Source organism: Antechinus flavipes, chromosome 2, assembly GCF_016432865.1.
Source record: "Antechinus flavipes isolate AdamAnt ecotype Samford, QLD, Australia chromosome 2, AdamAnt_v2, whole genome shotgun sequence".
NCBI lineage: Eukaryota > Metazoa > Chordata > Mammalia > Dasyuromorphia > Dasyuridae > Antechinus > Antechinus flavipes.
Window position 1 is genome coordinate 680765769 of NC_067399.1, and position 59781 is coordinate 680825549.

The window sequence follows — 59781 nt, forward strand, 5'->3', positions numbered from 1 at the left end:
CTCTTTCTCTCTTTCTCTCTTTCTTTCTCTCTTTCTTCTTTCTCTCTTTCTTTCTTTCTCCTTCCTTCCTTCCTTCCTTCCTTCCTTCCTTCCTTTCTTTTTTGCTTTCTTTCTTTCTTTCTTTCTTTCTTTTACTGAATGAAAGAGGCCATCCTTTGCCCAATTCCTATCTAGTCTTTATCATTGAATGGGTGTTGCCTCAGTCAAACTGAAATCTGTTGAACTTAGCTTAAAAAGACCAACATCTCTCACTGCATCCAGGCCATCCCCAGTATTTCTGATCTATATCTGGCCACAGGACCCAGATGGCTCTGGAGGGGAAAATGAGGCCGGTGACCTTGTCCGGCCCTCCTTCACTTAAATTTAATTCACTTGCATGTCACAGCATCGGCTCCCTGAGGTCATGGTGCTCTCAGAGAGCCAAGGACAAATAACCTAATTAACGGGACCACACAGCAAAGGGGTGAAGTGGCCAGAACCCGTCACGGGTATCCCTGCGTGCCAGGGCTGGGTTCAATGCCCACCATAAGCACATCTCATGAAATATCATGGCTCCTTTTCTTTCTTTTCTTTTTTTTGCTGAGGTAGTGACCCCAGCCTCTTGATGGGAGCCAAGTCACAGTGACCATGACTTTCATCCTTCACTTCATCTGTACCACTGAAATCAGGAGCTCTTCTCCCATGAAGGTGGGGATTCGTCCAGTTCATCTCCTCTCAGATTTGGGAGGAAGGGGCTTGGAGCCCACTTCTTTCAGGGAAACACGCAGGACCCCAAATAGCAGCTTCCGGGTCACCCCCAATGTTGCTCAGATTAGCAAATGATTTGTCCCTGGATGTCTGACCTGTGCCTCTGGGCTTCCCAGGATGTCCCAGGAGCTAGTACTTAGCATGGAGGGGGGCCAGTGTCCCAGTCCCCCTAATGGATAACATAAGGGGGAAGCTCCCCATCCACATCCGGAAGCCAGGCTGACAGCTTGTCCTTCAGATTTGGGGAAGTGGGAATGCTAATCCCACCGAGCTCCTCTCTGATCCCGACTCCCAGCTAATGTGATCAAAGGCTCCTTCCCCTCTTCGGAGGCAGGCTGATAAAGTAGTTTGATCCAAATAAGTTGTATATTAGATTGTGGAAAGCACATTTCCCTAGTAAATCCAATTTCGCCAAAGATTGTTTCTGCCACAATATTAGTCACTCGGTAATGTTACAGCGAATGTACTTAGCCTGCTTGGGCTGGAGGAGGCAGAGAGCTACTTTATCCTGAGATGGGGAATAATGAAGCCGGTGGTCTGGCCGAGGGGAGCGAGGAGCCTCCCTCACACGCATCCCTCCGGAGGCTCGGCTGGCCCACCGCCCGGGTCACCGACGACGAGAAGCCCCTCGCGCGGCCGCCGGCTGCCCTGCCCGCAGGCAGCTTCCCGTCCGTCAGCTTCCCAATCTGGGCCCGCATCGGATGCGGACACCAGAAGGTTCGTAAATCCGTGTGCCCGAGTAAAGGCCCTCCAACAGCAATTGATCTTAATTATGTGGCACATAAAAAGACCACCTACAGATGAGACAATACAGCTGCAAGACTCAAGGTTACTGTGGGGAATACTTCATAACTGAAGTATGTTTTCCCCAAGGATTTCTACTACCATTTGATTTAATTTTTAATTTTTACATTTTAATCAAAAATAGATCAAATGGTATGGCTGTCTCCTGGGGAACATACTTCAGACACGAAGCAGTCCGTGTTCTTTTTAAATATGGAAAGCTGCCATTTCGGTGTAACTCGCAAGTGACGCCCCGTGTCGCCACAACCGCCACATGGGCTTTCTGGGACAGTATTGTTTTAACAGTCACATGGTAATCACACCCAGAGAGCTCTCCACACACACACACACACACACACACACACACACACACACATCCTCACACTCACACTTACACTCACACCTGCCCATGTGGTCTGGTCAGGTCCTAGAAATGGAGTATATCTGGAAAGTGAGAGAGAGACAGAGGCAAGAGAGAGACGGACGCAGAAACAGAACGAGACTGAGCTGGAGAAAGAAGGAAGGAGAAAAGGAGGGAGGGAGAGGGAGAGCATACCTGGGACTGGGGTTGGCGCTACATATGAAACACATGGAGATATATCTCATGTACCGTGTGATCTTTTTCGAACTAAATGACCCCCAAAGGTGGATTTGATTCTCTTTGTTCTATAGTTACTCCCCCCCAAGCTTATGTAGAAATTCAGTGAGTCCTTGGGTGAGGCGTCATTTCCATTGAAGGGCAAGGGGACCCATATCAACTAAGAAACAACTCTGTGCTCCTCCCCATTGAAGTACTGCTTTTGAGAAGCTTATTTTTAAAAGTACAAAAAAGTGACATTTCACCTGGATGTTCAACCCGAATTAAACAAAAGCAGACACTTCTGGCTTCAGCTCCCCACTGTAAGGCTCCATTTGGACAAGTGCTTCCCCCCGGTCAGCTCTCAGCACAGGGCCCACACTCGCACCAGGGCCAGCGATCTGGCTCCATTTCCCCTTGGCAGGGGAGGGGGGTAGTTGTTGAGCGCTGATAATCTTGAGGTCCCCAACATCTGTGAAACGGCTCTACTCTGGAGAGCCCGGGGCAGGTCCTGGAAGAACAAGGACAAAAAGTAAAGTCTTTCCCCTGAAGGAGATGGATACAAGCGGCTAAGCTTACTTATCTCCATGGGCCATTCCGTCCCAGATTGCACAGGACCTCGAATATTAGGGCACCCAGAGACCTTCCAGACCTGATCCGTGTCTCCCGCCATCATAACCCCCGAAGGGCTGAATGGAGAGGGACCCAAGCAAGTTTCCCCTTGCCTCTTATTCTCCCGCTGCTCGAAGTTTCCAGCATGCCAGCTCACTTCTGAGTTAGGGAAATCCTGGGTACAAAAGAACAGAATCGAGGGAAAGTTTGGAAACTCTCCCAAACTCTCCGGGTTTCTAGAGCACCGATCACTTTGTTTCCTGTGTGATATAAGTGAAATAAAATTGAGGGTGAGGGTGTGAGGCAATCCCACTGCCCAGGCTCTCGGGCAGGACCAGGAAGAAAGCAACCAAAAAAAAAATAAATTTAAAAATTTTAAAAAGAAAGAAAGCAACCACTTCCTCCAGTCTGAAGCCAGGTCCACCACAGGCAGCTTTTAAGTCGGGCGTCCATCACAGAGCGCAGCCGGGATCACTGTGGGAGGATAATTACAGCTCCCAGCCCATGTGCTTTTCCCATCAGCATCTCCCTCCCCTGGGGTTGCAGCTTTGGAACATTGCTGTAGCATAAAATAGGAAAACCCCGATGTCCTCAGAGCCATCACCTCCAATGCTTTAGAGAGCCCAAGATATACTTTATATAAAGTACCTAATTTGATCTTCAGAAGCACACTCTAAGGGAGGGACTATCCCATGTTAGCATCCCATATTATCCCCTATTAGCATCCCGTATTAAAGAGAAGGAATCTGAGGTTCTACTCCAAGAGATTCAATGACTTGCTCAGGGTCATATAACCATTCAATTTTTGTGGGAAAGGATTTAACTCCAGTCCCTCTAGAACAGCTAAATGGGAGAGTAGATAGAATGCCCGACATAGAGCTTTCCTGAGTCCAAATCTGGCCTCGGACACTTACTAGCTGTCTGACCCTGGGTGAGTCCCTTCATCTTACTTGCCTCAGTTTCTTTATCTGAAAAAGTGAGATAGAGAAGGAAACAGCCAACCGATCCAGTCTCTCTCCCAAGAAAACCCTAAATTGGGTCTTGAGGAGTCAAGTCTGACTAAACAATAACAAAAATGATTTATTTTGTAGGTCTTTTTTCAGACAACTATATACATGTATACTTGTGAAATTGATTTTTTGAACCCGAGGATCAGATTTCATCTTAATTCAGTCCCATGCTCTAGCCCAGTTATGTCCAACTCAAATAGAAACACTGAGCTGGGGGTTATACAATGACCTAGAAAACCGCATTAACATTATCTACGTTCTATGATCCTTTTATGTATTTTGTTAAATATTCCCCTACATCATCCAAATCCGTGTCTGGCTGCGATCGGGACTTTGGGGACCAGGAAGCAGGTTTAACACCGTGCTGTAGGCCCTTAAGATTTTGTGGGATCCTGATGCCATCATCGACCGTGTAAGCTCTTTCTCTCCCTCTATGTTTTGTACCATCCACAAATTGAATGAGTCGGTATCTTTCTCCAAGTCACTGACAACAATATTAAAAAGCACAGGTTTATTTCATGGGACCTCTTCCCTGGAGATTTCCTCTTAAATTAAGACGGAACCATCTACAACTCTCTGAGTCTGGCCATTCCATTAGTTTTGAATCCCACTGAATCATTTGTATCCCTAACACTTAGCATAAGGCCTGCTCCTCAGCACACGGTACTTAATAAATGTTTAATAATTAATTGATTGATCATCTATCTATCCATCTATACCAAGATGTTGGTAATGTCTGCAGCATTCTCCTTATTTATCAGTTTAATAACTATGAAAACAAGGTAAAAAGGGCTAATCTAATAGGCTCTTCTTAAAGTGCCCTGGCAGTCACTGCTTTGCTTTCTGGGGATTGCTTAATAATATGTTCTAGAAGTTCCCCAAGAATCCAAGTCACACTTCCTGGTCTAAAGTTTTTGTCTCCTTTTTTGGGAGGGGAGGAGTTTCCCTTTTGGATCCCCCTTCCCAGCTTCCATGAACTCTGAGATATTCCTGATAGGAGCTCAGTAATCAATTCGAGTTCTTTCAGTGTCAACGAATATAATGCATTTGAGTCAGCTGACTTGATCGATTCATCAATCAATCAACAAGTATTTATTAGATGCTTACTCTATACCAGGCACTACCTTAAGAACCAATGTTACAATGAAAAAAAAAGCAAGAAAAGTCCTTGCTTATAAGAAACTTATATGCTAACGGATGGTAGGAAATGAGCAATTAAACTGAACTACGTGCCAGGCATTGGGCTGGAGCCTTTATAAATATTATCTAGCATGAACCTGGCAACCCCCGGAGAGGGAGGTGATATTATTATCCCATTCCTCCTTCTTTTGACCTTCACTTAATTTTTCAACACTATCCAGTGGCCCTCTTTATTTCCTTGCAGGCGTATACTTCTTCTCAATGGACAAGCTTATCCCGCAGCCCCCTTTATCTTTTGAATAAGGTTGATCCAAGTAGAGCCATCATCGATCATGAAGTTTTCATTTACTTCCTGCCTTGTTCATCCTTCCCGGTCTCAAGTTCCTCTTAGTTGTGGCCTGAACTTTGAGCACTTGTGGACGGACATGTCAGCCCAGGGCCTCTTCCCGCCAATTGGCTCCTTTCCAAGTTTGCCTTCTAGGAACTCCTGGATGTTCCTTCTTCTTCACTGTAGCTGCCACTGTGTGCCGAGCTTGTTGGCTCTAGTCTTTTCTCCCTCCTTTCTCCTTTAAAAAAGACCTAGCCCTGGACTTAAGATCAGAAGATCTGGCTATGGACCTTGGTACTGCCTCCCTACCCCCCACTGGTTTCCTGATTCTGATCAAGGAGCTTATTTCACTGTGGTTCATTTCCCTCATCTATAAAATGGGAATAATAATAAACCCTAAACTTATTCCCTCACAGAGTTATTGCAAGGATCAAGTGAATCAAGGTCTATATGGAAAATTCTTAGTAAATCACAAAGTGCTGCTGATGCAAGAACTCTTATTATGCAACATTTCAGGAGATCCCTGATTTCTCCGATGTATGGGTTTTCTGACATCAATCAACAAGCATTTATTAAGTGCCTGCTGTGTTCCAGGCACTGTGCTAAGTACTTTGTAAATATTATTTTTGTTCTCAAACTCTGTGAGGTGGGTGCTGCTATTCCACTTTTACAGATGGGGAAATTGAGGTAGCCGCTGAGTGACCCACACCCCAGGTAAATGTCTGAGGTCGGATTTGAATTCAGACGTTCCCCATCCCAGGCCCAGCCCTCTCTCCGCTGCAGCATAGCCTAGCTTGTCCAGGGTCATATAGCTAGAAAGGATCAGAACCAAGACTAGCTCAAACGTAACATCTGCATTGGCAGTTAAAGCCCTTCATTCTGTTCCCTCTCCCCTTCCCTTCCATGCTGCTCCTCCTCAATGTGCTCCCTACTCCTCCTTGTACCAGACCTTCCACGGGGCAGGTGGAAGCTTCCCTGGCTCTGGCTGTCCCTCCCCGTCTCCATCGCACGGCTTCCTTCCGGCCCACCTTCCCCAGACAGGAGAAGCCCGTCCTAATGCCCCGGTGCTGGCGCCTTCCGCTCCACGTTCACCTGCCTAGAGCTTGTCCCCTTGTCTCCCTGTTAGACTGCGAGTTCCCTAAAAGCCGGGGCCATCTTTTGTCTTCCCACGGATCTCCATCACTTAGCACAGGCCCTGATCAATGTTTCTCAAGTGACGTAAGTCAGTGGTTGTTTTGCGGTAAAACTGGACACTGCCGGAAAAGGGTGGGGAAGAGGGGCCGAAGCGTTTATTTTACACATTATTCCTATTCAGCTGTTAAGATTTCACTGAGAACCTCTGCTTTTCTTCTTGTCTTGAGTGATTCTTTATGTGGTCAGTATGAAAACGTCAAATGAGAGATCAAAGACACTAGTTGTCCAGTGCTAGAAGCACACGTTCCCACACCCTCAAACATGGTACACAGAATGTGAAGGTCTGCCCTTCAAGGTCACGGCTCAGCCCTTCAAGGTCACAGGTCAGCCCTTCAAGGTCACTGGTCAGCAGGGAGGAGAGTAAGACAGGAGTGGATTTGTGTGGCCCAGGACTGTAGTTTGGCTCTGATGGAATTGTGGCCCCAGCATCTGAACGACCTGGAGCATCTCTTGATTCCAGGTGACATTTGGGAGCATCTCTTGATGCCAGGTGACATTAGTCTAACGTGGCTTTTCTTGAAGCCGTGGGCAGTCAGCAGCAGCAGTGATGCTGGAGACGTGGACAAGGGAGGGACCTGTTCACAAGCTGCTTCTTTGAGTTTTGAGAAACTGGGCTCTAGTTCACTGGTCTAGAAATGTACCATCTGAATGAAGTCATCACAATGACTGGCCTGTGGGCATGTTATTCCACTTTTACAGATGAGGAAACTGAGGTAGCAGTTAAGTGACTGCTGGGATACTGCATCAAGGTTTACAAAGGTCTTTACAAATAAGGTCTCACTCGATCTTCATGATTACCCGGCAGGCAGCCACTATTATTATCTCCCTTTTATATTTATTATACATTGAGCAATTTAAAGATAATGAATAGACTGATAATGATAGCTACCATATATAGTGCTTACTATGTGTCAGGACCTGTGCTAAGTGCTTTATAATCTGATCCTCACAATAACCCTGAGGTGGGTGCTTTTTACAGATGAGGAAACTGAGGCAAAGAGGTTCAATGACTTGTCAGTGGTACACAGAAGATAAGTATCTCCAGTCATATTTGAACTCGACCCTGGTGCTTTAGCCACTGAACGATCCAGGGTAGGGACTCATCCCCAAGGAAATTCCAAACAAAGAAACCATCTGCCCCCAAGCAGGTCAGCAGCACAGCAACTGCATTGCCCAGAGCGGTAAGGGGTTAAATAACCTGTCTGTAAGTGTAGGGTCTCATGCCTTCGCCTCTGGGTGTTCTGCCCAAAGGAGTGTCAATTTTGATTCCTAACTAATTCTCTTGTGGTTTACTTCTTCTGGCTTCCTTCTGAAGGACCATGCCTTAAACCCAATTCACTTGTGCTCTCTTTGGCCAACAAGAAGTCCTAGGTCAGGCCCCACTTTGGACCAGATTGGCTAAGAGTTGAATTTAAGTAGCAATTGTTTCTGTTTTAGCCAACTTTGAGGGTCTTCCCCTCACTTCAACTGATTTTTTTGAGGGGGCCAAGGTAAAAGAGGCCATTTTCTGTCTCCCTTTTTGCCCAGCCTTAATCACCGGTTGGGCGTTAAGCTCAGTCAAACTTGTTAAAGACCTTAGCTTAAAAAGCCATGATCTCCCACTATGCCCAAGGTCATCTCCAGTTGTCCTGCCACGGGCCTCAGTTCCAAAGGAGAGAGTGAGGCTGCTGACCTTACACAGTCCTCACTCAGGCCCAATTCATTTGTGTGAATTTTCATAGCCTCCCCTCCCTGATGTCATGGTCTTCTTTGAGAATAAATGACAAACAATAAGACTTGTTAGGATGGGTCAAAGGCAAGACCTGCAGGTCTCTCTGGATTTTCACCCATTATACAACAGGATTTTTCTCAAGGAAATTCACTTGGAGACTAAATGAGGGAGAGTTCAGGATGAATAAGGAAAATTTTGTTTCCTTTCCTGCAATTTGGCCATTGTGAATGCCATCCACTCCTCCTGCCTAAAAAGCTACAATTATATTTTAATATAGCCACTCTTCCCCACAACACTGCTGCCCCCAAAGCTTCCACGGTCCCTTATTAGCCCTAGAATAGAGTCAGAATCATCTGTTTTACCTTCAAAGCTCTTCCTAGTCCGGTTCAAACCTTTCTTTCAATCGGGAATCCCCTCCATGCTCCCTCTACCCTTGCTCTACCCCTTGTAGAATGTTCTGACTCCTGACGGCTTCCCTGGAAGCTTGTGCCTTATTCAGAAGGATCCACGGAGGGAAAGGTTTGCAGGGTTACTGCAGGGGAACATTAATGTGGGGGGGCCATAAAAGGTAATCCATAATCAGCTTGATGAGCCTACAGGCAGCCTCTATTCAGAATCTTGACAGCACTGCCCTCTGGGAACTGCAGCCATGCCCACTGGCACTTTTTCTGAGGATAAAAGCTCTTTCCTGATCAGGTCTCAGAAGGATCATGGAGAATGGGAGAAACACCCCAGGAGGCAGAAGAGCAAAAGCTGCCCTGATTGTTACAGGAAGTAAGAGAGCAACGACTGCGAACCACAGGTCATTGAACTTGACTCTGGCACAACAAAATGGAAGAACACAACAGAGGGCACGGTTGGTGGACATCCGAAAAACAAATGCTGACTCGGGAGAGCCCAGCGGAGGTCAGCGAGAACGGGTCGCTCCAGACTTTTTAGGTCTCGTTAAAGTGGGTTCGTCCGGCAGATACTGAAAACGCCATTGGCCCAGATTTTGCACAGCAAGTTTTGAGGAATTTTAATAATCCGTTCAAAATCCTAGATATTGTTCTTGTGGGGAGGTGGCCGAAAGCAGTGGAGTCACCTTCAACTCGACCCACTTTGTGCCTCCGTAATCACAAATCACCATTACTTGCATTGTATTTTCATTTACATTGTTAAATGTTTCCCAATTATATTTTCACCTGAGGTAGGCAGTATTCTTATTATAATTGCAATACCAATTATCGTGGGCTAAGTTCCGAAAGGGAGTTAGCAAAGAACCAGGAGCAAGAGGAGAAATTTATAGGAAAAAGTTAGAGACCGGGTGCTTTATGTCACCCGTAGGCTCATTTTATGGCTTATGGATGGGCGGAGGAGTGGTTTGGTAGGCAGGAGACCTTGCTACATCTCCCCTAGAAGCTGTACCCCAAAAGTCTCAAGCAGTGACACGGGACAGGCTACTTAAGGAGGTTCCCCATCGACTAGCCAGGCCCTCAGGATGGGGGCAATGGGGAGAATAGTGAGTCTGGAGGAACTCAGTTCCAAACCAACTCTGTGGACCCTTGAGTAAATCATTGATTCTCTTGGAACTTCCGTTTCAAAATGGAAATGGGAAAGCTGGTTGGACAGAGTGATCTCCCATGTCCCGTTCCTCTCCAAGTCTGGGTCTGACAGTTGGCTGCAGCTTCAGATGCGGAGCCACTTGACAGAACTAAGGACTCTGAAGAACTTTCTTTTCAGGGTCTTTAGTAGCCGTGGCCACCGCCTCCATGGGAGCCATTATTGAGGTGTGTCTTCCAAAGATCATCTCTGAAGGCCTATTCTTGGGTATAACACCCCGGGGATTTCCAACAGAATTAAGGGGAGATAGGGGACAAAGGGCAGTGGTTTGACCCATCTGGCACATGCTGCTTTCCCCCATTTTTCCCTTAGGATGCTCCATGGCCCCAGCCACACGGACCTTCCTGCCCTGTGAGTAGTGGAGGTGGCTGGGAACGTTTAGCCCGGATAAGCCTTAGCAGAGACTCTTCCAGATTTTGTAGAGTTCTCACAGGGGGCAAAAAAGAGCTTTTCTTTTTCCTTTTCTGCTGAGCTCCAGAAGCCAGAAGTGGGAGCGTTTAAGTGGGAATTTCAGAGGATTTCTTGGCTTGACATAGGGAAAAATTTCTTCACAATGAAGTTATCTCAAATGAGAAGGAGCTGCCTTAAAAAGTAGTGAGGGTGGGGAGGGCTTCAGGAAAAGGTAAGATGACCACTTGTTGGTCCAGCTTGGAGAATGCTGCTGAGGATCCCATGAAATTCTAGGATTCTGATGAAATGGCCCAGCCAACATAGGGCCTCTTTGCATATGTGTATACACGTATATACTATAACATTTGTAAAGACCTAAGTATATGTTTGAAAAAATGATAACCCAGAACTCTGGAGTTCAGTGAATGCATTCCTGGCTCCATGACAGATTATCTTCCCGGGAGGAGAGAGAGAGAGAGAGACAGAGAGAGAGAGAAGACAGAGACAAAGAGACAGACAGACATACACAGAGAGATGGAGAGACAGACAGACAGAGAGAGATTATGCATTTTTATTATATAACCTTTAATATTCATTTTTTAAAGTCCTTATGAACTTCTTCATGAGGATTCAAATCTTACACACACACACACACACACACACACACACACACACACACACACGCACACACTCTCACTACTCTCACTCTATCTCTCTCTATGAATGGAGAAAACCTGGTCTTTGCTTGTGCTTCTGTTCCTCAGTGTTACTTTGATCCTGGCCAAGTCCCTGAAGCTTGTTTTCTTCATCTGTAAAAGATGGAGTTGGACTAAGACCCCCTGAATATCCCCCCAGCTCCAAACGAACTCCAAAGTTCCCATTCACAGCCTCATCATGTTGTGTCCAGGGTCCAAGCGCTGCCCTTGCTGTGTTACTGACCAGCTCCATAACCAAGCACATGTCTGGTGGGGGCTTATTTCTTCAGCTGTGAAGTCACAAGCTACGAAACAGCTGCAGCTCAATGACCTCAGGCAAGTCACTGCAGCTCTTCTAAACTGGAATTCCTGATATCTGGGGTCCCTTTTTCACTTGATGATCTTATGATCCCAGTTTTTAAAAAGATGACCTTCCAGTCACCATTTACCTTTCTGTTAGGGCCAGAACTCTGAACTCGAACAAGGATTCTTACAAGGGGCTAAGTCAGCGGAACTGATAGAGACAATGGTTGTTTAGCCTGATGTTTAACAGTTCTCTCCTTCAGCACATGTCCTTAGCACTCACTATAGTTCTACTAGATTCACACCTATGATAAGAGACCATATAAGCTTGGACAAAATCAGCCAGAATCAGAACTGGGGAAGACAGAGAAGTGATGGCAGACTCTCCTCCTTCGCTTTTCTACTGAAACCAAGACTCCGAAGGCCTCCAGAAAAACTAGCGGAGCCCCAAGTGAAGGAGACAAGACTTTGAAGGAGACAATAATGGATTTGGACTTTAATCCCTGGCTGCACTTGTGGTGATTCCTGAACTGAAAGGAAGGCTGCTCCCAGAGACCCCAAGGAAAGCAAAGCAGAGAACATTACATTTTAGAGAAGAATATTACATGAAGCTAATTCATTTAAAATGTGTGTAAATGAGCTACAGTAAAGACATTGTATCATCTGAGAATTTTAGCAATTTCTCATTTTTTCAGCAGAGAAATCAAAATAACCATTTGAGTGTATCTGAAGCACAAGTGTAGCCTGCCTACCCTCAGGAATTGGTGTTGGACAGGCTGATTTCAGAGAGGCCTGGAGAGACCGACATGAACTGATGCTGAGGGAAGTGAGCAGAACCAGGAGATCATTGTATATGGCAATGGCGATACTATGGGAGGATCAATTCTGATGGACGTGGTTCTTGTCAATAATGAGGTGATTCAGGCCAGTTCCAGTGGTCTTGTGATGGAGAGAGCCGTCTGCACCCAGAGAGAGGACTGGAGGGACTGAGTGTGGATCACAACAGAGCATCTCACTCTTTTTGATGTTGTTTTCTTGCATTTTGTTTTATTTCTCGTTTTTCCCCTTTTTGACCTGATTTTTCTGGAAATATGTATAAAAGAATTGGATTACTTGCTGTCTAGTGGAGGGAGTGGAGGGAAAACATTTGGAACATGAGGTTTACAAGGGTGAATGTTGAAAATTATCTATGCATGTGTTTTGAAAATAAAAAAGTTTTAATAAAAATGCTCTGGGAAAAAAAAAGAATTGGTGCTGGAAAAAAGTGACTCTTGGTGAAATACATTTATGAGGGCAGGCGATGAACACCACAGAACAAAAGGCTACATATGTCATGTGTTTGGATGGCTACATATATTGTATTATGTGGATTGTTACATATGTTATATGTGTGGCTACATGTTGCATGTGTGAATGGCTACACATGTTGCATTGTGGAATGTTACATATGCTATATGTGTGGCTACATATGTTGCATGTGTGTATGGTTGCATATGTTATATGTTTGTGGTTACATATGCAATGTGTGGAAAGGTGTACCACATGGATACACATGGATAATTAGTAGAGTGATACAATAGAGTTTCTGGGTAAGACAAATTTGGCTATAATGAATCCCCAACACTATTGTGAGACACTGAGGTAGCGACATGAAGCTCTGTCTATACCATAGCAAGTGGCTAGTGCTCCTCTGCCTGTCTCCCCCCTGCATTAATGGGTTACAATGAGCATGGAACCCTGCTCTTATTTGTTCATGGGGGATGGGGATGGGGAGCATATCACAATGGCCTTGAGAACCATGTTCCTCCACTCCAGGATCTATGATCCCCCTCGGGGCACGGCCTCCTGTTATGAGGACCTCAGCCCATCAACATCTGTTCCTCTTCTTGTCTCTTTCCAAATCCTTCCCGAGGCTTCCCACAAGGAGGGCTTTCCTCGAGTCCCTTTGGCATGGGAAGGATCTACTGGAACATATGGGCTGTCCTGAGGCTAGTTATCCCTTTCTCTCTACACCGGGCCTGCTCAGCTTTTTGGTCCTACATCATCAAAAGTATTACTAAAACTTAAAAAAAAAAATCTCCCAAACTCCAAACATCCAGTGACCCAGAACCCTGGCACCGAAACTCGTCTTTTTCTTGATGATTGTAACCCTTTGTAACGTTAGCGAATCCTGATCACAAACAATGGCAGACTCCCTTCTATCCATCGGTTTGCCTTCTGTTTCTCCCCTTTTCCCAACATGAGCGGGTCATCAGTGGTGACTTGTGGGCTGTAGAGATGGCTTTGAAAACTACAAAACCACAGCCCCATGGGAATTCCATCCCAACAGCCCAAGCTCCTCCTTCCCTCTTCTGACACAGAGACTTTCAGGGATTTGAGACTGATGGAATCACCCATACAGGGGCCTGCCTGAGGCAGCTCACCCCGAGGCCTCCCCCAACCAGCCCCTAAGGGGGGAACATTGGAAATGGGAGCAGTGAAGCCCTGGCACAATCTGGTGTTTCCATATGACCATAAACATGGTCTTCTGCCTTCAGCCGAATAAAGAATCACAAGCCAGGAGGATTTCTCCATTTGGTACAATTCAGTTTTATGTCACAGAATAGAATTTCACATTTAGAATATGAAAATAACATTGTCTCCTCTTAAAAATGGACACGAGCGGTCTCGAACATACACAAGTCGGTGCTCTTGACACAATAATCGACCAGAGCCAAGCGGGCTTACTCGGGGCGTAGGCTGGAAGCCGCCATATTTCTAAGAGATTCCTTCTCGTGGAGGAACTGCCCTCCCGACAACCTTTTTTTTTTTTTTTTTTTTTTTTACAAAAGTAAGAAATTGATCATGATTTAGTGAATCCTCACTCTTCTGTAAAAAGACATATTTTAAGAGTGCGGAGTGACAATGTGGAGGCCATTCTGAAGCCGCGCTGCCCTTCTGGGCCCAGAACCGAGAACTGGGGGATTATCCGAAGGAGAGAGCAAACAGTTTCCCAGGAAATAACATCGACTGTTCATCATCATGTGGAGGATTCAAGCCCGAGAGTGGATCCGGCCGTCTCCGTCAACTTGCAGCTTCTAACAGTTCACGGTGTGGTTAAAATGCCCCTGCAACGATGAAAGAAAAGAAAGAAACGCACGTCACTAAAACCGATTTCACGTGGAGAATAATTCAATGATGGCTACGGCTAAGCTCGCATGGAAAAATGGATGATTGGGCCTTCGTGGGGATCTCTCATCCAAACCTCCATTTGTCATCATTTAATCTGAAAAGTCACATCATTATTCATCAGGACAGAGTGAAGGCGTCAACTACCCCCAATACAGAGCAGCCACTAAAAGTGACGTTCTCCACAGAACAAATCCAGAATTTGCAGGGATATACGGTAGAACCCGCCGCAGTGTTTGAGTAAGCTGGTGGACTGGCCGGCCCCTGTTCATTGCTTCAGACTGCACAGCCAGAGGCGCCAGGGCCCGAGACCACCCGACATTATTTCTCCCTACAGTCCTGTGAAGGGGAGGATTAGGCCCATTTTAAAGATGGGAAAATTCAGACTCTGAACAGTGACTTGCACAGGGTCACCCATCTAGCACGACTGCAGCAGTAAACCAGGATCAGAGTCTTACTGCCAGGCCCTCCTGCTCCTCACAGCGTAGAACATACCCATAACTGATGTGTCCACAAGACCACAAGGGGTAAGAATAGCATCGACACAAAGCTCCTAAGTACCCAGGAAACGGAGGAGTTCAAAATCAGCGTCCGGGGATTCCTCCTTCCCCTGCACGAGCCGTGATTCCGTCAGGAGGCCCGACTTCCAAGCACTGCTCGAGGGGTCAGGTCCCGCGGCCCGCTGAGGCTCGGGCTCCTCCCCTGTGGAATGGGCTGGAGAACCTCTGCTTTGCCGACCTCCCCCACCACCGTGAGGAGTAAACGACAGCAGTTAGAAAAGCCGTGTGAACACCCACGGGCCTTCGGAAAGGCTTTGCCTCTAGCAGCAAAGTCCTGGGAACCGGTGGGCCCGAAGAACGAGGGGGCAGGACCAGCTCAGGATCTCATTGGGGAATCCGTGACAAAGAAATGTGAGAGAGAAGGGCAGCCCAGAAAGTGCCCCCCCCTCTCCTCAGGGCAGGCCCAGCCTGACTTCACAATTAAAACTAGCAAGAACAACCCTGGGATTTGCTCGTCTTTTTTTTTTTTTTTTTTTTATGGTGAGGACATTGGGGTTACGTGATTTGCCCAGGATCACATACCTAGGAAGTGCTAAGTATCTGAGGACAAACGTGAACCCTGACTTGAGGGCTGATGCTCTGCCCACTGAGCCCTGAGCCACCTGGGGTCTCTCTTACCAACTTGCCAAATCTCCAAGAAGGAAGGACTGGGTAAGAAGTCGCCGTGTGCACCTATTAAATCATCCCCACATCCACCATCCTTTGAGACTTGGTCGTCGCTCTCTCTCAACTCCCCAATCCAGTTTGTTTTCAAGCTCAGCTGAGGCAACCTCCACCATCTCTCCCTGTTCCAGATGGGCTTGCCTTTCCTTGTATGCCCAGAGGCTAGCACACAGTAGGTCAACGTGACTACTTGCCTTGCCCAACATGTTTCAGTTCATCTCTAAGAAAGCTCAGACAAGGGGCCGCGGAAGGACACGTTTTGCGAGGGGCCATGGAAGGACATATTTTGCGAGGGGTCACAGAAGGACACGTTTTGCGAGGGGCCACGGAAGAACACGTTTTGTGGGCACCTCATTAACACGCCATTTTTTTTTTAGCTCCAAGACTGTCGGTGCATCTGGATGTCTCTGCAGAGTTCCCGAGGGGGGATAACTGCCCCCCAACCAGGCCCCCTCACCCTCTCGGTCATTGCTCTCTCTCCCTGGAACTCCTGGGAGCGGGGCCCATTTCCTTTTTCTCTCTGAGTCCCCAACACCTAGAGCCGTGCCTGGCGCAGAGGAAGCGTTCCATAAAGGTTGGCGGATTTTTTTTTTTTTAATTGAGAGAGAAAACAGAATTCCTCAGCTGGGATCCTTTCTGAGTTGAAAGAGAAGTCCTTGAAAAGGTCAGGCCCCCAGCGGTCCCCCCAGACCCAGCTTCTATTTAAAGCAGAGGCAGCCTGCCACGATGGGGAGACTCCGGCTTCAAAGCCAAAAAGAGACGGGTTCAAGTCCCACCCATGGCATTTCCCACGAGCCCAGGGAAGGTGTCTGAACCAGAGGTGTCCGGCAGGCAGCTTGCTCCTGCTCCGGGACGACTCTCTAAAGCTCTTTATGTTAAGGAGAGGATGGCTACAAGCACTGGCGGAGAGTCCCCTCGAGCAGGATCTCTGCAGATCAGTGAACTCCTAAGTCCGCTTCAAGTCTCTCTCAGCCCGCTCAGCTCCATGCTCCACTCCTTGTACTTCCTCAGTCCCCCCAGGCAATCAATCTTCAAGGACCGCTCACTCTCCTTCCATAAAATCTCCCGTCCATCTTGGTTCCCCATCCGTGACCTATTGATCTTCCAATTTGGTACAGTCTGTCCCCCAAGCTCGGAACGCACCTGCTCCGCCTTGATCCCCCCCAGTCAGAATGGATTTCCTTAACCACATACGTGTCATTTCTCCCGAGAGAATCCTTGCAGACAGACCATCGTTTCCTTTGTTTTGAGGAAAAAATATAAGGGACGACAAAAGTACCTCGGACGTAGGAGGCGATTATGCTCATTCTGGCCCCCTCAATGAGCTCCTGCTTCGGAAAAGAGCCTCTCTCTGTTGCCCAATGGTCACACCCCGTGTGTGATTGATGCCTGTCTCCTGGCCTGACCATCCCCAGAGGACGTGCTCTTTGGGGGCATCCCCAGAACGGTTCCAGCCGTCCTTCTGAGTCCGGGAAGCCAGGTGCCTTCCGCTTTGCCAAAAAGCTCCCATACCAACCCCCAGAACCCTCTGCCTGGCTCTGCTCTCTGCCCTAGGTCTTCCCCTTCCATGGGGCTGATGGTTCTTTGCACTGACAGACCTTCGCCAACCTGCGCCCGCCTCCCCCGTTACAACTGGTCCACCCTAGCACAGGCTCCCACGGCCACAAAGCAAAAGGAGACCCCTAGGAGAAGCTGCGTCACTGGACGTCCGTGATCCTGCCCCACTTTGGAGAGAGCAGATGAGAGGGAGCCAGAGGAAACCTTGGAGGCAAATTCACCCAGACCCCATCTTATAGAGGGGGAAACTAAGGCTGGGCGAAGAGCCAAGAGCTGGCCGCACGCCAGAGCCGGCCTGCACTTGGTGTAGGGTCAATGGGGCTGGGCCGGAATTCTCCGCTTCCAGTGTGATCTTTGCACACTCGCGCTTTTGTCTCCCCAAACACCCTAAGTTTTCATTTGAAGTCCATTATTCCTTCTCCTCAGAACATTTAATTTTCAGTCTCCTGTGATTTCTCTGGAAGTACAGGTTGGGCTTTCTGCTTTGAGTCTCCTGCGGGCCCCCAGTCTCCCAGACTTTCCCCCTCTGGCTGTGAATTAAGTGCTTTTAAACTTCAAAAGACTTAGAGCTCAGGTACAACCCCGGCCTCCACCGAGGAGCCCGATTCTACCATCTTCCCCTCCTCTTTCCCTCTCCTCTGTGCTAGACTTCAGAAAATGGCACCTGGTAACAAATCAAATCCCGGGCTTAACAACTTGCAGACTGACCCTAAGATTTATCACCTGGTGGGCGACCTCTGGGAGGCCAGACTTGGTCACTGAGCTGGATGGACATGTGGGGAGATGCCCCCACCCACGTCATCCCTGCCCTGCTCCCGGCTCCTTCACCAGCGTGGCCTTCCATGGGACACGGACGAACAGTCATGGTCGGCAATCCTGTTTTTGTGCTGTCCGCCCTGCTGCTGGGGCCCAAGGACCTCTGGACGTTACTGGGGCAAGGCCTCTGTGCCCCGCCCATCTGTCCTGCCGACCCTAAGGAGCCCCGGGCTCCCGAGCAGCATCCGTGGCTGAGCTTTCTCCCATGAATCACCTCTCCTTCTTGCCTCTCCTCCCTTTCTCTCTCGCAGGGAGGTGGTGCCGTGCAGAGAGCCCTGGGTCAGGGGTCCGAAAGACCCCCTGTTCCTGCTCTCGGGCAAGCTCACTTTTCTTACATGGAAGTTAAGGCTACGCCGGCACCGGCCTTTCAAGGTGGCCGTGAGGATGAGCCGCAACAGCCCAGGGCAAACGCTTTATGAAGTGCCACGGAGGCTGCTTTCCTCCATCAGTCATCCTGGCACTCTCGCCCCGCACCCTTGCCCAAGACCTCGAAGCGAGCCCACGCCCACAGAGGGCCTCGCTCCAAGCCTGCCGTTCTCTCCTGGGCCTCCGAGCTCCCTCCCACGGAGCCCGCCACGGAAAGCGGCCACGGTCTGAACAGAAGAAGATATAAGGCCATCTCTTCTGCTTTCCAAATTCAAACTTGCAGATTTATTTACATAAGATTCAAAACAAGTGGATGCAAACACTGAGACACTCCTGCCTGGGTCATATTGTGCTGGAAATAGCTACGGACATAAAAAATTCATGCGAGGCTCCCGGCACCCTCACGCACCTCGAGCGTCGATTTTGGCAATGGAAACCGGAAAGCAAATGGGAAGTTAGCCACAAAGACCGCCCCTTCCCATCCTGACCTAGCTCTGAATAAGGGAGATCTGAGGACATATGGGGGGGGGGTATCCTTGACCACCCCATCCCCCCGTCAGCAGTGCAGGATGCGTACCCAGGGGCCCATGCTCTTCTGTTCTCAGAACAGCATCACGAGGGGAGGGGGCTGCACAAAGTATGTCTCTTATGTTTAAGAGAAACTGTTCAAAAGCCAGTCCAAGGGTGGGGGGAGAGATGGGAAGGGAAGCTGTCCCTTCTTCCTTTGCAGCTTCTGCACTTGGCATCCAGCAGCTGCTTAACAAGTATTTGCTGGATCGGGCGGAACATTACTTGGTCACAGACCACACGAGGAGGTTCTCGGGGGTCTCCCCTTCCCTTCCCAGCACGGAGCACAGCCGAGACCAGCCACGCCCCCGGGGGGCTCGGCCTGGCCCTGGCCTCCTCTCCAGCTTCCCAGCTGGTCAAGCCTTCCGAGGAATCGGCCTCCAGGGAGGAGGAAGCCCCAGCTTTGGCCAGAGGGAGTTCAGCCTGAGCTCATTTCTTCTTGCAAAGGGGCAGAAAGCCCTTTCTCCGCCCCGGGGGCCAGAGGTGTGGCTGGGTGACAGCTGTCAGGCAGCTCTCCCCGGCCTCTTTCCTCGGGCCATTCCTAGAACCGGCCTGTCTTTCTGAGGAAGCCAGAGGACGCAGAACCTGGTAAGGGAGAGGGTCCGGAACCTGGCGACTCGCCGCTCTGCCGAGCCAAACGCAAAACCGCCTCTTCTCTGCGGATGGGGATTGTTAGGGGAAATCTTTCAACGAAAACCTCAACCTTGTCTTCAGGGGAGAAGAGCATCTGAGTCAGAGGCCTGGAGTATCTAGTATTGTGGTGGGCAGATAACTTCCTTGGGCCTCAGTTTTCTCATCTCTACAATGGAGCAGCTGGACCTGAGGCTTCCTTAGTCCATTCCAGCACTAGGTCCCCCAATGTCCTTTGACCTTCGGCAGGTTAAGGCACAATAACCCAATATTGAGGCATCTGACCTAACAATTAAGGGGAAAGGTCAAAACCTCTTGAGGGCAGAGATACTTGTGATTTCTCATTGGAGCCCCAGGACTAGGCCCAGCATTAATGAAGGGCTGTAGAATGGACCGTTCTAGCCTACTGCAGAAACATGGACCGGCGGGGGCAGGGAGCTCCTGATGGGAAAACACTGCTCTTACAAGAAGGGAGTCCTGGCTTCGAATCCTGCCCTGTCCCTGAGCACATCATGGAGTCTCTGAGAAGCCCAGGGAATTCCCCACAGCTCTCAGGTATCTGTTGAGTAGGAAGGTTCCTCGCAGGGAGTTCCCATTAATAATAAATCATGGGCCAGGAATCAAAGACACTGCTGTGATGTGTATACAAATAGGAACATGTAACATATACATTATATTTGCTTTATACACGTATGTAAACGTGAATGCACAGCATACATATACCTGGACATTTTCATGCACGCACACATTAATTTGCTCTTCGGGCCATTTTAATGGTAACGATATGACACACAGCGGCGCCGTAGCCTCCTGTCCTTAGTTTGAGGAACGGGGGCGAGATGGGAAGAGTCCAGAGCCCCGGTGTGAGACACAAGGAACCAGCAGAGGGGACAAACACAAGCCCCTCCATCTCCCGAACCTCAGTTCCTTCTTCAGTCCAAGGGCGATAAAATGGCTTGTAGTTCCCCCCCAGATTCCTGACAGAGGCTACCCTGGCTCCTCAGAGTGCTCGAGAGATGTGAACCGTTCTTCTGGGCCCTTTATCGTACGGTGTGCAAAACTAGGGGGGGAGGAGGGGCTGAGGTCTCACACTGGGGGCCTAGAATGAGCAAAAGGCTCAGCGCCTTCTTTGGGGGGGGAGGGGAGGCTTTTGGAGAGACTCCTCTGAACATACGTGTCTGTGTATGCAGACCTACACATGTGTATCCGAACCTACCCATGTGTAGATGTAAAGAGGTATGTTTTGATATGTACATGTATGTCATAAACAATTCTAGATTTCTAGATTTTGCTACTATAACCTTAGGGAAGCAGCTTAGGTCTTTTCCTATGGGACACTCTTCCAAGCCACCTGCTTTCAGCCAGTTCTCAGGGCAGCTGGGCCCGGGCTCCTGTGTCTCCAAAACCGGCTGCCTGCTTTCCCAACTACGCTTTTTAGGAAGCCTGCAAGAGGCTTCTGGGACTTCTTTTTCCAAGCCGTAGCCAGACACCCCATGTAGGCTCCCGGCTCCAGAAAGGCTCTATCAATTTTCCTCCTTTTATTGATGTTCCTCATTCCTGGGAAACATAATTGTGGTTTTTATTAACTTTGCTTTATGGATCTAATATTTAGCAACGAGCCCATCTTTGATGTCACAGTATGGAGGTGAAGGCACTTACAGACTCGCCGGCGAGACAGCGTGAGCAAGGCTGGGTGGGCCCCCTTCCATTGTTGGCAGAGATCTATTTAACAAATCACACGGGGATGAATCAGAACCATGATTATTGATGCTTTTTGCTAACATATTTAAAATCACGTTGGGGAGAATGGGTACCTACCAGCGAGCTCTGTCTGCCTTGCACGTTTCCAGGCACGACTTCCTGGGCGAAGAAGCCCTTTGATTCGGAGAGCCCGTTTAAGTTAGTCCAGCCCGCCCGGGGCAGTCCATTTTGTCCCTGGACAGCGTCCTCCCCGGCACCGGCTTCGATGCTCCTGCGTGCCCGTTTCTGAAACAAACAAGCAAACCAGCTCATAAACCGTGAGCCTTTCTAACTCAATTTGCCTCCCGAAAACTCCAACAATAACCCCAGACCCCTGCGGAGCCCGAAAACTTGGCGATGCATGGGAGGAGCTCGCTTTAAACTTTATCTTTTTCAGAAACAACAACTATCAATTATACATAATGTTATTATTTCCAGCACTGCCGGGATATCTGGTTTTATAGGACCGAAGAAGGCGCTTCCAAATACCTTCTCTGCAGCTCCGACAACAAACCACTGTCATTAGATTATTGATATTGAAAATGGGCCAGAGCCATTCGTTTTGTTCAAGACGTCCCGTGAGCAGCTCTCGCCATTTTACTTAAATGTCAGTTCAGAAAGGATTGGACAGAGAGCAAACAGGAAGAAGCCCCCCCCTTCGCTTCCTGCAAGTCAGGGAACAAGTGAATTACTCGCGGGGTATGCTCAGTTAATCTTTGGGAAAGGCAGCATTCCAGTTTTCTCTTCAGAAATCAATTTAAAAAGATAAATGGGAGGAATTCTCTAATGTTATGGGAGGGTGGGGGTGCCATTTAACCACGAAATATCCTGTTAGCATTGGCCGTGGGTCTCATAGCTAATCCCAGCCACGATTATTGTTAATAATCATAATAATAACAAGAGTTGATACGTAGTGCTGTATGGGTTGCAAAGTGTTTAACAGGCAGCATCTCATAGGTGGAGGACCAGAGAATTTTAGAGGGGCAAGAGACAGAGCATGAAGATTAAGGGGGGGGGAGGGAGATTAGGGAGGTAAGAGAGGGAGGGTGGGAAAGAGACAAGCTCCTCGATGCCCCCAGGGCAAAATCGAGGATAAATCTGGATCTCTCTTCAGCCCTCAATCTTTTTTCCAGAAGTGATGGGGATAAGGCTGGATCTCTCCAGCCCGCAATCTTTTTTTTCCAGAAGTGATGGGGATAAGGGCCTATGGATATGGAATAGTGCCCACATTGCCAGGAACAGCTGGTGTGTTAGCTTCTCTGAGCCTTTCTCCTCTTTAAATCTTTGTTATGAAAGGCCTTGCTAGATAGGGAAGGGAAATTGGAAGAAGAGATAGATGAATAGATATAAAACTTGGAAATGAAACTACTGCAAAAAATATATCAACAAAGATAAGATGCTAAAAAAAAGATTTCACCTGGAAGGGGCTTGTGTGACACTGTGACAAGCACACAGCTCTCAAGGTAGGCCTCAGTTTCTATCTTTACCGACTGAAGGCTGAGTAAATGATGTGCTCTCCTGCTTCATCTTATTTCTCCAGATTAAATATTCTATTTCAATTCAAATGACATTTTTAAAAGCATGTGATCTCGCAGTGGATAGGCTGCGCCGGGCAGCGAAGATCAAAGGCGAAACAAGGCCCAAGTCCCAGACTCCAAGGAGCTTCCAATCCCCAATCCGGAAAGCAAGGGCTGGGAAGGGGATTGAACAAGGCCACCCATTAACGAGGCCCCGTGGCCAGCAGATACATCTGTACATGGGCATGAATATGCGTGAAGATGTAGAATATAGATATAACAGAAGGACGGGCCCAAAGAAGGAAGCTTGAAAGACTCAAGAAGGAAGATATTCCCCATAGCAGAGAGTAGAAGAAATAAGAGAAAGTGTTTACCTAGGACCTTGCAGCTGAACCAGGCTCTGAAGATTTCCTTGCAAGAGGGGTGTGTGTGTGTGTGTGTGTGTGTGTGTGTGTGTGTGTGTGTGTGTTCCAGACATAGGAGACAACCAGGACAACCGAGTGAAAGAACAGGGCAAAATCTGGAAAGGATGAACAGCAGCCGGGTTTAGCTTGATGGCTCCAAGAATATCAATTAAGCCACAAGATCCCAAAATCAGGGCTCTAAGGGACCTCAGGGGGACATCTAGCCAATCCACTTATTTTTGGAGGGGAAAGCTGAGGCTCAGAGACATTAAATGCCTTCCTCCAAGTTGGACCCAATCAGGAGCAGCAGATTTGGGATTGGAGTCCAGCTCCCAACTCAAATCAGTGCTTGTTCCCATACACACCACTTATATTTTATTAGGATGAGGCAATCTTAAGCAATCTATGTTGAGATATTGCCAGTCAGAAGAAAAGCCAGGAAGGAGTCGGCCCTATTGCTCAGCATACAAGACAAAATGGCAATGGAAAAAAAAATAGGCACAAAATCAGAAAGTTGCGTTATAATTGTTTTCATGGAGAACGAATTTCAGAGAGGAAAGGGTCACTCCAATTTGGCTACGAGGGAAAGAAAGTCATGTTGGATGGGGATTTGTTGATGCGTTACCTACTGTAAGTGTCTAAGTCTCCTAGCATTATATCACCTGGTTTTGATAGAGCTTGCAAACATACTTGTTGCATTGTTATTGGTAATCTGTGAGGGATGCTGGGAAATGAGATGTCAAAACCTGAAGCCTGACTAGCTAATATAACAGTTTCTGAGAGGAAGAAATTGTAGATCATGTAAACTATAGAATGGAGGGCAAAACTGCATGGAGACGGACTGAGATGGTCCAAGGCGCCAACAAGGGCTCATCACTAATTAACCAGTGTCAATCTAGCTTCCTTTTATTTCAGTTCAGACAGTCACTAGACTGAGTCTATTAAGGCACAATGTGTCTTGATTTAGGGGAGAAATGAGAGAATCAGGAGACAAGGAAGTTATATTTGTAATGGGCTCTGTGACTGTACACATGGGAGGACGCTGTCCTTGGTCCTGATGTACTCAACATTTGAATTAGTAACTCAGATGAAGACACAAAAGGCAAGTTTATCAAATTGGTCAACGATACAAAGCAAAGAGGGGGAGCTAATATGGTGGATAACAGAATCAGGATCCAACAGGACCCTGACAGGCTGGGATGATGGAGCAAACTGAATAGGCTTAAACAAAGAATACTATGTTTAGATTTCAAAAACAAACATCATTTTACATGAAAAGACTTGGGGCTTTCCACTAATGGTAAGCTCATTATGAACCAGCAGTGTGTTAGCTACTGAAAATCCAAAGCAATCTAAGCCTGAAGTAAAAGTATAGGGTGAAGAATAAGAATGCAGAAAAAAAAAAGATTAGGGCTGTACAAGTTCAGTCACTCCTGGGACCTTCTGTTCAGCTATCACGGCCATGATTTCATGGATATAGCTACGAACTGGAACGTGCCCAGAGAAGGGCTCCCAAGTTGAGCAGAGAACATAAAAAGGCACCAGAAAGAGCTGAAGGGCCTGGGAAGGCAAAGAAACCTGTATGATCCATGTCTTCTGATGATCTGACAGGAGAAAGAGAACTGAGGTGTGAGGTACAGGGAGATAAAGAAGAATTTTCTAGCAACGAGGGGTCCTCCAAAAAGCAGAATGACCAGCCCGGCGAGTCACCTAAACTCTTTATAGTGGGAAGAGGTCTTCCTGGTAAGAATCAGACAACATTTCGGGAGGATCAAGAGGAAACATGGCCAGATTTCCAGCATCAATAGCCCGGGCTGCTCCGTGGAATCAATATCTTTGCCGGGGGTAGGATTTTGTCAGAGCCTCTGAATGGCCCTTCCAACCTTTAACCTCTCCACCCTCCAAACAGCTCCCCAAGTCACTAAATTACAGCTCTTGCCAGTTCACACACTCGAACTCCACAATCTTCAATGATTTTTAGGGACAAAATCCTACTGCCTCAGGATTCCTTGGCCAAACATCCGGAGCCTTCGCCGAGCCAGCGCTAGCTCCTCTCCCAGCCCAGGCTGCCCTTCGTTCCCTTCGTACACTCAATATTCTAGCCCAGAAATGTCAAATACCCACCACAAGACTCCCCAGGGTGGCCAGAACCAAACTAAATCCAAGAAATGAAAACACAATCCAAGTAGATGCTAATGTTAATATGGTTTAATAGCCTCTGTTTCTATTTGTGTGTGAGACACCAGTGCTCAATTCCAATGGCACATTTTCTCCACCCCACCTCCTGCTCCTGCTCAGCCCCACAACTGCCCTGTACCCTGAAAGCTGCCCACACCTGGGACCCATGCCCTCCTCAGCTCCATCCCCATCTTCCACAAGCCTCCATTTGGCTGCCATTTTTGTAACTGTTACCTTGTATGTCTCTGAGGCAATGTATGGACCTATTCTGGACACACACACACACACACACACACACACACACATCTGGGTATATATAAGCACACACATTTACCCACCCCAAGTGATAGGGTCTCTTCTATTTCAAATAGCCTGGGACAGTTTTGCCCATTTTCCCTTTGGTCTTCATTATGCTTTATATCCTACCTGCATACATAAATCTCCTCTCCCCCAGCAGAACTTAAGCTTCCAGCAGGCAGGGATTGTTGCACGCTTTATTTTGGTAGCTCAGGTCCTTTGCATGTAGTGGGCATGTAGATTTGTTGAATGAATTTAACATCAACAACAGATGGTGTTTATATAGGGTCTTTCCATAGCTCCTCTTTGAGATCGTGTCCTTTGTAATCGTGCATGTTCTTTTCTCTTCCTCCCTCCCTCCTTTCTGTTTGTTCCTTTATTCCTTCCTTTCTTTTGCTTCTATCTTTTTTCCTTCCTTCTTTCATTATTATTATCTCATTTAATCCTCACAACAACCTATCCCAATAGGTGCTATTTTTATCCCCACTTTTACAGATGAGGAAACTCAGACACTCAAGAGTTCAGGTGACTTGCCCAGGATCACACCACAATAAGTACCTGAGGTCACATTTGAACTCGTCTTCTCGACTCCGCGCCCTGTGCCCCTTAGCTGCCCCGTGTGGCTTGCTGGGTTTGAATTCTCAAATTCTATGCTTGGAGCGGCAGAAGCCGTGACCCGGCCTGGCTTAACATTAATGGATCCTGCATAAACATTTAACTCGGGGACTGTGGGTGGTAAATAGATTATTGAGTCCCAATCACTTCTACTGGAGATCTGCCAGACTTCATAACGGCAGATGAAGATTTAGTACCAACCTGAGGAGACACTTGCAGTCTATAAAGCAAATGAAAATCCTGCATCTACACAAAGATCCCATTACTTCAAAATAATTGAAGGAGATCAATAGAACAGCGACCTTACTGACCAACAGTGGGTGGGAAGCCAAGGAACAGAAGACATCTGATAAGATACCGACATTAAGATGTAAAATTTGTATCATGGCCCCGCGGGATGGGACCAAAAAGAAAACAAAGAGGCCCCGAGAAGGTCCCGAGAAGGTCCCGGCAAGGTGAGCCACCCTCCAGTGGGAAAATGCCACCGGTCTTTTGTTAGGTGACATCTCGTTACTGAAAGTGATACTACACGAATGAACTTAATGAGTGAACTACAGTGGAGAGAAGGAGAGGTTTACAAGTGGCTTAAAACTATATTGGAAGTTCAATTCAAAGGCCTGCCTTACATTTTGATGAGAGCATGAACACTAAAATTCAGACAGGGAGAGCCCAAAGCACGTGAGCAAATCCCAGTGAGATAAGAGGGAGATTGTGGGCTCTGGTGGCGGGCTCAGAGCACGAAGGTCTGATGAGGGCCCCTCCACCGGTGGGGAGCCCCAGAGAAGCCAAACGCCTTTTCTGTATCTGTGTGCCCATCTCTGGTAGCACATAAGCTACAGAAGGGCTACAAAATGGGTAAGGCTTTGAACTCAACCGCAGGCAGGCATGGTAGAAATCCTCAGTTTTCCAAGAGTACAGAAATGCTCAATTAAGCACGCCAGAAAATGGAGGGTTAACTTTTATCAACTAGACCTGCAGTTCTCTAAGATCTAAACTCACAAAGACAGGGAAACAGTTGAATCCATCTGAATTTGAAGATGCCTCAAGATTTCTCAGGGCCCCAGGCTTCTACCAAACACATTTTTTTTGCAGTTGTCATAGGAAAGCCTCTTCTACTGCCTTACTGACAAAAGTCTGAAGAAGCCAGAGGTTCCTAAAGGTGATGGCAGCTGCTCCTCAGTTCCAATGGGTCCTACCAAACCGAGGAGGCTCCAGGTATGGCACAGAGATTCAACTGAGGCTTGGCTAAGTTCCAAGAGCTCCACACCTCCACAAAAAAGAGCTATTCCCCAGCGGATAAATGGCTAAAGAACATCAAGAGGCAATTTTCAAAGGAAGAAACCTAAGCTATCAACATACATGTAAAAGAAAGCTGCGAATCACTAATAACTAGAGAAATGCACATTAAAGCAATTCTGATGTTCTTCCTTTCACCCGTAACATTGACAAAGATGACAAAATAGAAAGTGGCAGTTGTTTGTTAGACTGGGGAAAAGCATGTATGGCTGCAATGCTGGAGGAAGTAGGGACATGGTCCACATAGTCTGGAAAATAACTAGAATGAGGCCCCCACATTTTCCAAACCGTGCATGTCCTTCAATCCAGGTATATAATTCCTAGGCCTTGGTTCCCCAGGAGCAACCCACGGTACAAACAAAAAGACGGAAGAGGTCCGGTCCATGTGACCTGAGGGTGAGGGAATGGAAGACTGGAGGGTGCTCTGAGTTTGAGCTCAGCAGATAGCCCCCAGTTTGCTTTCCTTCCTTCCCTCTGCCCACTCTCTTCTTCTTCTTTCTCTCTCTCTCTTCCCTGTATTTATGCTACAAATCCTAGTAAAAGCACCAGCCTGGAAGCTCACAACAAACTCCTCTCGTCATTGAATCGGTTTCATCACTCTCACTCCAGACAGAATCTCAGGACCGTGTGCTTTAAGGGATGCCATTTTCTGTTGGCCCTGACCTCTGAGTGGGTGGGAAGGCAAATGCCTGCTGCTTTCCAGGGTGGATGGACAGCTGTCAGCCTCTGCTAATGAGGTGACCGCAGGAAAGTGACAGCACAGTTCAAACCGGGTCGGAATGGCTGACCGGTGCGCTCAAAATCTGGTGTTAGCTGTTAGGAGTTGCTGAAATAGTGGCGATGCTGTGAGCGTTGGTGCTTATTTTTAGCCACAGTCCTATAGTTACAAAATTCCCACTCTGTCTAAGCAAGGAAGGAGAAGAAAGTTAAAATACTTACTTCATGGGCAGGATTCAGGCTTTCACCGTTCTCCCTAAAGGAATTGGCCTGGAAACCCATTAGAGTCTGGTTCCTGATTACGTGGGTCGCAGGCCAATTTGGGGAACCTTCCTGAAACTTACTTTGGACATGTAGAAAGTGTGGGTGTTAACCTTTGCGCTACCTTTCAAAGATTATTACTGGGGGGGGGGGTGCTCTGCAAACTTTAGGGAGCCAGAGAAAGGCGGATTATTCAAACACTATTCCCTAGGGGCAGCTAGGTGTCCAGTGGATAGAACACCAACTTGAAGTTGGGAGGACCTGACCTGAGTTCAAATTTGGTTTCAGACACTTAATACTTCCTGGCCGTGTGACCCTAAGCAAGTCATTTAACCCCAATTGCCTCAGCAAAAAAAAAAAAAAAAAAAAAGCTATTCCCCTGCAGATAAATGGTTAAAGGACACCAAGAGGCAATTTTCAAAGGAAGAAATCTAAGCTATCAACATACATGGAAAAGAAAGCTGTGAATCACTAATAATTAGAGAAGTGCACATTAAAGCAACTGTGATGTTCTTCCTTTCACCCGTAACATTGACAAAGATGACAAAATAGAAAGTGGCAATTGTTTGTTAAAGAGACTGGAGAAAAAGCACGTGTGGCTGCAGTGTTGGAAGAACTGGGGACATGGTCCACATGCTCTGGAAAATAACTAGAATGAGGCCCCCAAATTTGCCAGACCGTGCATATCCTCAATCCAGGTGTACAATTCCTAGGCCTTCACCCCAAAATGATCAGCGAAAGAGGAAAAGGCTCTTTATGGATAGACACACTTAGGGCAGCTCTTTGTGGGAAAGCAAAGAATTCAGAACTAGGAGAAGGCTGTCCTCCTATTGCAGAATAGCTCAACAAACTGCGATAAATGACAGAATTTCTAAGAAATCGGAGCCGACTTACATGAACTGATGAAGAGACTCAAAATGCAGAAGAAAACATATATTTTCAGGAACAGTGATGGAGGTGGGGCTTTGGCTGCATCTCTGTCTCAGGTGTTTTCCTTTTCTTTTTCAGTAGAGGGTGCAAGGTGCAAATAGGAAAAGGAATACGGAAAGGGAAGTAAAATCAAAAAAAGGAAAACAAGGTTGGTTGAAGCCTCTTTTTTTTAGAAATTCAGGGATGAGAACTGAAGGAGGACCCCAAAGAACACAGCCAGGAAGGAAAGAGTGAATAGAGCAGTTACCAGTACTCACTAGCTACAAAGCATGTGCCAAAGCCTGGGAATACGCTCGCAAAATCAGACCCGGCTGCCCTCAAGAGTTCCCATTCTACTCGGAGAGAAGGGAAATGGGGGAGCAAACAGGGAAAGTTTCAGTTGCAAGTCCAATGGAGAGGTCTCCTGGTCCTCAGGGGCAGCAGCAAGGCAGGTGATGATGTTTCTACCTTCTTGAATCTCCATGAAAAACAGACCCCCAGGACCGTCACACGGCATCCCGTGGAGATCAGCAAGGGCGTTAGCGCTGCGTCCAGCTTAGCCACTTGCTACAGATACAGGAGTACTCACCAGACCAGACAGGCGACTGCAAAAATGACCAGGCAGCTGCAGGGGCCCCTCAAAATCTTATCAGCTAGAACTGGCTTTTAGAACGCTCTATGCCAATTTTGAACCGAATTCAAAAATTTGAATCTCACTCTCCTGGTCCACAGAAAGAGATTTCTGGAAACCGGGGCCGAGGAACGTCTCTCGGGGGCCACCCCCTAGGATCCGTAACCTCCTTCGCCCTCCAGGGAGCGGGACTGGCCATCAGACTGGGCCAGAGGCTATCTCGGTGGGACTTCCAAATGAAGTAGCCCAGGAGACAAAATTCAGGACAGCCAAGGTCTTCGCAATTCGAAAGCGTTTATTACCGGCCCGGCCGGAACTCTCGGTAGAGCTCCGCCCTGAACAGAAGTAGAGACAGCCTCCTAAGCATTCTCGTGCAGCCTTGCGGTTACATTTGATGTTAAACATTGACTCGATTTCCCGTTTGCAAAGGGGAAATAGGGGGAGCTTAAAGGATGGAAGGAGAAGGCACAATGGCAGATGCTGACATACATTAATGAAATAGGTCAGGGTTGACTGGCATTGTTAGGCAAGCATTCTACAGCACAAACACTTCTCTGAACAGGGTTGAGCAAGCACTTCGTAGAGCAATTTGGTTGAGCAAATATTTTTCTAGAAGCTCAAGGCCCCTTGACCCAGGACTGAGGGGGCCAATCTTTTGTCCATTTCAGCCACCACCTGAGGGCAGGCTCTCAGCACGTCTTAACCAGACCATCTGCCCCAATGGCTTTCTGCCCCCCCAATCCCCTTTCCTGTCTTCTTACAAATTATTCCATCTAGGAACTCAAAGCTCCTAACCCTGCTGTACTGGCCTGCTTCCTGTACTTTACACTTGAAATCCCTTCTCCACACTTTTGCACTGATAGCGCCTCATACTAGAATGCCCTCCCTCCTCGCAACTGCCTCTTTGAATCTCTGGCATCCTCCCAGATCGGGCTGAAGTACGTAGCTTCTACAAGAAATCTTCCCTGGCCCCACGAGCTGCCAGTGCTTCCTCAAGTCTGAACCAGGCCCTGTTTAGGCTGAGGGATCGACCCCCTAAAGTGGTATTTGGGCTATTCCAAGTTAGAGCAATACAGAATATGATCCTTGGTTCCAGCTCAATGGCACTATGCAGTGCACATTCAAATGGACCCACTTCAGAGATCTCATTCTCGGGACAAATCAAGATCTAGTTTACCCTCCAGCTACTCTGTAGGTGTCTTGTTTGTTGACTCTCTCTTTAGAAAAATAGGCCATGTTAGGATTTTTTAAAGATTAGAATGGGGTAGCGAGGTGGTGCAGTGGGCAGGGCACTGGCTCTGAAGTCCTGAGGACCTGAATTCAAATCCTGCCTCAGATATTTGACACTTGGTAGATGTGTGACTCTAGTTAAGCCACTAACCCTGCTATAAAGTCCGGGTTAACTCTCTGGAGGGTCTTAGGATCAGTCAGCGTCCGGATCAATCAAAGTCCTTGGTCTTCAGGGGGAGAAGTGAAGGAGGCAGACAAGCTGTCACGTGGCTTGCCAAAGATGAATCCTGGACTCTGGAGTCCGGATCCTCCAGCCTCTCTCCTCCTCATCCTGTAGGCGAGTGACCCTGACCTCTCTCCCCCAGTCCTCCAATCCTCGCCTACGATTACCTCACCACCACACATTCAGCAAGCGCCAATGGTGAGGAGAGCCATCACATCACCATCTCATCTAAGTATATGTTTATAAGCCAATCTCTCACCTGGAATAGGTAATTAGTCTTAAGTGCTCAGTGTCTCAGATTCAAGTACACCTGATCAGAGTTCCAGCCCCCTATACCTGCTGCCTCAAAAAAAAGAATACAATAATTAGAATAGAAGCTCGAGTACAGGAACTGGTCCTACTTTTTCTCGGTACCCATCTCTCCCGTCCACCTTATACTTAATTCAATGCGTGGCACATACTCTGATTGATCCCACAAGTAACTCCAATGTAGAAATTCTGTCCAACAACTTCTCTCTGCATTGGATCACAAGCGCATGAGGGCTGGAACGGTGGATTTCCTGCCCGATGTCTGGACTTAGCACACTATCCTAGATACAATTTTTGATACTTTCTTGCAATGGGCTCTAGATTTAGGAAACTTATAACAAGAACATAGATACTTTATTGCTATTCTAGACCTACAAAGACTGGAAACCAAGGGCATTACCTAACCCTAACCCTAACCGCTCAGTTTTACGAGGACTTGTAGTTGGTCAAAGGAAGCCAGTGGGGATAGCCCAGCCTCTCTGTCCGGGAAGACAGAACCTAAGTTTCACCTTTTAAAAATTTTGGCTCTCACCTGTGGGAACCGAATGTGGATCGCAACACAACATTCTCACTCTATTTGATTTTGTTTGCTTCATTTTGTTTTTTACTCATTTTCTTTTCTTTTTGAGCTGATTTTTCTTGTGCGGCGAGAGAACTTTTTAAATATGTTTACACATATTGGATTTAACATATATTTTAACATGTGTAACATATATTCAATTTCTTGCCATCTAGGAGAGGGGATGGGGGGAAGAATGGGAAAATCTGAAACAAAAGGTCAATGTTGAAAAATTATCTGTGCACTGATTTTAAACATAAAACTTAGTTATATTTTATGGGTAACGAAATTTACTTATGCAGCATGAGAAAAATGTTGTCATTTGGGAAAAGTGAAAATTTGCCAGTTGCTTTTTGCCAGTATTTACTGTGATATGAATTATCAGGTGATTTTTTGGGGGATGGTCTTTAAGAATAAATGGTTCCCTGGGACAGCGAGGTGGTGCAGTGGATAGAGCACCAGCCCTGAAGTTAGTAGGACCTGAGTTAATCTGGTCTCAGACCACACTTCCTAGCTGTGTGACCCTGGGCAAGTCACTTAACCCCAATTGCCTCAGCAAAAAGTAAATAAATGAAATGACTCGCTTTCCTATTGCAGATTTCAGGTTCATTTCAGGAAGGACATATTTGTGAAGGATTTTATGCATCAAATCAGACTCCCTAGTGAGGTGTTTTAGCTGGTCTGGATCTCTACTTTGCTCTCCTCAGCACTCCTTCTGGTCCCTTGGGTTCACAATGTGATGTCATTCTTGATGTCCCTCACTCCATAGAACTTGTCTTTTTTCTCTCCACAATCACTCTCACAAACATCCCCTTCCTTCCACTCATACACTCCTGATCTAGTTCAGGATCTCACAGCTTGTTGTCTAGACCAGTGGGATGAACTCCCCGCCCCAAGCCTCTCTCCATTCCAATCTATCCTTCCCACAGCCACTCAGTTATTTTCCTAAACTGCAGGTCATCCCCATTTCCGATGCATCAATTCCGTCACTCCCTATGATTACCTCCAGGTTTCGATATAAAAGTCCCCATTGGCATTCAAAGCTCTTCTCAATCTGGCTCTTCCTACCTTTCCAGCCTTACAGCACAATTCCCTGTGAGGGATGAAGAGGCTCCTTACCCAAAATGACTACTCTGAGATCACTCAGTTGAAAGCAGAAAAATTATTTATTAACAAATTCTCATGAGAATGAGCAATTCCACTGCGAGGAGGAGAGAGAGAGAGAGAACACTTGCAGTAGAAGGGTAAAGATTTAGGAAAGATAGACAATTTTGATAGGTTTGGTTACAAAGGATTACATCATAGCTTGGGGAGCATTGAAAAACAGGGGCTTTCTCCCCTAATTGAACGTTAAACATGGGTGCCAAAGGCAGATTAGAATCGAATGCTTTGTTTCCCTGATTCCGAGGGGAATCGTCAGTCAGATCTTTAAACTTCAGATTCCCGAGCTGACGCATTTAATAATCTAAATATTGATAACACTGAACAAGGATAAAGGTCATCATTCTGGTTAAGTAAATATATCTAGTTTTAAGTAAATATTGGCTTGCACACACCGTACTTGTGCAGGTCACAGAGACATAGAAATAATCAAAATAAAATACAGAAAAAGAATTCATACATCCCTGTAAGTTCTTCACCTTATCTCACTATTCCCCACATCCCCTTTCAACCCCCCTCCCCAGTCCCAACTCCTACCCTTATCACCCCCTACACTCCCCTAGCCCCAATGTCCTACCAAACATCTGCTTGGGCTTCTCACTTTCCCAGGAAGACATAATTAGGAGAATGAAACACGAACTGATTTGCACGGAAAACTTTCTGCCAAGTTGAAACCAGAGACAATATCATTTTTCTTGTTTTTGCTTTGGATCTACCCACAAAGCTATCCTGTTCAAGGACTGCTGCAGTCTCTTATTATTGCTATTGTGTATCTTTCAATAAAACAGCACCTAAAAAGAGAGAGAGAAAGAAAATCTATCTGCTTGACTTGCTACGTTGATTAAATTAATCGAATAAAAAATTATTAACAGACAATTTTCGCTTACAAACTCTTCCCTATCCCTCAGAACAAACCCTGTTTTTTTTTTTTTTTTTAAATTACGAAGTATATTTGATCAAATTGCTCTAAGGAATATAATTATCATCAATTACATTTTTTAACTGAAGAGTTTACTGAAAAATTTGAAATACTGTTCATTACAACTTTATGCCACTTTTTAAATGTCCAGTTTTACATTTGTATAATGTACACAACACATTAATACACCAGTACGTTATTTATTTTATCAATATACATTTATTGGGACTGCACAGGAATTCATTAGCTGCGTATTTTTAACCCCTTCTGAGAAAGAGATCCCCATTTTACAGATGAATAAAGTGAGGCTCAGAGAGGTACCAGCTAACAATCAGTGTCAGAGGCAGGTAATGCCAAGTCTCGATCCACAGCAAGTCAAGGCAACAAGTGAAGCAATATTTAAAAAGTTTGTCTGGGCTGAGTGCTGTCCAGCTCCCTAGCAGCTTCACTTTGCCTTTCTGGGGGCCTGTCCAATCTGGGCAAAGCGACTTTTTGTTCTCTCCCCTCTGGGGGTGTCAATCTCTTGGTGCTGAATACAGCACAGGGCAACTGCTGAAGGCCTGCTTGCTTCCTCTCCTCCTTCTCCAGCGCTCACCAAACAAATTCAAAGCCTCCTCACTCCAACCCAACTAGCAGAAACCGACCTCCAAGGGAGGCCCTTGCCCTCTTTTTCAGCAGATCCAGGCCTGCTTCTCAAACCCTGTGATTCTCTGGAGTTGACAAGTATTTCGAAACCATCGTTAACTCCCCTGCCGGGACCGGCTCATTCGGCACCTCATTGGACACACAACAAACAGAATTCAATCTAGAGCGTGCGGAAGGCAGATAAGGACTTTGGCTCTGCTCCCCGCTTTCACTCAGGCCCGACAACGATCCAGAGAGCTCCTCCCGGGGGGAGCACTGAACCTGAAGCTCTGTGTTCCGGGCAGAGACGGGCTGCGGCCTTGAATGCCACACAAAGAAGTCTGAACTTGGCTCTGCGGCCAGAAGGAGGGAATACCGAGGGGACAGTAACATCTGTGCCATTTTCTCCCCGGGGAGGCTAGAAGGTCCTGCTCTGCTGCCAAGCCCAGTCCATTGGGGCTTTGGCCTTTGACTGTTTCCTGGGTCACCAAGCCTGGGCACCTTAGTTCAGGCGCCCGCTATTTCTTTCACCTTTGCTCCCCCTTCCCAGGGCAGGCCACACCAATTTGTAAAGGTGGGGAAGGACTGCCGGGCTTGGGCCAGGTGGCCTTCAGAATGTTCCCTTTCCCCCCCGTGCCCAGGCTGCTTAGTAACCTGAAGCATCCTCCTCGGTTCTGGGGGCAGGACCCCCACTGCTCACGTGGGGGCCCGCGGGCTGGGGCTGGCACAGCCCCAAGCGGGGGAGTAAGGGTCACAGGAAGCCTCCGCCGGCCTGGGCCCACAGCCAGAGGCCAACCCCCCACCACCCCTCGGTCCGGGGAGGGCCCGCGCCGGGAAAGGAGCGAGAGGGAGAGCCCGGGTCCCCGCCCCAAGCGCGCCAGCTCCGGGCGCTCCAAGTAGGCCAGAGGAGACTTCCCAGAGGCGAGCGGTCTCCGAGAGGATGCGGGAGGGAGGCGGAAGGAAGAGGAGGAAGAAAAAGAGAAGAAGGAGGCAGGGGAGGGGAAGGGGAGGAGAGGTGGGGAAGAGGAGCAGAAGGGAGGGAGGAGAGAGAGGGAGCCGAGGAGGGCGCCCCCGGAGCCGCAGGCCCTCCACCTCCCCCCGAGGCCCCGCCGCTCCTCACCGCGTCCCCGGGGCCGCCCCGCTCCTCCTCTTCCGCAGGCCGCCGCCTCAGCCCGGCCAGCGCGCCCACCTCCATGCGCTCCGAGCCCGGAGCCCGCCGAGCCTGGGCTCCGCCCCCGCGGCCCGCCCCGTCCCCGTCCTCCGGGGCATGCCTCCACGCCCCGCCTTGGGCCCGGCCCCGCCCCGGGACACGCCCCCTTTGGGGCCCGCCCCCTGGCGCCTCCTTGCTGTTTGCGCGAGCTCCCTTTAGGTCCCACCCTTCTCGTGTTGGAGGCGGGGCTAGCGCCCGCGGGGCCCAATGGCAGAGGACCAGACTTAGCCGCGCCCCCTCGTCCCTCCCTCCCCTTCCTGGCACGAGCATCCGAGGGGGCTTAGTGGAAGCAGGTTGGGGTTTTGGGTCTGTCCCTGCCCAGCCTGGCTCGTGCGGCCCGCGTCAGCTGGGGCAAGTCCCTCTCCTAGGCCTGCCTTTCCCCCCCAGCCCTGCTAGGCAGCCCTCGGAAGCCAGGGCTTCCTCCCCTGCGCAGGGAAGTCAGCTTTCTGGGGGCGGGGTCCCCTGGGAGGAGACCCTTCCTCCCCTTGAAAAAGCGGGAGTTAGGGCAGATGACCTTGAGGAACTCTACCCCGCCCCCCCAACGCACGCGCGCGCGCACACACACTTTCTCACACACGCGCACACACACTTTCTCACACGCGCACACACACTCTTTCACACACACACACACACACACACACACACACACACACACACACACACACACACACACACACACACACACACTCTTCCCAAACAGTTTTTTCTTATCTTCAACGACCCTCCCTTGGTTCAGAAAAAAAGTTTGCTTATTTATCTAAGTTTTCCTGCTTGAACTCTCAGAAGGTCCCAGAAGCCCCACCCCCTTCTCTCCTCCAAGTTTACATAAAAGTGCGAGCTCCTGCTGCTCTTTCTCCCAATCTTTCCCCTCCACCTCCTCCACCGGCTTCCTGCCGAATTTCTCAAGTACCCAGACACCTACAGCTCGGGGCCGGGTCCTCCCAGTCGCTGAAGACAGTGTCCGAGAGAGAGAGAGAGAGAGAGAGAGAGAGAGAGAGAGAGAGAGAGAGAGAGAGAGAGGAAAGGGCTTGCCCAAAGTCACACAGCTAGTCTGTGGCCGAACAGAGACTAGAACCCAGATCCCTGAACTTCTGGTCCCGACCATGTGCTGCTGTGCGTTTGTCCTTTTCCTAATCAGGTTTTCCCCAAGCTCCTTACTCTAAGCGTGGGTGAGCATTTTAAATACGCTGGCTGGGCGGGGCTGTTCGCGCATGGATCCAGCCCGGTTTCAGTCCAGCTGATGGGAATGGGCCCCCTTGTGTGCGCTCTGTAGAGGAAATGGGCAAAACCCGGCAGCTGAGACTTTGGGAAAGCATCCCGGCCCCGACCTCTCCAATGGGCCCAAAGTAGCCTTCGAAGTCAAAGAAGGGGAGCCTGGGCCGGCTGTTTGTCCCTCTGGAAGAGGGGTCCGTCAGGAAGGGCTTCCAGGACAGGAGTTCGATTTGAGTGAGGAAGGGCTGCGTAAGGGAACCAGCCTCTCCTCCCCAAGCACGGAGACCAGCGGCAAGGTATGGATCGGACCAATACAGACTAGCTCTTCCATCAGAATTCCATTCAGATTCACCCCCTTAGCCTCAGGTCCCATGTCGTCATCCGAGAGTGTTATGCCACAGTTCTCTTTTATTGTCCTGACCCAGTTTCCCTAATTATCCTGACCCAGTCCTGCCTCTGTTTCTCTAAGTGTTAGAGAAATTAACTTCTGGGAACCATCCCCATCTAGAAGACCAAGTCAATTCCAAAATTAGGACATTTTCTCTGTCCCCCATTCCCAGTCACCTGTCATCCTGTCCCTATTACAGTTCTCTCTCTGCAAATTTCACTTTATGTTAAAAAAAATTTCAGAAAGAAATCTTCACATCCCTCAAAAAAGTCCCAACAAACTTACGTTGATTTTACTGTATAGTGGGTGCTCTTTTTCTTTCAGCTCTTGCCCCACCAAAACATCCCCTTCCCCAAAAAAAAACAAAACCAAACTTAAATAAAATCTCCTCCAGGTGAAAGCAGAGCAGATTTGGGAAGAGCAGCCACCACTCTTTGGGGTGCCCCTTCTGGCCTCGGCCAATGTTTCAGGCCCCCACCTAGGTGGGCCACCTCCATCTTCCGGCTGGACCCATGGCCACCTTGTGCCCCATTTGTTACCCGGTCCTTGTCAGTCTGTGACAGTGTGTGGTCCCCATGTGGCTGCCTTTCCCCCCTCTCTCAATCCCCACCCCTTTCCTCTCTGTTCTCCCCAGCCCCCATGTGGCTGATCCGGACTTTTGATCTCTTCCAACTCTCGCATCTCTCTCCAAACCAAATGAGTCCTTGAACCCAGTATGGGCCTTCTCCCTCCATTGTGCCTGGTCATCTTCCTGCCCCTCTTGCTCCCTTCTTCCCGAAGTCTGAGGGCAAACTAGTAAAAACTGCTTTACCTAAATAAAGCAAGAATTATTTGTACCTCTCAGCCTCCCAAATAAGGAAAGTGGCTCACCTCCATGGCCACCCTGAGACCCTTTGGTGGAGTTGCTAGCTTTGGGCTATTAGTTGTCCATACAACTAATGCTAATTAATTTTTAATTTAGTCCCGCCTCCTAATTTATTGATCCCAAGTCAATTGGGCCTAAGTGGGTGGAATTACTCTCCTGGAGGGTCTTAGGATCTCTGGACTGAGAAATTCTCCCAACATTTTCTTCTCCAATAAGATGCTGCTGCTGCAAGCAAAAGTAGCTGTGTCCAGGTAGGCACACAATCCAGTCTTTCACTGATTCCCCTGCCAATGGTCTCTACCCAGAGGCCTCCGGCTACTGGGGTTATATGTGGGTTGGAAGGCCCATCAGGCTTGTGTCTTCCTGTCACTTCCCTCCCCTACAGGATCTGCCTTTCCCCTTCTCCTCCGAAGCAATCATTTACTGATTCGTGACTAAGCAGCTATCTCAGATTCTGAAATTCTCCTCAGTTCCTGGACTTTTTTCTTGAAAGCTTTTTGTTGCTTTTTGGAGACTTTCCAGGTAACATGTCTGGAACTCATCAGTATTTTTTCATTTCTTCTGCCCCGTCCCCAAACATATCTCTCTGGCATACAAAAGGATGGAGGCAGAGCTCTGGAGCTGTAATCTGCATTTCTCTCTGGATCCTGGTCCCTGCCTCCTTTTGAGGTCAGACCTGGAGCCACTCCTTCAGAAAGCCTCTCTTGACCTCCTCCTTGTCATCCTCAGATTACCTTCTCTTCACTAATGTGTGTAAATACCGAATCTCCCTGTCTTTTGCCTCTTTTTGTATCCCCACGGTCTCTGTCACACAGTTGTTGTTGTTGTAGAGTCATGTTCAGCCCTTCATGACCTCAAAGATACTGGGTTGGCTTACTATTTCCTGATCTAGGCCATTTTATGGATGAGAAAACGGAGGCAAATAGAATTAAATGACTTGCCCATGATCCCACGACTAGTATAGACACTTAATAACTAGTGATTGATTAGTAGTAGAAAGTAAGCTTCTTGAGAGAAAGTTTTATTTCATTTTTTGTTTTTAATACCAAATATTAATAGTCAAGACTTATTAAATTTGATTCAATTGCTATTTCTATGTCTCATTTTAGAATGAGGAAAAATCAGGGCAACGTGACAGAACTAAGGAGAAAGGGCCCAGAAGGGTTTGATTAGCTTTGGTCAGACAAGCAGGCCATCTCTAATCCACCAGAGGTAGACTGTGCTCAGATACTGGAAAGGCTTCTCTTCCTGAGGTGCTTTGAAATAACTTGGTTTCTGGAGTCCTGGGTGGTTTCTTCCTCAGTGCTGCACTTTCAGAATGTCTTTGTGACTACTTTGCGGGGTCACCAGTTTGAATCTAGACTCGTGGTCCAGTGGAAAGGGCCTGAGTTCAAATCCCACCCAATATCTTTATCTTGGCACCAAAGGAGATGCTTTCCAGTATTCCCTTCACCTCCAGGGACTTCATACTTAAGGTTGCTGGATTTTGGATTTCATCAGACTTTATTCAGTATTATTGTTATTATTCAACAAATAAAGATTATAAACATTAATTTTCTACTGTGTGCTAAGCCTTGTGCTGGATTCTGAAGGTAGAAAGAAAAAAGAAAATCTGCCGTCATAAAACATCTTCTGCCAAAGAAACAGTCAATTAAAAGCCTTTTAGGAGGAGAATGTGACTCCTTGAATAAATGAATGAATGAATGAATGAATGAATGAATGAATGAATAAACAACTTTTATTAAACCCCAGGTGTCAAGCACTGGGCACCAAGTAGGAAACCAAGCCAGCCTGCGCTCTCTAGGAGTCTTTTCAAGTTCTATAGGGCAAGATCAAGGTAGGGCAGGGTTACTATAGTTGAAGATGTTTCAACCACAGGGGCAGATGGAGAAGTTAAGAGCTCTTTTGCACTGCATCAGTATCATGGTTATGAAGTTTCTTTTACATCGGTGGCATGTGCCCAACCTCAACCAGCCCCCTTGTAGCTCTCACACCTTGTTCCAGATTCTGCCTTTGGCACCAAGCAGTAGACAGACATGACACCTTCCCAGGAGACTCCTTTAAGTATTTTTTTTCAGCTTCAAACCGTGCTGTATTTTCAAAAATTTTAAATAATATTTTGTTTTCTCCCCAGATATATGTGTCAAGAAAATTTTGAGCATTCATTTTTACAAGTTTTTGAACTCCAAATTTTCTCCCTCCCTCCTTCCTGCCCCCTCTTCCAAAGATGATAAGCATTTTGATATAATTATACATGTGCTATCTTGTAAAACAGATTTCAATATTAATCACAGTTATGAAAGAAGAATTGGATTGAAAGAAAAAAAAAACACAAGAAAGAATAAGTGAAAAAAATCTGCTTTGAGCTGAAATCTGAGTCCATCAGTTCTTTATCTGATTATAGACAGCATTTTCCTTGGTGAATCCTTTGTACTTGTTTTGGATAACTGTGTTGCTGAGAAGAGCTGAGTCAATCACAGTTGATCATCACACAATGTTGCTGATACCCTATACAATGTTTTCCTGGTTCTGTTCATTTCACTTTGCATCAGTTTGTACAAACCCTTCCAGGTTTTTCTGAAATCTGCCCTTTTATTTTTTATTGTACAATAATATTCCATTATACTCATATAGTATAAAGTGTCTTAAAATGTGGGTCATAACCCCATAGGGGTTTGTGTAACTGAATGTGAGAGGGTCATAACAATTTGGAATAAAAGTTATCAAAGGTATCAAATATTCTGCCAAGATTTAATTCTTTATGTAAAAATAAACAAGCACATCCATCCTATTAGCATACTTTTATCTCTTATCTTTAATAAATGGTAAAATTATATGTATTATATGCAGTTTTAATAGTGGCATTGCTGGATCAAAGAGTATGCACAGGTTGGTTGTCCTTTGGACATAATTCCAAATCGCTCTCCAGAATGGATGGATCAGTTCACAACTCCACCAACAATGCATCAGTGTCCTAGTTTTCCCACATTCCCTATAACATTTATCACTTTTCTTTTTTGTCATATTGGTCAATCTGATATATGTGAGGTGATATCTTAGGGTCACTTCAATTTGCATTTCTCCAATCAAAAGTGAGTTAGATCACTTCTTCATATGCCTATAGGTAGCTTTGATTTTTTTCATCTGAAAATGACCATTTATCATTTAGGGAATGGTTTGTATTCTTATATATTTGACTCGATTCTCTACATATTGCTATAAAGTTTGTTTCCCAGCTTTCTGTTTTCTTCCAATCTTGGTTGCATTGATTTTGTTTGAACAAAGGCCTTTTAATTTAATATTATCAAAATTATCTATTTTGCATTTTGTAATGTAATAATGTAACAATGTAATAAAATTCATCTGGAAGGATAAGAGATCAAGAGTATCAAGGTGTTCAGTTAACAAGATCTCAAAACTATATTACAAATCATCAAAACAATCTGGTACTGGTTAAGAAATAGAGGGGCAGATCAATGGATTAAGCACATAATTATACAAAGTAAATGACCATAGTATTGCAGTGTTTAATAAACCCCAAATCCAAACTTTTAGGACAAGAACTCACTATTCAATAAAAACTGCTGGAAAAAATAGAAAGCAATCTGGCAACTTGATATAGCCCAGCATTTCGCACCATATGTCAAGATAAAGTCAAAATGAGTACATGATTTAGCATAAAGTGATATCATAAACAAAGCAGAGGAATATAGAAAAATTCACTATGAGATCTCTGAATGAAGATTTTGTGACCAAATAAGGCCGTAGGAAGGACCACAACAAATAAAATGGATAATTTTGATTACACAAAACTAAAAGCTTCGTATATAAAAATGTAGCCAGGATTAGAAGCAAAGTAGGAAAATGGGGGAAAACATTTTACAGCAAATTTCTCTGATAAAGGTTTCATTTTTCAAATAAATAGGGAACTGAACCATATTTATAAAAATGAGCTGTTCCAAATTGATAAATGGTCAAAGAATATGAACAGACAGTTTTCAGAAGAAGAAATCAAAGCTATCACTAGTCATATAAAAAAAATGCTCTGCGTTACCAATAACTAGATAAATGAAAATTGAAACAACTCTGAGGTGCTACCTAATAACTATCAGATTGGATAAAATGACAAAAAAGAAAAATGACAAATGCTGTGGGGAATGTGGAAAAATAAGGCCATTAATGCACTGTAAAGACAGCTAGGTAGCACAGTAGAGTGCTAGGTCTGGAGTCAGAAGGACCTTGAGTTCAAATCTGGTCTCAGATGTTTTCTAGTTGTGTGACCTTGGTCAAGTCCTTTGACCCTGTTTACCTTAATTCATCATCTTTAAAATGAGCTGGATTGCAAACCACTTTAGTACCTTTGCCAAGAAAATCCCAGTCATGGAGAGTCAGACATGACAGAAATGACTTAACAATACATGTACTATTGGTCAGTTTGCGAAGTGGTCCAAGCATTAAGGAGAACAATTTGAAATGAAGCCCAATGGACTATAAAATTATACCTAACCTTTTATCTCACAGCACTACCCAAAGAGATCAAAGAAAAAAGGAAAAGGATATATATAAAATCATCTTTTTATGTAGGGGCAAAGAATTAGAAATGGAGAGGTTGTCTACAAATCAGGAAATAGCTAAATAAATTGTGGGATATGATTGTCATGAAATACTATTATTCTCTAAGAAATGGCAAGGGATATGCTTTCAGAAAAACATGAGAAGACTTATATGGACTAATACAAAATGAAATGAGCAGAACTAGGAGAGCATTGTACACAGAAACAGCAATATTGTAATGATGTTCAACTGTGAAAGACTTGGCTTGTCTGATCTTTTTTTTTTTTAATAACTTTTTATTGACAGAATCCATGCCAGGGTAATTTTTTACAACATTATCCCTTGTACTCACTTCTGTTCTGATTTTTCCCCTCCTTCCCTCCACCCCCTCCCCCAGATGGCAAGCAGTCCTTTACATGTTGAATAGGTTACAGTATATCCTAGATACAATATATGTTTGCAGAACCGAACAGTTCTCTTGTTGCACAGGGAGAATTGGATTCAGAAGATAGAAATAATCCGGGAAGAAAAACAAAAATGCAAGCAGTTTATATTCATTTCCCAATGTTCTTTCTTTGGGTGTAGCTGCTTCTGTCCATCCTTGATCCATTGAAACTGAATTAGCTCTCTTTATTGAAGAGATCCACTTCCATCAGAATACATCCTCAAACAGTATCATTGTTGAGGTATATAATTATTTCCTGGTTCTGCTCATTTCACTTTGGCTTGTTTGATCTATACAATGATCTAAATAAGGCAACTGGAAGATTCATAATGAAAAATGCTAATCACCTCTAGAGAAAAACTGATGAACTCAGAATACTGATTGAAGCATATTTTTTCAAACTTTCTTTGTCTTGTGTTTGTCTTTACAATATGGCTAATCTAGAAATGTTTCACATGACTTCATATGTATGATGGGTATCATATTGTCTTCCTTTTCAGTGGATGAAGGAGGGACTAGAAAGAGAGAGAGAATTTGGAAATCAGAATTAAAAATTTCTTTTAAAAAACACACTATTGGGGCAACTGGGTGGCGCAGTGGATAGAGCACCAGCCCTGAAGTTAGGAAGACCTGAGTTCCAATTTGGCCTCAAACACTTAACACTTCCTAGCTGTGTGATCCTGGGCAAGTCACTTAACCCCAATTGCCTCAAAAAAACAACAACACACTATTCTTTCACACTTTCCAGTTCTGGTTAATGTCACCAACCCTCTACCACTCAATTTACTGTTATTCAATGTTATTCTCAACTCCTCCTTCTTGCTCCTCTCACAAATCTAGTCATCAGTTCTATCACCGCAACATCTCCAATAATTGTCTCCTTCTTATTGTTCACACATCCACTGCCCTAATTTAGGCCCTCATCTCCTCTTGATTGAATGATTGTAGAAGTTTCCTGTTAGAATTCCTTACCTCAAGCATCTCCCCCTTCCAATCATTCTCCACACAGATGCCAAATAGACCTTTCTATATCTGATCGTGTCATTCACTTGATCAACAAATCTTAATAGAGCCTTATTAGCTCTAGGATACAATGCCATATCACTACGCTAATAGAACAATAGAGTTTGGGAGTCGAAAGTGGTGTCTCTGTGGCTTAGTCTAAGTTACATGGGAAAAGAATCCTCCTTATCTAGCATTTACTTGAAGAACTCCAAAGATGGAGAAGCCACTCTCTCCCAAGGAAGCCATATCACTTTGAGACCTCTCTCATTGCTAGGACAATAAGCCTAAAATGACTCCTTGGCTACTTTTCTCCCTCTTGCTCCTGGCTCTGGACTTATGTAATTATGAATAGGAGATGTAATTATGAAGAGATTTTGAAGATCACTTGGCAGGATAAGATGCTAGACCCTGAGGTCTTTTCTCGAACTAAACTGTCAAGCATTCCACCTCTACGGCAGAGAACACAACTCCGTTGGGCTGACCACCTTATTTGCATGCCAAATGTACACTTGTCAAAAAGATCATTTTATGGAGAACTCACACAGAGCGAGCGCTCACAAGGTGGCCTGAAAAAGCGAGACAAGGACACTCTCAAAGTCTCTCTTAAGAACTTTAGAACTCGTTGTATGATATGGGAGACACAGACACCGCATCGCCCAGCATGACGCGCCCTCATCAGAGAAGGCCCTGTGATCTAAGAGCAAAGCACAATTGAAGTAGCCTAGAAGAAATGCGAGATGTGCAAAGTTAGAGAATCCACCCCAATTGTTCACATGGACTATTTGTGTTCAGCCTGTGGCAGAGCATTCCGAGTCCATATTGGTCTGGTCAGCCACAGTTAAGACACACTGTAGCTCAACTCTAACAGTGATGGCAACCAACCAACCATGAATAGAGTAGATGATTTTATCCCAGGAGAATTCAAAGTTGAAGATCTGCCACTGGAGATGGCAAACCACATATATGGCAAGAATCCTCAACTTCTTGCGAGATAATTTCAGACTGTGCATTTTTAATGACATAAACTAGTGTAGGATTTCCTGAACTATGATGCTTACTTACTTTTCACTTGGGAGATGCCACTGGGAAATTCAAAGCAAGAAGCTCCCTGTCTTTGTCATTTCAAGCCAAGCTTCCTGGGTTACTCTGTTTCTTACTATTGTGTTTAAGGAGCTCCTTAGGAATTAGCAGACACAGAGTTATTGGATTTTGGCACATTTTCTGATGCCCGCTGGAGATTTTGATAAGACTGCACAAGGGATTATGCCTTCATGCTGAAACAGCACCCCTGCACTGGTCTAAATTGTTAAATTCAACATGAAAATGCTTCAGTGCTTAGAAAACCCAAGGATTGTGCAGTGTGCTCTCTTTCATATACTTCCTAATGGTCATTGTTAAAAAACAAAAAAACAAAAGAACTAAAAACTAAAAACAAAACAATCAACCAACCAACTGAAAAAAAAAAAAAAACAAGCTGTGGCTCTAAAATGAACTCTCAGCTCCTCTTTTCATTGCCCTAGTCAAATATTAATTGCGACCACTTTGTCTACATCCCTAATGTCCAGTGTCCACGTCAAACTCTGAGCAAAAGACAACACTTTTAGCATGAGATTTTATCTCTCATTTAAGCCTTTATTTCCAGGAGTCTGAAGCCAGGTTGGGCGTGTTATTTTAATCCATTTTTTTGCATGTATTTTCATATAAATTATAGTCGGAATCTCGAGCCTCTCAGCTCTCACCACAGAGTAAGGGGGAAATACCATGTGGAAATATGACTGATGCTGCATTAGTGTGGGGGTGGGAAATAAAAAGGATTATAAATGACACACTAGGTATAGAAAATAAGAAGACTTATCGAGGAGAAGTAAAAAAGCTCGCTCTCTTTATGCACAGCCTAAAGAAGGCATCATGAAAGATATATTGTTCGTCACCTGGTTTTTATTTCTAAGGTGTTTTTTATTAACCCCTTTTTATCAATCAAAATAAATTGATAGCCGGCAAGTACGACATTGAGGCTGTCTGAATTATAAAACAGACGTACACACATGCTAACAACTTGTGAGCTTGGAGCAGTGTCAGATGAACAGAAACTTGAAGGAATAAAGGAAATGTTCAAGACTGGTGATGTTTTTAATGAAAAAAAAATTGATAAAGGAAAAAAATGGTTGTTCAGGGAAAATAAAGTAAGGGTTTAGCTTTGGCTTCTAGCTTGGGTCCAGCCCATTTGTTCCCAAGCTGCGTTTGTGCCCAGCAGTTCCAGCAAGGTGTCATCGAATGCCCCATAACAGCATCACTGGGTAATGCCAAAGTAGTTATGTCCACCAAGAGCTAAGTTCTTGCCAAGGAGCCACAAAACACAGGCCATCGAATCAGACCGGGGACAGTCTTCAGAGGCCTTTGAGTCCAATGGCCTCTTATTAGTGAGAGAAAATTTAGACTCAAGCAGGGCAGAATCAGGTTTGGATCCAGCTCTTTAGAATTCAGATCAAGGTCACTCTCTACCGTACCATAAGGCACAAACAAGAAAAAATTAAATTGGAGTTTATAGGAATTCATCTATGGGAAATGAAAGACTTTATGAGACAGGCAAGCATGTCAGTATTCTCAAGGGCAGGAGGAAAGAAAAGGAGTTAAAAGGACCAACTAAAGTTGTCTTTTGCTCCTTAAGGATCGCCAAGTATTCCTTCCTCTGGTTCTGATCTCGACATCTTCACTCCTTAGTCTTCATAAGGGCCAAAAAAATCCTTCCCTCGGTGGCCTACCAGTGTCACGCTGGTTAGCTATCGGTTCACCTGGAGATAAGCCTTGGAGGGGCTGGCTAGGTTGCCATCCTTTGCTGGGCTGGAAGAAGGTGGTAATTGACTGCTGTCCAAGGCACCGAGAGACCAAGAAGGATGAAGAAAAAACCATTAGAGTTGGTGAGTAGCTTTGGAGAGGCCCGTTTCAGTTGAATGATGAGTTTAAAAGCTGGACTGCAGAGAATTTTAGAGAGTAGGAGGAAAGGAAATGGAGGCATCTAGATTTGATGGCTTTCTCCACGCCTTTAGCAGTAAAAGAAGGAAGAGATCTAGAATGATGGGTTCAGAGAAGTGGCCTTGCTTCAGAAATTTTGGTTTCTGGTGGGATACGGTGGTTCGGTTTTCTTCCTCCAGAGCCCTCTTGGGATTTGTGGGACCACTGGCTCCCGGTTCCAGCATAGATCCGCACTGGGCACCACAGACCTGGAGGACACTAAAAGCTCAGAAGTGCTTCCTCTCTTCTCTGGAGGAATCCTAGGCTGCCCTGGGGCCAAGGAAGTTCTGGGAAGTGGAAATCCCCTCTGACCTCACAGAGCATGAAACTAAGACCTCCCTTCCCAAGGTCAGCACAACAGATGAGGGGCCGGGGAGGGTTATGTTGCTTAAAGTAGGCTCTGACCCAGAGCACCCTTTTCTTTCCTCCACTACGAAGCTGTAACCAGGGTAAGGCAGTCAGCGCTATGCCCCAAGCTGCCAAAATTGGGAGCATCTTCCTCACACACTCTAACCGGCTGGCATATTGTTAGCTAGATGAATTCATTGAACTAGAAAAGGGTGGGCTCCTCTCCTGTGCTGCTTCCTGTGGCTTCAAGGAGTTGTTTTCTAGCCCCCAAGTCTCTTCTCCCCACTTCCTACTCTTCGGGACCACTTGTCCCAGGGGCAAAAACCTGCCCCTTCAGCTCCGGGCCAGAATGATCCGGCTGGTACCCCAGGGCTCAGATCTGTGCTCCTTTTGTGGAAGGTCAGGCCGGGGAGCTCAACTGCAGCTGCGGACAATCCTTTTGTTTAATCCTTCATCCCATGAGAAGATTAAAAAAAAAAAAAAGACCACTACTAATGTTGATGAAATTGATGTAAATCCTCAATGAGAACTCCTCCCCCCCGTGAAACAGACAAACTGAAGTGAGCTTAGGAAACTGACTAATGCAGAATCAGGTCCCACCGGGCTTTGCCTCCGTCTCCCAGAAGCCTGGGCTCCAGACACTCGGAAGTGGGAGCCCCCGAGGAACGGGAACTTTGGGGGGCCCAAGCCAAGGCACAGAGCAGGCTTTAGAGGCTCGTTTGCCGACCAGAATGATTCTAGGGAAGCGTTCACCTCAGCCACTGCGGGGAGAGGGGGAAAAGGGGGGAAAGAAGCTTTGGGGTGGGAGACGGAGTGGTCAAATGCCACCTCAAGTGCAGGCCTGTGAGCTCCCCTGGGACAATGATGCTGACCCAGCACAGAACCAAGCCAGATACAGCCTGGCCTTTTTCATTTGAAAAATTATGGAGAGGGTTAGAATCCTTTGCTGTGGCTCAGGGTGACTCTTGTAAAAATAAGCGAGTGATGATGTGGCCAAACGGTTACCGTCCGGCTCCCCCTCCCTGTGGGGACAGGAGTGCTGCAGGGAAGGCCCGGCTTGTGCCAGGCCCTACACTGGGCACTGGGAACGCCAGCGCAAAGACTGACACTTTCTCTGCCCTCAGGGAGTCTAGATTCTTGGGGAACCCTGGGATTCAGGCCCTGCTTGGTTGTCCTGGTGGCCTACTTATCCCTAGAGTTACTGTGGACAACTGAACTGCTCTTCAAGGTGTGTTGGGTGGACGCTGGGGGGAGCCACGGTTCCTCCTTCTCTCTTTCAACATCAATTTTCCAAAGGGCCATTATTAACAACAATTAAAACTGGCTGCTTGACTGAGGCTTTAAGGTTTACAAAGCACTTTATTCACACAGACTGCCTCCCTGCAGCCTCACCACCAGCCTGCAAGGAAAGTGCCCGTAATCCCCATTTTAAAGAGGTGGTTAGGAAAGCGCCCATTTTGTGTGGGCCTCAGTGGTGTTAATGAAGGAATGGTGGAATTGGAACTAGGAGAGACCTGGGGGTCCAGATCCCACTTCTGGCATTTACTACCTGTGACCAAGGGAAGGCCCCCAGATCTCAGTTTCTTCATCTGTAGATTGGGTACGATAATGCCCTAGGCTGTTGTGAGGATTGTGTGTTCTTGTTTGTCCTTCATTCTTGAAGGTCTATGGCACCAGAGCTTGCCAGTGAATTAGATGGAAGTGGGGGAAGCTTGTGCCTCACTTTCCCCTCCAGAGCCTGGGATCTGGGTCCTGGCCAGACAGAGAGCAGGACGACTGGACGTGGCCCGGGGTGCGCTGGGAGACCTGGCCCTTTTTTGAGGATTACATGTGATGAATGATGGGAAGGGAAGAGAATGAGGCATTCTCCAGCGCCTCCTGTGTGCCGGCACTGTGCTGAGCGCTTTTGATAAATATGCTCTCATCTGCTCCTCCCAACAATCCTGGAATGGAGGGGCTGTGATTTTCCCATGATACAGTTGGGGAAACTGAGCCAGGTCAGAGGTTAAGTGACTTGCCCAGATTCACACAGCTAGTAAGAGCCTGAGGCTATGTTTGAAGTCAGAAGCTCCTGCCTCCAGGTCTCTGGCTGCTGTCAATGTCGGTGCCTTATTTTTCCTGTGTGCAGAGTAACCAGGCCCAGGGACAGAGAACCAGTGCGAGGCTAATATTTTCTCTCCCTGGGCCTTCGGGGACTGCCTGCTGCCCAGGTAGAAGGCGCCATATTGGCTTCCATGGAACAAGACCATGACATCCCCCCGCCCGGCTTCCTACGCTCCTTCTGTAGTTTACAGTCAAACTGGGAAGCTGGGCCTAACCCTTCATGGTTGTAGGCCGGAGACTAGAGCAGCTGAGTGCAGCTCTAAGTCTTTTTTTTTTTTTTAACAGATGAAGAAACGAAGGTTCGCCAAGGGACTATGACAACATGCTGAGATCACCTAGACTGTAGAGAGAGAGATTTGAACCCAAGCCTTCCAATAGCTGTGAGGGAGCCCCCGAGGACCCTCTCCTTATGGCAGAGGGAGGGTGCGGATAGTGCAGACGGTGACAAGATCAGTGCCCTGTGGATGGAACGAGAGGAGCCGGAAGAGCTTTCTCTAGATGGTGGGAATGTTCACTTTAAGAAGAGAAATCCCAAAGCAAACAGAAACCACAGTCCACTGATACCCTGCCGGCTCCAACACTTGTTCTTTGCCCTGAAAAGAACATTAGCTTTTTCTGCAGGAAAAAAAAAAATCCAAGGTGGATGTTTTCAAGAGATTAGGAAAGGCCTGGGTTTCTGTGAATTTGGAATTGCAGCTTCTCTTAGATGTAATAAAGAGGATTCAACAAAGGATGCTTTCCCCTCTGCCTGAAGAAGCTGCGGACGCCATCTACAGACTAGAAGCTTTCTCTACAATCCCCGCCAGCAGCCTTGGAGTAGGGGGCCCTATGGCAGGATCAGAGAACACCAGCCCTAGAGCTGGCCAACTTAAATACTAAAAATACGGGCCCTAAAATGATCCTCGAGGAGGATTTTTGCCCCCTGGAGTGTGGCAATTGAGTTACAAAGCGATAAATCAAAATCTCCCAGCAGCAGCCTGGCTGTACTACCTTGTACCATTCTGGGGAGTCTCTCGTTTGCTCTATCTCATTATGCCCCAGACCATTTGGGAAAGAATCTATCTACCTAGATATGTTTCAGGAACAGGGTACCTGGGTCCCCATAAAGCCACCAGATACAATGCTCTTCTTCCGAAAGGAAATGGAATCTTTTTCATTGGCGAGAAGGATGCCAAGATGAAGTATGTCCTGAAATCTGTTTTCCAAATAAACTTGCACATAAATTTTCCATTCACTGCTTTGAAAATTTTTTTCACTTTCTGAGGGGCTGTCAGACATCCCCAATAAACAGTAAGCCTTATTTAGTTTACTGGATATGTAATTCTTCTTTTCTTTGAAAATAATTATTTTTCAGGCAAGTGCAGCAAAAATACTACCAATAAAAATCTCGCTATGACAGCATAAACCACATTTATGGCAAGCATATACATACAGGTCTTCTAATAAAAGCAATTCTTTGTCAGGGAGCCAACAGAGGAAATTGGAGTCCTTGTGTTTTTTTGATCCAAAGTTCAGGACTCATGGATGTTATGAGAGGAAAGAGAGCAAAATATCTCCCTTTCTGGGTCGCCGGCTGATTCTGGGGGCTAAGATGTGATCTCAGTAACATGAACCGTCGGAGGGTAGTGATGGCCAAGCATGAGTTGGAGGCAGTTTCCATTTTTGCGGTAGACATTGCCGATGATGGAGTGAGCTAAAGAGTTGGGGGGGAGATATTTTCTGATTTTGTCCATTAAAAAAATCAGGCAGTTCGGTCTAATCAGCTACCAAGTCAAAGAAGCACATGTTTACAGTGATTCAGGTCTGAGCAGGCATTTCTCTCTCCAGCCCGTCCATCTCATCTGCACGCCCTCCTGGTCTCACCTTCATTTCTCTCCGTCTCCATTTTTCTTCTTGTATATTTACCGGTGGATTTTCCAGTGTTTTCCTGGTTCTGCCTCAATTTGGTTGACTTTTCTGTGTGGCTGTCTTTTCAAGGTCTTTATATTCCATTTACTTCATGGCACGATGGGATGGCCTTCCGCCTATAAGGCTGTTCACCAACTGGTAGATTAGGTCCATTTTAGAGCAGAGAAAATGGACTAAAGAAAGGAAATGATCAATAATAGATCCTTGAGTCTGGCACCCTGACCTCACTGCTCTGCCGAGGTGAATTTTTCCTGCCCCTTAAGTTTCATATTTTATTAACTTCTCTGTGGCCACCTTATCTATCATTAACCTCAGTCTTGTTCTTATGCTCCCAACTAGAAGGGGATAATTATTGATTTGGAAACATTTTCCCCCTTTCCTGTCTTCCAAACCCATTGCTTTTGCTTCCTTCCTGTGTTCCTGGGTTTCCTGGTTAGTTTTAGGAGGCTGAACCTCTTGGGTCTGTCCCGAATGCCCCTCCCTCAGTCCCGGCTATTTCTAGGATGACACTCGGGGCTAACTGTGATGGGGCATGTCAGGGGTGGGTCCCCAGGTGCTGCCTGCGTTCTCTTGGCCCTGGTGCTAATGGACTCACTGTTGAGCGTGGTGTTAACAAGTTCCTTGTGGAGACACTCTTGCTCATTTATGCTTTTTATAGTCACCGGAGAAGATGTTATCGCAGCTTGAGAACAGAAATTAAAATATGTTTCCTTCAGGTGCAAATCCGCTGCACTTACCGCTGGCCTGCTTCTCTGCAGGGGGCTCTGTTAATCTGGGAAGAGTAAAATTCCGAAGGAAATTAATTCCCTCCAGTTGAGATGATTCTCTACTGGTCTTTGGGGGAGGAGTAATTGGGATGGCCAAGTCTTGCTTAGAGGAAAGCCGTGGTAGCTGTTTGATCAGAATGGCCAGGATTTCACCCGGACTTGGAGCCTCCTTCTTGACCCTCTCACTCTTTCTGGGCTTGTGAGGCCTTCCTCCATTACTCTGCGAGTCTCCCTGGGATGACTGCGGCCTCCAGTTACCCACACCTTTTCTCCTGGCTCACACTCCTCTAGAGGAATCAGATCTGGAAAACTGTCCCCCCGTAGGAGAGGTAGACTTCTAGCCAAGGTCTATCAATACTTGGACTTTTTTTTTTTTTTTTAACTTTCTGCAGGACTTTGGGGAAAACATTGTCAATGAAGACAAACCTGAGAAAGCAGGTGGAATTGTGGAATCATATAAACTGCCCAGAAATGCTTAGAGAGGCAGCCTTTGCCATTTACTAGCTGTAAGCTGTCACCTCGTTCAGTCTCTGTTTGATCATCTGTAAAATGGCAACCATAATCCTCTTCCTTTCCCAAAGTTGTTATAGGGAGAGTATTTCTTTGAGAACCTTAAAGTACTATACAAATGTGCACTGTTACTTTAGCTATGTGACCTTGAGCAAGTCCTTTTCTGGGCCCGCAAGTGTTCGGCCATCTGTAAAGTCAGAAGCAGAAAGACTCAGCAAATATTCCAGCGTCTCTGCCAAGAAAACCCTAAATGGGAGAGTCCTGGACCAAATAACAGCCACATGCAAGGGCCCAGGAAGTCGACTTCTGTAATGACCGCGTATTTAAAGTCAGCCGGAGTCAGGAATTCAGGTTAAGGAGAAAATCTTCAATATTTATTGAAGCGAAGAGGTGAATAAAGATTGCTATAGCAAATATAGGCAAGAAAGATTGCGATAGCAAATATAGGCAGTTGCGACAGGAAGCCAGCTAAGAGAGAGCGACGCGAGCCGAGGCAACCATGGAGGCAACTGTGTCGGCAACTCTGGCAATGGCCGTCCCAAAGGTCTCTCCTCCCCTTCCTTCTCCACTCCCCTGCCTCCACCCACCAAAATCGTCATTTCCTATACAACACATCAGGACTTGCACAAAGAGTGGGTGGGGGCCATTCTCTCTCCAAGCTTATCTATTAATAGAGTATGGTCCAATTACTATTTAGCCTCATGTGCTTGGGACCTCAGTGCATCAACTCAAGCCTCAGCCCATTACATCTCCCGCTTTCTTTTGTTTTAGAACACAGGTGATCATGCCATCCCTGACTCTTCAGGGAGGTCAGAGCCCCCAAGGGGAGGTGATCACACCCTCCCTGATTTCTCAGGAAAGGAGGTGAAAGCACCGAAAAGGAAGTGATCACGACCCCCCTGACTTCTCAGGAAGGGAGGTGAAAGCACTAAAAAGGAGATAATCACGCCCTCCCTGACATCTCAGGAAGGGAGATGAAAAGCACCAAAGGGAAGTGGGGGTTGCTAGCAGGTTTCTGGGCTCAAGGGTCTTATTATGCACAAACCCATCAGCATGGGAACACATAGCACATAGCAACAACGCAGAGACTATTAGTGATGACTCTCCCCACAGTCAGTGCAGGCTTGATGTGGTGTAACAAACATGAATTATGCACCCAAGTAACGGTATAACAAACAATATAAATCAACAGTATGATGTAAAAGATTGCCAGAAGTCCTAGAAGGAGAGTATGTAAACAGCAGTCACACATACACCTCTTCAGCAGCCAAGAGATAGTCCAAAACCAGTCTATTGTCCATTGCTTCACATATCAGGGAATCCAATGATCCCCCCAAGTTTTTGAAGTCCAGCAAAAGTCTTTTTATGTCTTAGGGAATCCAATGATTCCAGCAGATTTTGAAGTCCTGTAACAGTCTTATCATTTCTCAGAAAATCCAATGATTCCTGAGGGCTTTAAAGTCCTACAACAATCTTATGTCTCAGAGAATCCAATGATTTCTGAGGGTTTTGAAGTCCAATGATTTTCTATGTCCATGAGTCAAACGCCATAACTGCCACACTCTTTCAATGGTGAGCACAATCAGCAACAGAACCACCCGATGTTTCTTGGGTCTTCTCCTTCGTTTCAAGGGTCTGCTCCGTCTCTCTGCGATGGACAAGGTGAATACGGCTCGTTGGCACCCATCTGATTCCTTCTCCACCTGTAGAGATACAAGCAAACCCTCTCCCCCAAGCAGTTAGCCTATCTGGTCCCTTCCATTCACCACTTTCTGGGTCTCTCCACATCACCTGGCGATTATCTAAAGATAGTGGAGCTGCTCGCACTGGACATTGCCCTTCCGGTGGGAGGAGATGGCTCAGTGGATAGAGCACTAGCCTTGAAGTCAAGAGGACCTGAGTTCAAATCCAGCCTCAGACACTTAACAAACAGAAAAAGTAAGTGGAGGCAACCGTGGCAATGGCCGTCCCAAAGGTCTCTCCTCCCCTTCCTTCTCCACTCCCCTGCCTCCACCCACCAAAATCGTCATTTCCTATACAACACATCAGGACTTGCACAAAGAGTGGGTGGGGGCCATTCTCTCTCCAAGCTTATCTATTAATAGAGTATGGTCCAATTACTATTTAGCCTCATGTGCTTGGGACCTCAGTGCATCAACTCAAGCCTCAGCCCATTACAGACTTCCACCCTTGCCCAGTGGGACTCCTCTGGCCCTCCAGTTGTCCTGCTTCAGTTCCCACAGCCCGGCTGCCTCCTCAGAGGTGGCCCTTGGTCTCTCCATCCACTATAAAGTCCCCAATTCTCCCGGCGCATTATTGGCTTTGGCAGTGGTGATAGTTCCATGCTCGAAGAGAGTCACCACAAAATCAGGCCCTGTGGAGCAAAGCTATTTGAACCTGCCCACGTAGGCACTTAATCCGGAAGTATCACTTAGTGTACTAGTGGGAGCAGGAGGTTGAGGGAATAAAAAGAGGCAGACAGAAGCCGAAGGATGCTTATAAATGGGGTCAGCCTAATGACAGACGCAGAAAGTAACTAGCTCCCTTGGACACCAGCAATCCTGTTCCCTAATGTCGTGCTTTCAAGGTGTTTTGAGCTACTGAGCGCTAATTGGGTGATCAGGGTGAGTTATGAAAGCACCATTGAAATGTTAACACTTCAGCCAAACCCCTTTCACAGTAAGTCTTTTTTGGAAGACTGGGAACATGGCAAGAGGGATTACTATGACCTCCACGGTCTCCTATCTCCATCAGATCTGGGGTCATGCACAACTTGTGTCCTTACTTTCATCCGAGGTCTCTATTCAAGGCAGTGATATCGAACACAGTGCCTAATATTCAGTTAGGGTCTAATAAATGCTGCTTGTCTGATTGAATCTATGGTATCCATTAAAAGTAGCCATCCAGTTTTTTTCTTGAAGACTTACAATGAGAGAAGTCTCTGGAAGATCTATTATTTTCATTCATATATATATATATATATATATATATATATATATATATATATATATATTTTTTTTTTTTTTCCAAATACATGCAGAGAATTTTCAACATTCACCTTTGTAAAAGCTTATGTTCCAAATTTTTCTCCTTCCCTCCCCCCTCTTCCCATAGACAGCAAAGGATCCAATATACGTTAAACATGCGCGATTCTTCTAAAAGTATTTCCCTATTCAATTCTTCTTATTCTTAGTTTTCCAGAGTTACATCGCCCTCTCAGTTATACAGGGTCATGGGAACCTGCCATTCTTATAGTTACTTCTTTAAGTGAATGACTTCTCCCTGCTGCCATCTTTCATGCTCCCTCTGTTGTGGAACTGGGTTGAATGGACACATCCTTATGAAAGGATAAAACATTCATCATATGATGATGGACAGAGGACAGAGCGTAGGATTTGGATGCAGAAGACGGGTTGAAATCCTGCTTTGGATACTATATCAAGCCGGCGAAGATTTCCCAGGCACTTATAATGTACCCGACACAAGTGTTGGGAAGATGAACAGAAAGAAATAAAATGGGGGCTTCCATGCTAGGGGGTTCTAGGACGCATAAAAGGCAGCTAAAAGGAGAGGAGAGAGGGACCAAGAAAACAGTGGCTGGGGCATGACAGAGGAAGTCAATGTAGCACAGCTGGGATGGGAATGAGACCTTCATGGCCTCCCTGCCTTAAGTGGAAGATCTAAGAGGCACCAACCACTCTAGGGGTAGAAGACTTGCAGTAGGGTAATTCCAGGGCCGGAGTGAGGTCTTTTTTGTGGTCCTGCTGCTCTCGGATGATCCCCCTTTGCTATTTGTGCGCGGTTCTTCCTTGCTAATGGATCTGTGACACGTTCTCAGCTGCTTTGGAGCAGTCCTTAACTTTCATTCTTTAGAGTGTGTGGCATTTGACAACTGGGAAGCCCACAGCAGCTAATTAGATTGTATAAAAGGGAATGGAAAGGGCTGTGGCCTTCCCAGGTGGGGAAAATGCCAAAGGCCAGGATGGGGACTGAGGTCCACGGGTAAAAGTCAGGACGGGCGGTTGGTGCTTATCCAGGCAGAATAAGAGATCACACAAAAAAAGACTACAAAGGAGAGTGAGGTGGACGGTGGTGGGCACCAACGGCATCTCCCCAATGCTGAGTGATGTGGGTACTAATGGCATCCCCCCAATGCTGAGTGATGTGGGCACCAAAGGCATCCCCCCAATGCTGAGGGATGTGAGCACCAAAGGCATCCCCCCAATGCTGAGGGATGTGAGCACCAAAGGCATCCCCCCAATGCTGAGGGATGTGGGCACCAACGGCATCTCCCCAGTGCTGACTGATGTGGGCACCAGAGGCATTCCCCTAATGCTGAGTGATGTGGGCACCAAAGGCATCCCCCCAATGCTGAGGGATGTGGGCACCAAAGGCATCACCCCAATGCTGAGGGATGTGGGCACCAACGGCATCCCCCCAGTGCTGAGGGATGTGGGCACCAACGGCATCCCCCCAGTGCTGAGGGATGTGGGCACCAACGGCATCCCCCCAATGCTGAGTGATAGGGGTAGAGGGAATTATCAGAGGGTCTAGAGAAGCTCATGGTCAGCTCGATGGCGCTGTGGACAGAGCACGCAACCTGGAATCAGGAGGGCCTGAGTTCCAATGTGGGCTCAGTGACTTTCTAGCTGTGTGATACTGGGCAAATCACTTAACCCTGTTGGTCTCAGTTTTCTCATCTGTAAAATAGGCTGGAGAAGGAAATGGTAAGCCCTCCAGTATATTTGCCAAGGAAACCTCAAACCCGGGCACGGAGAGTCAGACATGACTGAAAAACAACTGAGCGACCCCACAACAAGGTGTATGCAACATGAGAAGGCTTGGGTTGGTGGTGAGCTTCACTGCTGGAGGGAATGCCCACATCACTGCTGCCACGGACCCACTGAAACATGGGAACTCTGAAAACGCTTGTAACCTAGAGATGACACTGGGGGAAGGCCTTTGAAGCGACCCCTGTGGGGCCCACGGCCCATGGCTCGGTGGACTGGAAGCTCTTCTGCTGAACACTAGTCAGACCATGTTTAGAACAGGGAGGGACCCAGAGATCCAACTCACTTATTTTAGAACAGAGGAAGCTAAGGTCCAGAGGGATGATGAGTTGCCCACTGGCACCCAGGTGTGATCGGCAGAATTCGAAGAGGAAGCCAGCCTGGATCTGGAACCAAAGCCGGTATGCCCCCATTCCAGGGGCCTGCAGTGTGGGTTGTGCTAGGCCCTGGAGGGCCCTTATGCTAAAGGAAGCTGCATTTCCACAGGACTGACGCACCCAGAGGCACAGAGGGTAAGGATCCCGGACTGGTGGTGCCCAGGGTGAGACCTCTTGCCACTAAGGCTGGCAAGATGCCCGCTCTCTCACAGCCTGAGGCTGAAGGGGAAGGATTATGTTGAGTGGGTAGGCCTGAGTGAGTCCTTTTGCTCTCCCCTGGGAGTGGGAGACTTCTTGATTTCCTTTTACTGCTTCCCCAGCCCCTTTGTCTCCGGGACCCTGTTTCCTGGCCTTCTTTGTTTTCTTTTTCATTTCCCCACATGCTTACTACTGCCCTTCCCCTCCCCTCCCCAAATCATGCTTTCATCTGTTCCTTCAGTGTGAGATGTGCCTCGGAGACAGAACACCACAGACACCCTGCGGATTGGGGTGGGGGTGGGGGGCTCTCTGGAGTGCGTGCTCAGCCTCGCAAGCTTCCAGGGTGCTGCTAGCGGGACCCCAGCTTCCCAGTATCACTGCCTTCTCCAAAGCCAGAATTGCCCCAATTTCTCTTGGACCAGTCCACCTCTCTTCCTGTCCCCAGGAGTCTTCCCAGAGCGAAGCTGGTCAGTTTCCTTCCTCCGGTTGCTACATTGTATCTGGAGAAGCCACAGGACCCTCACCTCTCTTCCCCCCCACCCCCCCATTAAAACCAAGGGGTTCCCCCTGCTGGTCGCTGGATGATCTTTAAGGATCTTGGGTGAGACTACAGCAGGCGCCGGTTCCTGCGGTCGGCAGGGGCTGGAGGGGGCACTAGGGCAGCATGGCTACTCGTGACCCATTGTGGGGGAGGGGGGAGGAGGAACGGGTGCTGGGTTCCAGAAGCCTCAGTTTCCTCAAATGTAAAAAAGGGATTGGGTCGAACGCGCGATCCTAGGACCCTGTGAAGTCACTTCCGTGTCCCAGCCTTGACTGGTGCATCAGTAAAGTGGGCGGGCACCTCTCGAGGAAGCCGGTCTCCTCGATTTCACCTTAGGAAAGCTCTTTCCGGGCCCTTGAACCCGGGGTTCGGAACCCTCTCGAGAGCAGTATTCAGTCTTAGGAACTACACTCCCACGGCTCCTCTGCGCCTGCGCCAGGATAACCAGAGTCCGGAGGGGAGGGGCAGGGTGGAAGAGATTGGGGCGGAGCCTCCCTTGACTTCCCTTTCTCCCTTTGACCTCGCAGTCTGCTGTCCAT

At 46.9% G+C, this 59781-nt stretch overlaps 1 protein-coding gene across 1 annotated transcript; it reads right to left on the bottom strand.

The window, feature by feature from the left end:
• Nucleotides 1-13665: 13665 nt before the first annotated feature.
• On the bottom strand, nt 13666-36249 carry C2H10orf143 (chromosome 2 C10orf143 homolog). The gene is made up of 4 exons (XM_051982730.1): nt 36130-36249; nt 21238-21405; nt 21079-21141; nt 13666-14199 (listed from the first exon to the last, which is right to left on the bottom strand). The coding sequence occupies exons 1-4, from the start codon at nt 36202-36204 to the stop codon at nt 14170-14172; spliced, it is 336 nt and encodes a 111-aa protein (XP_051838690.1). The 5' UTR covers nt 36205-36249; the 3' UTR covers nt 13666-14169.
• Nucleotides 36250-59781: the final 23532 nt, after the last annotated feature.

Excerpts from the sequence above, each read along its gene's own strand:
- C2H10orf143 (XM_051982730.1), bottom strand. The coding sequence starts at position 36,204 with ATGGAGGTGGGCGCGCTGGCCGGGCTGAGGCGGCGGCCTGCGGAAGAG. Across the intron at positions 21,142-21,237 it reads AAGGCAGACAGAGCTCGCTG|ATCTCTGCCAACAATGGAAG; the intron begins GTAGGTACCCAT and ends TTTGTTAAATAG. Across the intron at positions 14,200-21,078 it reads GCTGTCTCGCCGGCGAGTCT|GGGCATTTTAACCACACCGT; the intron begins GTAAGTGCCTTC and ends TCATCGTTGCAG.